This window comes from Artemia franciscana, chromosome 17 (assembly GCF_032884065.1).
Source record: "Artemia franciscana chromosome 17, ASM3288406v1, whole genome shotgun sequence".
Lineage (NCBI taxonomy): Eukaryota > Metazoa > Arthropoda > Branchiopoda > Anostraca > Artemiidae > Artemia > Artemia franciscana.
This window is the reverse complement of record NC_088879.1, coordinates 15002444-15074532: the sequence shown is the minus strand read 5'-3', so window position 1 is coordinate 15074532 and position 72089 is coordinate 15002444. Positions and strand designations below refer to the sequence as shown.

General features: G+C 36.3%; 1 protein-coding gene and 1 long non-coding RNA gene across 2 annotated transcripts; one reads left to right on the top strand and one right to left on the bottom strand.

Annotated features, from left to right (window-relative positions):
• The first annotated feature begins 5224 nt into the window (after positions 1-5224).
• On the top strand, positions 5225-15861 carry LOC136037906 (uncharacterized). The gene is made up of 2 exons (XR_010620076.1): positions 5225-5340; positions 15697-15861. It is a non-coding gene; the product is annotated as an uncharacterized LOC136037906 (long non-coding RNA).
• A 23482-nt stretch (positions 15862-39343) lies between these two features.
• On the bottom strand, positions 39344-69457 carry LOC136037905 (uncharacterized). Its single transcript, XM_065720763.1, has 4 exons — positions 68156-69457; positions 58804-58907; positions 53939-54094; positions 39344-39785 (listed from the first exon to the last, which is right to left on the bottom strand). Exons 1-4 carry the CDS (start codon positions 68994-68996, stop codon positions 39696-39698), a joined length of 1191 nt encoding a protein of 396 aa, XP_065576835.1. The 5' UTR covers positions 68997-69457; the 3' UTR covers positions 39344-39695.
• Positions 69458-72089: the final 2632 nt, after the last annotated feature.

Genomic DNA, 72089 nt, shown 5'->3' with positions numbered 1-72089 from the left:
TTGTGATTCAGGGGTCATTCTTAAGGAATTGGGACAAAATTTAAGCTTTAGTTTAAAGAGAGAGGTATTGACGAGTGGGCGAACCCCCTCATATATGTATACGAATATAGAAGCTCGTTTCGTAAGTTAATTCGTAAGTTACGAATATTTTTACTAATAAAAATGTTCGTAAAATTAAAAGTTGTAGTTGCCTTTTTAAGTAACCAAAAAACTGGAGGGTAACTAGGTCTACTCCCCCGCTCCTTTCTTCTCAGAATAGTCCAATCAAAACTATGAGAAAATCATTTAGCCAAATATATAAATTAATATGCAAATTTTGTTCTAATTATTCATGTGCGGAGAGCCAAAACCAAAACATGCATTAATTCAAAAACGTTCAGAAATTAAATAAAAAATAAGTTATTTTTAACTGAAAGTAAGGAGCGACATTAAAACTTAAAACGAATAGAAATTACTCCGTACATGAAAGGGGCTGTTCCCTGCTCAACACCCCACTCTTTACGTTAAAGTTTTTTTTTACTGTTTTAAAAAATGGAGCTGAGAGAAAGTCAAACTTCTGAAGTTTAGTTTATTCATGTCAGCCTCCTCGCCTCAAAGCTGCTCAGTCTTCAAATGAGAGCTATATCTTTCAATCTGAACAGGGGCGGATCCAAGGAGGTTACGGGGGTGCAACCCCCATGCCATGGTGTTGTATCTGTGGTTGGAACTGCTTGCTCTAGTTTGGATCTGGACGAAAGTGATTTTTTTTTAAAATTGATTTTTAATAGTTGAGTTTTTCATAAATTTGTCAATATTAAGACTGTTTCTTTTTGCAAACAAGTTTGAAACAAGATATTAATCACTTTGTATGGTCTCTGTTAGATTTCACTATTGTTGTATACCCTCAAAAAGTGTTTAATTAAATTTGCGGGTTTTGCGTATTACCGCAAAACCCAACTGCGAGGCAAAAATCTTCATTTCGTAATAACAAGGAGAAATTTAAAATCCTAACTTCTTTAGGCTGTCAAAATGATATTTCAGGATTGTGCTGTCACAACGGGACTGAAAAGCAAAATATTTTCTTCTTTTTTTTGTCAAAAATTTGTTTTCGAGTCTTGCTATGGCACTGAGGCAAAGAAATTGATAGGCCTATCATTACTTTTTTGGCAGTCTGTTTTGGATTTTTGGGTTTGCTTTCGTGTGAAGTGTGGTGGCTTTTACAACAGAGCCTAGTTGTTTTTTAGGGGATTTGTATAATAGAAAGTAAATGCATTAGAAGTACAAAAATTATTAATTTAAGTTTTGGCCACTTTACTGCCTATTTTCATCCAATTAAAGATCTGCATTATATGACATATCACCTCCTCTGTTCATCCTAAAACATTAAAATAAAGGCGAAACTCGTTTAGCACTTCAGACCATTTGCAATACCTACGACGCATAATTGTCGAGGTTCGCTTTAAATTGCGGGTATTTCTTTGTTCGCAAGTTTATCTAAGTGATCGTAGACCTCTTGAAATGAAACAGATTAACAATAGCTCGTTGTCATTCCCGTTCATTCTACTGAGTTATAGATCTCATTATAAATTCATTTGTTTAGCTGGCTAGCAACTGAAAACAATCTTTTTTAATTTTAGTGTTGTCTGAGTAATTAATTAAATTTTAGCGATTGCAATTCAAACTTACAATTTGAAAGAGAGAACGGAGAACAATTTTTTCAAAAGGAAGTAAGGACCAACATTATATTTTAAAACGAACATATATTAGCATATTACGTGAGGGGGGTTGCTCCAAATTGCTCCCTTATAGGGGGGTTGCTCCTAATAGGCTAATAAGCCTAAGCATTTCTGAAAGTGTTTAAACAATGATTCTATTTTCTGTTCGGGGGGGGGAGTATTTACACCCAGAAATTACTTCCATGACTCATAGATCTCCAATCACTTTCGACTTTAAGTTATTCATAAAATTTTCAATAGAGAAAATTTCTGTGAGAGAAATTTTTCATTGGGGAGAGGGGGATTTCCCGAAAATATTTGCCACACATTGGGGTCATTGCAAAAGGAGTAGGCTATTTTGAGGTGGAATCGTAGCTTATGCAAAAAAAATTCTGGAAGAAATCCCACCCTAGAATTTTTTTTATAAGAATGGTCCAATCAAAATTTCGAGAATATTATCCTGCTTTCTATGGCTGTAATGAAAGATTAAGATGGCCAGGGCACGCTTTGCGGAATAAGGATGACATATTACCGAAGATTGTTATTTTTGACCGACCGTCTAGGGCTAAACAGAAAGCTGGTCATCTGCGGGTGGGGTGGGAGATTTCATAAAGACATATTTAAATGAAATGGGAATTTTCTGGGAGAGTGTAAAGAGGGAAGCTTTGAATAGATTGGGATGGAAGAGGACTGAGCTTAGCCGTGTCGACCTAAGGCGGCTTGGTGCTGCGGTAATTTGTTAGTAATAGAAGTATTATTCTGTTCAGAATAGTTGAAAAGCCAAACAATTATACCTTTCAAGATACCCCGATCCTCCTGGGAATTGGTCTAAGTTACAAAATTTGCCTTTTTGCCTACGTTGTCTATTATAGGGAAGTATACATACATTTTTTGAGTAGGGAGATTTTCTGCTAGTAAAATTTTTCACGGGGAGAATTTCCCATGTGAGGCAAGTTTCTAGGGGGTAAATTTCTCATGAGAAATTTTACAACAGGGGAATTTGCTAGAATTCTTATACAAAGTTTAACCATAAAGAGCGGGGCGTTGAGGGAGGGACAATCCCTTTCATATACATGTTATATGGTTTTAAGATATATTAATTTTGTTTTAAGCATCTGAAATTCATTCATGTAAGCATCTTCACCTCAAAGCAGCCCAGTCTTCAAATAACAGCTAGATTTTACAATCTGAACAGGGGCGGATCCAATAAGGGCGAGGGGCGCACCCCCATGACATGGTGTTGAATTTGTGGTTGGGACTGCTTGCTCTGGTTTTGGTTAGGACGAAAGTAAATTTTCTTTGTAATTGATTTTTAATAGTTGAGTTTTTCACAAATTTTTCAATATTAAGACCGTTTCTTTTTGAAAAAAAGTTTGAAACAAAACTTTAGTCACTTTTTGTGGTCTTTGTTAGATTCTACTAATGTCACATACCGCCAAAAAGTATTTAATTAAATTTAGGTTTATCAACAGAATCTGTTCCTATTACCGCAAAAGCCAACTGCAAGGCGAAAATCTTCATTTCATAATAACAAGGAGGAGAAATCTAAAATCCTAACTTCTTAAGGCTGTCAAAATGATATTTCAGGATTGTGCTGTCACAATGGGACTGAAAAGGAAAATATTTAGTTCTTTTTACTGTCAAAAAATTTTGTTTTTAAGTCTTGGCACTGAGAAAAAGAAATTGATAGGCCTATCATTACTTTTTTGGCAGTCTGTTTTGGTTTTTTGTGTTGCTTTTTTTTTTTTTTGCCAAGAGGGGTGGCTTTTACAACATAACCTAGTTGTTTTTTAGGGGATTTGTATAATAGAAAGTAATTGTATGAGAAGTGCAAAAATTATTAATTTAAGTTTTGAATTTTTGTGAGGAAATGGTGGCCACTTTACTGCCTATTTTCATCCAATTAAAGCCCTGCATTATATGACATATCACCTCCTCTTTTCATCCTAAAACATTAAAATAAAGGCGAAACTCTTTATTACTTTAGACCATTTCCACTACCTACCTACAACGCATAATTGTCGATGTTATTTTTAAATTGTGGGTATTTCTTTGTTTGCAAGTTTATCCAAGCAACCTATTATGCACCCCCCCCCCAAAGAAAATCCTGGATCCACTATTTTCTCTCTGAAAAACCCATTTAAAATAACAAATCTCAAACCATTAAACTGTCTAATAACAAGACCAAGAGCCTGAGTCATAGATCTCAGCAGAGAATGTCTAAACAGGTTTTTTGGAATTGACCGTGAAAAAGCAAGGCTCTGACTGTGATTGTGTATTATTGCGTAATATCTTTATCAATGGAAGAAACACATGACCCGGTATTAGCTGAACTGATAGCTTTTGCTAAATTCGAAAACAGGTAGCGCTGTGTAAGTAAAACTATTCAAATTAATGACCTACTTGTTCAGAAAACAGAGACAATTTTAACTGTGAAAAAATCAAATTTCTAGGTGGTATAATAAAGTAGTTATAGTAGATTGAATGTCAAATAGTGTGAAGAGTGAACAAAGTGACTGAGTACCGGTGGGTTTACCCTATGCATTTTATTTAGACAAATTAAATTTAAGACAGGTATCAACAAAACTCCATCAGGAATTGTATTTACTTAAGATACAATAAGCAATATGAAAGCTTAGTTTTGTGATATTCTGGTCTTGAAATAATACAAATTAGAACAATTATATGTTCTATTTGTTTTCCACAAGCTCATTTGAGACTGCAATGCGCCCATGGTGCACTTTATAATCTCTCTAAAATACTTTAAACAGAAGGATTTGTAAAGACAATTGTTCTGATCAGCAAGAAAAGTACTAACATAATTCTCTAAACTTGGAACTTTTTAAGACAACTTTTTAGCAAAGCAAATGCAAAACAAAAGAATTCAGCTAAAAGTGGTAAAATATAGGACAAATCTAATTGGTCTAAATAATCAAGGCCTATAAACACAACTGCCTTCTAATCTCAATTCTTTGTGTTTCTGATTCTTAGCAGCAGCTTTGTAATGGAAAATCTCAGTTCTATTAGCCTACTAGATATGGTCTAGATGGTTCTGGAGACATTGACATTTTATTTTCTCTAGAGATATATTTAGTGCAGCAGTGCATATACACTATGTTACAAATCTAATGATCACCCAATTTGCATGACCACTAGATTTCAAAGGCCAGAGAAAATTCGATCCTTGAATCTAGTGATGACCTTTGATCTTGATCGCCATCATAAGAAAGTCATGGGTCTTACTTATTGTTAGACATAGGCCTACCAAAGACTATAGTAAATGCTAGATATACCCAGTGTCTGACCTGAGCTATCCAAAATCAAAGTCTTGACAATTATGCATGCATTATCTGCAAGAAAAAAAATTGCTCGTCCATCAGACAGAGCAAAAGAATGTCCAGTACTTTAATTTTTAGTAGTAGCAAAGTGATTAGGAGCTACATGGAAGCTATTTTCAATCTGATAGTTGATTTCTGTTTCTTCCCCTACTACTGAGTTGCTGTTGAGTAGACATTTAAGCTTCAAAGAACAAATGACGAAAACAGCTTTCGGACTGAGTATTCAGAATTAACCCTGCATCCAGATGCAGCATTCTTTGTGAAATAAGATTTCGGACACGGTCAAGGAAGATTAGGGTTGCCGCTGGGTAAAAAAATTACTAGAGACTTAAAATAAAAATCACTAAACCAGCGTGTAAATCCCTTGATAAATGACTAGAGATTACTATAATTATAAAATTTTTTATTATTGTAATTAATAAATTTTTTGTATCCGTACTATATTTATGAAACCATCTACAGGAAGGGGGTAAAATTACTCCCAGGTTCGGAAAAATATCTAGATATATCTTTTGTTTTTTCTCAAGCGAAAATTACCCTTGAAATTTTGAAAAACACCCTTTTGTATTTTTTAAACACAATCCTTGCTTCCTCCTTGTATTTTCCTTATCTGATACCCTTGGGTTTTACCCTGCACACTGAAAATTGGTTATTAGGGATCTAATCAAAATAATTATTTTGCTTTTTAATTTTTTTTTCTTATCGACCCAAAACCACAGTTTTTATCCCAAAAATCATCGAGAATATTTTTCTTTTTTCCTCTATTTGAGGTAGTAAATGTGCGTTACTCTTCACAGATTTCGATAAGCACAGGTTAGGTTGTTTCTTTAAAAAATGAGGTACTTGTTACTTATATGGAACACACCCAAGAAGTATAGTTATGTTAATCCTAGTGAAATAAGCCAAATATAATGAAAATATAATTCTTTAGTTTATATACTAATATAATTTGCTCTGTATATTTGCACATTAAGGGGTGTCAAGGAAATTTAATATAACCCGAAATTTAAGCCACCCTCCAAATATGCACATATATAGCCCAAAGAAAACAAGTCCAATGTATTCCGTCACCCATTATTGTCTTGGTGGCAGTGGAACTGGTTTTCATAGACCGTACATCATCCTTATTATACTTAGCAAATTATCTTTAGAAAACTTTCATCCCCAAACCTATCCTGAGGGGCAGCATGGGTCATGTTAAATCTAAAGGTACCCTCCAAATATGCACATATATAGCCCAAAGAAAACAAGTCCAATGCATTCCGTCACCCATTATTGTCTTGGTGGCAATGGAACTGGTTTTCATAGATCGTACATCATCCTTATTATACTTAGCAAATTATCTTTAGAAAACTTTCATCCCCAAACCTATCCTGAGGGGCAGCATGGGTCATGTTAAATCTAAAGGTATAGTTTTGGAACCTTTCAACTAAGCTTTACAAAAACGGCTATCTGACGCTTTTGATCTAACAACTTTTTAATAAAAAAGGACGTGGAAGGGTGGGGGGTGGCTTATAGCCATCCAATCGATTAGGTCAAATAAAAAAGACACCAGAAATTTTAGTTTCCATTGAAATGAGCCCTCTTTCAAAGTTCTAGGACCGTGGGTTCGATTCAATTACGCCTAAGGATTATCTAAGTTTCATCTGTATCATGGCTGTAGAGATGGCTGAAACCTAGTGAAGAACAAACTCTGGCACATATCTGACTTAGTTAGCTACCCTATTCTCGGAAGTTTGTCTCTAACTATTCCAAATGAGGAAAATCCATGTGTTTTTTTCCGATTTTTATTTTAAAATAAGTTATAGGAAAAGATGAACTCTAGCCCATATTAAGTGAAATGTTAAAATAAAATGCAATTTTTACAAAAATTAAATCATTATATGTGTGATGATGTGACACACTTATCCTTCAAAAAAATAATATAATATAGTTTATCTTTTCATTTTAATGTTTTATCTAACTTATGTAAGTAAAAATCTTAATAAAGAATTGGTTTTACAACAATTTGGAGGTAAATTTACTAAAACAATCAAAAAAAAGTAAAAATCTGCCTTTTAGTGGAAGCTAGCGACCTAGTAAGAGAAAATTATGTCTTTTAGCATTAGTGATAAAAATTAAAATTATTTTACTATTTTCGGAGGAAAGCCCCCACTCTTTACTATCAACCGACTTCAGTAGTCAAACTACGATTGATTTAATCTATCTGGTTGTATTACAAATCCTATTATAAAATGTACCAAGTCCTATTTTTTTTCAATAATTTCTTTTTTCATTTAGAAAATTATATTATATGAATAAAATGTTTCTTATTTTTCAATGATTCCAATTCTCTTCTATGTGCAGATATAGAGGGTGTATTTACATCCATCAATAATTCCTATTTCAAAGGTTTCCACAGAAGAAAATCTAATTTAGAAGTGATATTTTACAGAGAAAAAAACACTCATATGAAGACAAAAATTCAACCCGAGCAAATGTTGCTCGGGTTGAAATATAGACCACTGATATATACCATACTCCGGGGTCTGTATCTGCTATGAATTTACGGTTGGAAGTCAACAGTTCCAAAGGCCGTATATTTGCGTAAATCCAAATCTGGAACATACTAAGAACTGTTGTCAATCACAATTTTGCATTTTTGTTAAATAGTTATCTTCTTGAATAATTTATTCGATTGAATCATGAATCTAGGAGCTATACTGAGAAAAATTTCAGAATTTTGATGACATCAGTAGTCTTAGAACAGAAATCAGTATAAATAACTAGCTAGAAGAAAATCACCAGGCAAGATAAACAATCACTAGAAATCACCCCGCGCTGCCATCAGAATAAACAAAATTGAAAGTTCTGAAATATTCATTTTCCTAGCTAAAACAGATAAAAACTATCTAATGTCAACAATAAATCAGAAACATTTTATAGTTTAGCAGTTATGTCGATTGAAAGTGAAAGACGCAAAGACATTACATCTTCAAAGAGTTTTGGAAGAATTTACAAATCAAAACTTAGAAACTTGTAGGGGCCTGAACCCTCTACTGTAAGGTTCTCTGATATGCATGATCTATTGGTTTGATTTTAATTTGAATTCTTTGACTATTAGTGCGTGCTTCCTCCTTCTTTTAAAACCAGGCAAATTTTTGCAGATTCTTAGCCATTTATGGATTAAACTAAGTCTAAAAAGTCTTATATATTTGGAATCAACCTGATCAGTCGATGACATATCCATTGATAATACAATTTTGTTTCTAGAGTTTCGTTTACTATTGGGCCTTGTAGCTTCATTCTTACAGTCAATTAACACAAACACTTTGATATTTCAGGACATAAATCCAAAAACTTAAAGAATAAGACATTATCTGCAGATAATAGGGGTTTGAATTCCAATTAAGAGAACTTAGAGAATGATTGGAGTTTTAATTAGATATCTTGGTCGCAGCGGTTGCTAACAACCTAATAAAAAGCGATCTCGTCTCATAGTAAAAAACAAAATCCCCCATTATTCCTGAAACTAGAGTCAAATCAAAAAAAGAAGTACACTATTAGAACCATTTTGTCTAAAATCCCAATATAAGAAATTAACTGTCCCTAATGTCATCTTTAACTGAAACTAAATGTTGACAAAATAGATGTCTCAAACTTTTGATAAAATGTTATTTTTGGGAAATGATGGATGCAGAGGGGGAGCGACTTATTGCCCTCAAATCTGGCCCATTACAAGCAAAGCTTCTTGGGCCTATTAACTGATTTACTTTTGTAATAGTTTTTCTTTTAGTATTAATAAATTGATTGATTGATTGAAATCATTTTTGACTCTTACAAAGGAGAACTTACGATTTCAAATGAAATTCCCGATCTGAAGTTTATATAATCATTTATTCCATAAGAGCCGTATTTGCAAAAAGGGTATAACATAAACTTTTGCCCCAGGGATCTGGTGGGTTATTTCAACCCTGGAGTTATTGTTAAATGCCCTTTGGGCTATTTAAAACAAAATGGCGATGTGACAGTTGTTATAAGATGCATTTATGAAAAATGGTGTCTAGACGGGGGGGGGGGCTAATCACCCTCCATCACTTTAAATCTTTAAAATGTCACTAGAACTTTAGATTTCTAATCATGTCAGCCCTTTCGGAAGTGTATACGACCTCCCTTTACATGGAGTTCTTACATACCCCGGGAGCATAACTTACATATTTTCCCTGAGAGCTTTGGACAGGATCGTCCTCCTTAAAGACTTAGTTACAAGACGTTTAAACTATGCTGAAGAAAATCACTGTTTCAAAATTTTTATTGGAGGGGTTGGTAAGAATGATATGCATGGGGTTTTCGGGGTTTTTAGTGATTTGAGGTTGCCCTCAAATCACTAATAACTATTAAAAAGGCCACTAGAACTTTCAAGTTGCAATCGAGCAAAACCCTTTCAAATTTTATAAGACCACTAAAAATTTTTATAAGACAACTTTTATACCCCCGAGGTATAACTTACAGCTCTTTCCCTGAGAGATCTAGGGAGATGTATCCTCAAAGACATAATTTTCGGATTGTCTAACTATCTTGAACAAAGTGGCTATCTCAAAATTTTGAAGGTATGTTCTTATGGAAATGATGGGTGTCAGGGGCTTTTTATCTTCCAATCACTTTTGAATATTAAAATGGGCACTAGCCTTTTTCATTTCCAGTCAACTGTAGAGGGTAGATAGTAAAATGTTCGGAAGAATATACCCTCTTACTATGTAGATGGAATACTTATTTTATGTTCTAATGTAGTTTTCTGCTTCATAAAAATCTTATGTATATTTCATTTCTATTCATTTTCTCTATCACACTCATTCTAATCCACCTTTCGCTTTTACTCTAAAGTTTAACTTTTGCATTTACAATGATTTAAAAATGAAAAAAAAGCCCCTAAAAAGCCAGTTCTTTTAATATCATTTTAAAGGTGGGCCTTAAATGCCAAAATTATTAGTTTCGTCTTCACCTGCATCCTCATTGCCCTGAAGTTATCAAATCAATCAACCTCCTTTCTTTGATTTGTGGTCATGACTCTTGAGGAAATTTAGAGTTGCTTTGAGAAAACACATTGACAAGATTCAAACAACCGATCAAGGTAGCTGATCCATTGAGAGCACCCGAGATTAGAATTTTTTCTTCAGCCTCAGGTTCTTTTGTTTGTATTTTTAGAGGACTCACTGAAAAAAAAATTGTTACTGCAGCTGTGATAATTAAAAGTGCAACATAGGATATTTTGGTTGGAAATGAGTTATCTATGTGTCAAGGCCAAACTAAGCACGATCAATTGAAAAGTGCGCTCAGAATTGTATTATATTGTACCTTTACTAATATAAAACGATACATAAGTCTCTAAGTGGTGTATGTTTCTTTTTTTATCAGGTATTGCTATTTGCTTCGTCTTTCAGAACGACCACAGCCGACAAAATTTTTCAGTTTTTTTTATATATGTCCCACATCTATGACTATCTTAGTTCTATGACTATCTACCTTAGTTATTCTGCCCTAGGAATGACACATGGACGGATAATAGATGGACCGATCTATTAACAAATGACCTGATATCAACTATGTACAATCCTAATAGGGGGGGGGGGTTAAAGCCAGATTTGCCTGTCACTCAATCTGACTCTACGTCTTTGCTTTTTCTACTATTAGCCATGGCTTGATACCCACAAACATTCGATTTTAAACAAATCTCCTGAAAAGTTACAAAACTGGTATATATCCACTTCTAATTATTACAAACGACTGGGGAAGGGCAAAAACAAAACATAGAAAAATATTAACGAAATAGGATCCTATCAAAATAATGCGATTTACAAAAAGTCGCCTAACAATATACTGTAAATAAATCATTTCACCACATAGTATTTCACTTCACTATAAAAAATACTTTAAATAATTGGAGATTAAAAGTCCTAATCGCTTGCATGGTTTAATTATATTCCTCAGACTGAAGAGAAACTAGAAGTGAAATCTTGTCTCAATATTGATAGGAAGAACCGCTCAGGTAAATTTGGCCCTAAAAACTATAAATTTGTGAGTTTTCGGAATCCCTTCCACAAAGAAATGAAATTTAAAAAAAGAATGAAATTCTGAAATTTCCTAAAACTTCCTTTCAGTAATGAAATAGTGGAAGTATTTTTTAGTGATGATAGTAGACTGATCTGTTTTGAATGGAATTTGGTTAAGTACTAATCAACAGTTTCTCGTGGTAAATCTACTTAAGGAAGAAAATTTGCTTTCTGATAGTTGATTGGTTTGAGGTACCAGTGGTACCAATTCACAAAAACGTAGAAGGGGGGGGGAAACAATCAGTAATCCAAAATAAAATAGAAAATATGTATTTAATAGAACCAATAATTTTTTTAATCTACAGGCACCCCTATATTTTTCAACCCCCCTCCCTTATCGGCACCCCCTATATATTTCAACCCTCTCCCCTAATTGACACCCCTGTATTGTTCAAGATTTGTTTGTATAGATGCAATAGTGAAAGATAGTTCAAAAAAATCTATATTTAGGCTACATTTGTTGTATCTGACAAAATTAGAATATGCCAATTAATCACTAAAAATTGCTTTTCTGTTATGTTTGAATTGTTTGCGTCGTGTCTTAGTGTCCATTTTTCCTCATATTGCTTTTCTTAATAACCTTATATTAGTAATTTATGTTTTTAGCCGATTTGTTCTTTTCTTTTTCTTTTTTAGAAGAAAAAAGTAAAAAAAAGTTGACAAACACACCGGGCTCAGACCTCTTTCTGTGTTTGAGGTTTTTCTTCATCGGGTAATAGCGCCTTTTTTTTCTTTCTTTTTGTTTATTTTGCTCTTCATATTGGCCTTAAATTATTGATTTATATTTTTGTCGTTATCTTCTTCTCCTTTTCTTTATTCGGAAGAAAAAAATAAAAAAGTAAACAAGCATTCTGGGTTTGAACCCTTTTTCGTGTTCGAAACTTGTTTATCACGTCTTAGTGACCATCCTTTTTTATAGCTTTTTTTAATAGCCTTAAATAAGTAACTTATGTTTTTTGCCGTTTTTTGTTTTCCATTCCTTTTTTTGAAGAAATAAAGTTAAAAAAAAAAGGACACACGTTTCGGGTTTGGACCCTTTTCTATTATCAAAGCTTTTTCATCGGGTCATAGCAGCCATTTTTTTAACCTTGCTTTCCTTAATAGCCTTAAATTAGGGATTTATTTTTTTTGCCCTTCTCTTCTTTTCTTTCCTTTTTTTGGAAGAAAAAAGTAAAAAAAAGTGAACACACGTACCTGGTTCGAACCCTTCTCTGTGTTCGAAGTTTTTTATCGGGACATAGCGGCCATTTTTTTTTCATCTTGCTTTTCTTATTAGCCTTCAGTTGGGGATTTATATTTTTTCCGTCCTCTTCTTTTCTTTCCTTTTTTTGGAAAAAAAATAAAATAAAACTAACACGCATACTGGGCTCCAACCCTTTTCTGTGTTTGATGCATTTTATCGGGTCTTGGTGTCCATCTCTTTTTATTGCTTTTCTTATTAGCATTAAATTAGTGATTTATGTTTTTGCCGTTTTGATATTTTTAATTCCTTTTTTCGAAAGAATAAACTGGACCCACGTATCGGATTCGAACCCGATTCTGTGTTCAAACCGTTTTTATGCAGTCATGGCGGTCATTTATGGCGGTCATGGCGATTGTGATTTATGTTTTTTGCCGTTCTCTTCTTTTCATTCCTTTTTTCAGGAGGTAAAAGTAAAAAAAAGGGGGACACACAGAATCGGTTTGAACCATTTTCTTTATTCGAAGCTTTTTTATTAGGTTGTAGCTGCCATTTTGTTATGTCTTGCGTTTCTTATTAGGCTTAGATTTGTGATTTGTGTTTTATGCTGCTCTCTTCTTTTCTTTCCTTTTTAAGAAAGAAAAAACTAAAAAAAAGCAGACACACATACTGGGTTTGAACCCTTTTCTGTATTCGAAGCTTTTCTTAGGGTTGTAGTGGCCATCTTTTATCTTGCTTTTCTTATTAGCCATAAACTAGTGATTTATGTTATTTGCTATTCTCTTCTTTTCTTTCCTTTTTTCAGAAGAAAAAAGTAAAATAGTGGACACATATACCGGGTTCAAACCCTTTTTTGCGTTCGAAGCTTTTCTTATCAGGTCGTAGCGTCCTTTTTTTATCTTGCTTTTCCTATTAGCCTTAAATTAGTGATTTGTGGTTTTTGTCGTCCTCTTCTTTTCCTTTTCCTTTTTATGGAAGAAAAAAGTAAAAAAAAGTGGACACATCAGTGTTCACATTTTTAAAGGAAGTATTTTTCCTTGTTACTCAAGCTGGTGAGTCATAAGTTTTCTTCCCAAGGTTTCCAAAAATGGCGATTTTAATATTATACTTCTCATTTTTGACACTATTTCAAGAAGTTTGGGATGGCATACTAACCCCAGAAGTAGCCAAGCAATAAAAGGCATTTGAGTGCACAAAATTATCAAAAGCGTCCAAAATATCAACCGTAACACAGTATACAGGACCTAGTCTTTATAGCATCTTTCATAAGACAGGTAAAAGCCTGGGAGCAGCTGAACCCTTTGCAGAACCCGAACTGCAGAGATGTGAAATCACACAAGGAATTAATTTTGGGTATTAATAAATGCTCAAACAAATTACTAAAAAAATATAAAACAGTATTTGGTCGATAATTACTAAAATTTTTAAGGTCTTTTCCTCGCTTCGGGATAGAGGAGAAAAACCGCACTAAAAAACTATCCGGGACAATTCATTCGGCAAGGGATGATTGGAATTGTAACAATTACTAATAATAGCAATGCAATCATAAGAAAAGTCATGAAAACAGATCCCATCGCTATCCATTGTTGGAGACCGTTTAACGTTTTTAAGCACAGACCGAATATCATCAAAAGACACAGGTCAAATTTCAGATTGTCGAATGCGGTAAGGTAGAAACAGTCTTAATTTCTCCAAAAAAGCTGCCAGTAATTTATTCTTAATAGCACTAAACAAAGAGACATTTTGACTATGAAAATCCTGTAAACTCAAAATACAAGCAAATTCCAGAGAACACTTTTCACAATTAATTACATTTTCCCATGAAGGTTTATCCCTAGGACTGTCCCGCGTATTCAAAGGAGCAAGGTGCAATTTACTTTTATAATCAAGCTTAGATTTCTTTTTGATTGCGAAGACAACAAGGACAACAGCTAATGATGGTTTCGCAGGGGTGGGTTAAGAGGTATTAGGCTTAGAGGGGCGTGATAGAGCAACCTCGAGAATGAAACAGTTATGAGGCCATTTCAATTGATCTAGATAAAGGCTTACTTTTGCATTGAGAGTTGGAAATCTGATACGGGGATAACAAAAACTTCGCATGGTGTTATAATGAAGTGCCAACAAAAGTTGGCACTTCAATATTCTCTGCGCAGCAGTGGGCTTGGTAGCAATTTGTATCGACAACTGGCGTGAATTGCATGAGATAATGTATCCTCAAGCTTGCCTTCGGTCAAGTTCAAGACCCAAATCCCAAATGATAGGCTTTGGAACCACGATATTCTAAACTACCTTTACCTCTGGCATACCTTTCCCCTTTTATTCTCTGAATGGTTATCTTTAGAGCAATTTAGACAACTTTACATTGATCATATACAAAACGCTATTTGTACCATACTCTTTTTTTACAGAAATTCTGGTGGAATTTCAGCCATTTGACCTTTGAGAAAGACGGTTCGGAATATGTTTTTTAGGTTTTCGTAAAATGAAAATTCGTAAAATGTGATTTGTGAAACTTAATGGTTACATATGGATTTTGACACTACGTTGATACATTTTTTGACTAGGTTTAGAGGCAAGTTAACTTCCTGGTTCTTAAGCGCACTCTCAATAACACTGTGTATTGTATCTACTCCTTGAATAAGAGAGTGTCCTGACTCACAATATTTCACAATGATTCTCTCAACTTTTGGATTTTTGTACAATTCGCTCTTTATATTGTAGCTCATGATGGAGTTTCTATTTTGCGGAACACATATATCTAACCATGTTATTAAACTCCTATTATCAAGAAATGTCTGAAATAATTCATCAAGAAATACTTCCAAAGTACTTGCGATTTCGTATCCAGTCCTACCATCTTGCATCTCGGACCACATGGCGCTAAAAACTTTGATAATAGTATCCAATGAGTTTGTCGTAAAACTTATTTTACCTATGAGGTTGTAAGTTTTAATCTTTCGCTTATAACAGAATCAAGATGTCCTTTTTCCTCTTAAAGCTCATACATTTTTCGCAAATATAAGCAGCTATCAAGATATTCACGAGAAATTTTGCAGCAACACTAATAAGACTATAGTTTTGAAAAAAAAAATGCAATTTAACGAATGCAATTATACGAATGCAATTTAAAGCATCTTAGTTTTACTAGTTTAGTTTCCCGAGCAGGCTACTTCGGTTAAATTTAAAGTGCAACTACAAATTTCATTTCATGTTAATGAATCACGAGGAAAAACAGCAAAAGATTTTTTTTTCTTATCATGTAATTATATTGTATTGCATCAGATTAACGACGGTCTTTGACTACTAAGGTCCTTGCGTTGGTCTTGCAATGTGCTGCTACAGCTATGTTTGATCTCATTTAAATGCAATTTGAAAGTAATTTATTTTGTTTGTAGGTGGTGGAGTTCCTTTGGGACTGGGTACTTCATCAGAAGTCTTTGTTTTATATGCAAAATAAATCCGTTTCTGCTCGATGTCCTACACTGACAAGTAAAAGTTTGTGTATGCAGTATGTTTTTTTCTTGGTTGTCACGTAATAAAAGAGGGTGTTCTTTCTCCTAGTTTCCTTTTTTGTTTCTTTGTTTGCTAGGCATTTAGTAGTCTTAAAATATAAATTTTTTTCATCTCTTTTGACAAAGTCCAGAACGCTTCAAAAATCTCTTTTTGCTCTTCTTGGCTGATTGTGTGACAGGAGCAAAAACATGTTGAACCAGACTTGCTCGCTGTTATCTGACACTCTTTCCCATGCTTTTAACTTTTAATAGGGTCAACATAAATTTTTCCAGAATTAACAGCCACTTTGATTTCTTCTTGAGCTATTGACTTTCTGTCTTGACTCTTCTTCTAGTCCTTTGCATCTGCACAGTCAGACTGTTCGACAATGGCCTTACCAAGCGACTCAACTATTAGTGGATCATCTATAATTTGAAAAGGTGACACATAGTCTGCTGATCTGCTGATTCTGCTGATCAGCTGACACATATGCTGACACATCTGCAATTCTGCTGAGCTGGACGGACCGAAATTGCTTTTCCTAAGGACATGTGTGCCACAATTTCACTAGTTTTATCATGCAAATAGTCAGGCTGAAAGGCTTCACCATACGAATGACAGAAAGAATATATTATATGTAATTAAAAATGTTTATATCTTTTAGTCAAACGCATCTCACATCACATCAAATCATCTACATTAATAACATCTACATCTAAAAATCAACTACATCTACACCTCCAAAGCTTACATTCTTAAGCTGTTTGAGGCCATTTGCTTGTAGCTTTTCTTTTACTGATTTTACATCCAGGTTTCTCTTCTTTTTTATTTGATGCAAGCTGTTGACAGTACCTGAATAAGCGCAATTGGAGGTTTTAAAGTTTAAAATAGAATTCAGTGCTTCCACTTTCCCCAAATTTCCGGGATTTCCCCGAAAATCTAGAAAAATCCCCGAAAAAAAATACGTTCCCCGAATCCCTGAAAACTCCCCGAATTTCTTTCTTTTCCCTTGATCTACCCGAAAATAGAGTTACTGGAAGGCTCACTGTTCGTTCCACAATAATAATACTGTTTTGCACCTTTATACTATGGTACGCTGGCGAACGTATGATATCGAAAACTCCATTTTGCAAACCAAAATGAGAAAGAAACAATTAGATGCTGATTTCTCCTCTCTTATTGTGAATATAGGAATGGCAAAAATGTTGTCATATGTTAAGGCTGATGCAACTGCCAAAGAAGAAGCTACGATTATCTCTAGACTTCCAATTTAATAGTAAACCGATTTTGTCACACTCTTCTAGCTGTTTATCGTTTTTAAATCGCTCATTCCTATTTTGGTTTCGGAATATTAAATATCATTTTTTTATAGATGGTGAACAGCTTTTTATTTTTTTTTATGGCAGGATGGTTTTTATAACTTACTATATTTGTATCAATATTTTTATACCATTTCAATTTCAACAGCTTTATTAGAACTTTAACCCTCACCAGGGTTTGGATTAGATTACGACCATTTCCACTACCTACTTACGGCGCATAGTTGCCGAGGTTCCCTTTAAATTGCAGGCATTTCTTTGTTCTCAAGTTTATCAGAGCAGCCTATAATGCGACCCCCCCCCCCCACCTAAAGAAAATCCTGGATCCGCCACTGTTCAATAATAACCGAAACTCTAAAAAACAACAGACGTATCAAAAGGATTGACTTATTACGCTGGTACCGAATATATAAGATACTGTAAGTCTGGTGTTACTCTTCAAAGACTACAAGCCTGAAGAAATTTGATTTAATTTTGAAATAAAGGTGAAAACACTCCATAAAAATCTCAAAGATCCTTAACGAAAATAACACCATCAGATTCAGCGTATCAGAGAATGCAACTGCATAGGGTTAAAGCTCCTATCTGCAAAAATGCGGACTTTCCCAGAAGATATATTTTTCCATGAGGGAGGCAACTATGCCCCCTTCCGCGCCTTTCCCCTCCTAAATCGTTTGATCAAAATTTAGAGATACCGTAGCCATTTTGTTCAGCATAGTTGAGAGACCCAATAATTTTGCCTTTGGAGTTAATTTGACATCCCACAGCTTCACTTGGGGAAAGGTCTTGAAAATATATAATCTGCCCATTGTTTACGTATAATATCTGCTATTTAGAAGTATGCATTCTTTTTTCGGGTAAAGGATTCAACTTTCTGCTTGAGGAGTTCTCACAGGGAGAAATTTCCATTGGGAAGCATATTTCCGGGGATAAAAATTGAGGGTAACTTTTACACTGGGGGGATTGGCTAGAATCCTTAAACAGAAGTATTTTTATTTATTTTAAGTTTTTCTTTGTAAACCCAATCTTACGCGTGGAGATGTTGAGGGTAATTGTCAGGGATAAATTTTTAACGGTATTGAAATGTCTAGACAATTTTTCTGGGAAGAAGAATAGTTTTTCCGTGGAGGTGGAGCTGGATTTCCTGGCATTAAAAAAAACAAACATTTGAAATAAAATAAAAGTTTTTTTTCCGTCTGAAATTACGCCTAAGGAGCAACACTAAAATGAACAAAAAATATTACATATATGTGAAGGGATTTCCCCTCTTTCTTTACGCTTAAGTTTGAATTTAGTCCCGATTCTGTAAGAACGACTCCCGAAATATAATTGTAGTTTAAACAGAACAATGAGAAGCTTAAGTGCGAAAAAACTTAAGCGTGAATAGTCGGGTGGTCAGAGGGGGCAATCCCCTTATTATGTTATTGTTTCTTTTCGTTTTAATTTTTACTGTTGCTCCTTGTTTTCAGGTGATTTTTTTATTAAATTCCTGGTGTAAGTTCATGTTTGCTTGCCGAAGAATATTCATTAATTTGGAGAAATCATTGCACTTGTTATTGCTGTGTTATTGCGATTATTTATTTATTTTCTTTATTTCCCTCAAAAAAATGAGGAGTACGCTACAATATAATATAAAGAAAAAACAGCTGATAACACTTACAATCAAAACCTATCAAATATTGATCGAACACTTAAAAAAAAAAAAAAAAAAAAAAAAAAAAAAAAAAAAAAAAAAAAAAAACACTTGCTAAATAGATTAGCCTATAAATCATGAAGAGCCAGAACTGTTACTAAAAAACGGAAATAAATTGTGGCCTAAAAGGCTAATTTTCGCCCTATCTTCAAATGTGCCTTTCTATTGCCTTTCTATGCTTTATTTTTGTCGTCTTTGTGAAAATTAATGACATAAAAGTCTTGTTTTCGGGCTAAGAGAGTAAAGCAGCAAATATAATATAAAACCTAAAGCAACAGAGTTTCAGAGTGTAATTCAGCCTATTTTTTCTTAGTTTGAAAACAGTTTTGAGGTTTTCTCCGTAATATCAGCAATAATCGTTTTTAGCTATGGGTTCCAATCCCGTTCTCTGGCTCTGAAACCTACTCTGTTAAAAACTTAATTTACTACGCGGACCCAAGCCCTACTTGAGCCTGAAAATTAAGCAGTAATCAATTTTGGCTCCCAAATTTTTGGCAAAGAAATTTCATTTTGAACGTGCCCCCGAAAATCCCCCGAATCTTGAAGACTTGTCCCCGAAAACTCTCCTAATTTTTAAAACTTATCCCCGAGTTTGGAGATTCGAGAGTGGAAGCACTGATGGAATTAGTGTTTTCCCTAATTTTCAATCCCAATAGGGTTATTTAAATTATGGCCTAACAAATTTAAGCAGTAAGATTTGATTTTCACTGTTCTTTATAGCTCAAAGAGCAATATTTTCATATTTTCATATATTTCAATATTTCATATATTTTCATATTTCTCAAAGAGCAATAATTATATCTTTTAATAAAACACATATTATATCACATCGAAAACATCTACACCTCCAAAGCATATATTCTTAAGCTGTTTGAGGCCATTTGCTTGTAGTTTTTCATTTACTGATTTTTCATCCATGTTTCTCTTCTTTTTTTTGGTGCAAGCTGTTAACAGAAATTGAATAAGTGCAATTGGAGGTTTCAAAGTTTAAGATAGAATTAGGGTTTTTTCGTAATTTCCAACCACAATCTGGTTATTTAAATTATGGCCTAACAAATTTAAACAATGAGATTAGATTTTCAATGTATTTTATAACTCAAAGAGCAATATTTTCAACTTAATACCTTAAATTAGGTTTATCTTTCAAACAGTTCGTGGTAACGAACTGTAGTAAGGAGCGACCTGGCTCAATAGTAACCAAATCTCTAAAAAACTGAATTTACATCAAAAAGTTGCATTTTTAATGCTGATTTTCAATATATAAGTTTCATTAAGTTTAGACTTACCCATTAAAAGTTACGAGCCTGAGAAAATTTGTCTTATTTTATAAAATAGGGGGAAAAAACCCCTAAAAGTCTTAGAATCTTAACAAAAATCACACCATCACATTCAGCATATCAGAAAACCCTATTGTAGAAGTTTCAAGCTCCTATCTACAAAAATGTGGAATTTTGTATTTTTTGCCAGAAGGCAGATCACGGATGCGTGTTTATCTGTTTGTTTGTTTTTTTCCCCCAGGGGTGATCGTAATCGTATCGACCCAGTGGTCCAAAAATCTTGCGAGAGGGCTAATTCGAACGGAAATGAAAAGTTCTAGTACCCTTTTTAAGTGACCAAAAATATTGGTGGGCACCTAGGCCCCCTCCCACGCTAATTATTTTCCCAAAGTCAACGGATCAAAATTCTGAGATAGCCATTTTATTCAGCGTAGTCAAAAAACCTTATGACTTTGTTTTTGGGGACGACTTACTCCCCCAGAGTTCCCGTGGGAGGGGCCACAAATTACAAACTTTGACCAGTGCTTACATGTAGTAATGGTTATTTGGAAGAGTACAGACGTTTTCTGGGGGATTTTTAGGTTTGGGCGGGGGAGGGCTAAGAAGAGGGGGATATATTGGGGGAAATTTTCTTGGAGGAATTTGTCATGGGGGAAGAAAAGTTTCATGAAGGGAGAGCAGGATTTTCTAGCATAATTAAAAAAAAACAATGAAAAAATAAATATGAAACAGTTTTTTCAGCTGAAAGTAAGGAGAAGCATTAAAACTTAAAACGAACAAAGATTATTACGTGTATAATCGGCTCACCTCCTCCTAATACCTCGCTCTTTATGCTAAAGAATTTTTAGTAATTTCAACTATTTATTCTACGGCTTTTGTGATTCAGGGGTCATTCTTAAGAAATTGGGACAATATTTAAGCTTTTGTGTAAAGAGCGAGGTACTGACGAGGGGGTGAATCCCTTCATATACGTAATAAAAACATGAGAATACAGAAATTCGTTACGTAAGCTAATTTGTAAGTTACGTATATCTTTTACTAATAAATATTCGTAAAAAATTAAAAGTTCTAGTTGTCTTTTTAAGTAACCAAAAAATCAGAGGGCAACTAGGCCTCCTCCCCCACTCCTTTTTTTTCTCAAAATCACTCGATCAAAAGTACGAGCAACCCAGTTAGCCAAAAAAATAAATATGCAAATTTCGTTTTAATCATTCATCTGCGGAGAGCCAAAATGAAAACATGCATTAATTCAAAAACGTTCAGAAATTAAATAAAAAAAACAAGTTTTTTTTAACGGGAAGTAAGGAGCGACATAAAAACTTAAAACGAACAGAAATTACTTCGGATATGAAAGGGCTGCTTCTTCCGCTTCGACAAGGGTTTAACCCCCTCATATACGCAACAAAAACATACGAATATAGAAGGTCGTCACGTAAGTTAATTCGTAAGTTACGTATATTTTTTACCAATGAACGTTTGTAAAAAATTAACAGTTCTAGTTGCTTTTTAAAGTAATCAAAAAATTGGAGGGCAACTAGGCCTCCTTTCTCACTCCTTTTTTCTCAAAATCTTCCGATTAATTGCAATTAATGAGTATGCAAATTTTGTTTTAATTATTTATGTGCGGAGAGCCAAGATCAAAACATGCATTAATTCAAAAATGCCCAGAAATTAAATAAAAAAACAAGTTTTTTTAAATGAAAGTAAGGAGCAACATTAAAACTTAAAACCATTTTATTCATCATTGTCGAAAAACCTAAGAACTATGAAATTAGGCACGACTTATTCCCCCAGAGTCCCCGTGGGAGGAGCTACAAGCTAAAAGCTTTGACAAGTGTTTACATATAGTCATATTTATTGGGAAGTGTAGAGACGTTTTTAGGGTATTTTTTGGTGGGGGGGGGGGAGTTGAAGAGGGGGGAGGGCACTTGGGAGGATATTTCTATGGAGGAATTTGCCATGGGGGAAGAGCACTTCAATGAAGGGAGCACAGGATTTTCTAGCATTATTAATAAAAAAAAGAAAAAAAAATATGAAAAGTTTTTTTTTTAACTGAAAGTAAGGAGCAGCATTAAAACTTAAACGAACAGAAATTATCACACATATGTGGGGTTCACCTTCTCGTAATACCTTGCTCTTTACGCTAAAGTGTTTTTTTTAATTTCAACTTTTAATTCTACGGCCTTTGTGATTCAGGGGTCATTCTTAAGGAATTGGGACAACATTTAAGCTTTAGTGAAAAGAGCGAGGCATTGACGAGGGGGTGAACCCTCTCATATGCGTAATAAAAACATACAAATATAGAAGTTCGCTACGTAAGTTATTTCGTAAGTTACGTATATTTTTAACTAATGAAAATGTTCGTAAGAAATTCAAAGTTTTAGTTTCCTTTTTAAGTAGTCAAAAAATTGGAGGGCAAATAGGCCCCCTCCCCCACCCCTTTTTTTCTCAAAATCTTTCGATTAAAACAATGAGAAAGCCATTTAGCCGAAAAAATTAATAAGCAAATTGTATTTTAATTATTGCTGTGCTGAGAGCCAAAATCAAAACAGGCATTATTTCAAAAACATTTAGAAATTAAATAAAAAAATTAGTTTTTTTAACTGAAAGTAAGGAGCGACATCACAACTTAAAAAGAACAGAAATTACTCCGTATATGTAAGGTGATTTTCCTCCTCAACGCCCTGCTCTTTACGCTAAAGTTTTTTACTGTTTTAAAAAGTAAAGTTAAGAGAAAGGGTCCTTTTTATTGTTGTGCTGTTTCTCTCATTTTTAACGTGTTTATTCTGTTTTTGCGTGTATTAATTGGTTGATTACCACTATTTCATGTCATCAGAATCATGCAAATGGAAAATTGAAACTAAAATTATAATTAAATTTGACCCTAATATAAACCTATCTCACTCTCATATAAAATCTTTCTCTCTCTCTCAAGGCTGGTAAAAGGCTGCTGAAACCTTCATAAAGTGGTTAATATTTTGTTTACAGCTATTTACGGAATTTTCTCTCATCACAATCCTGGTCTGTTGCATCAATTTCATTTATTTCACAAAATGCTAGTGTTACAAATTCTATAAATAAGACAAATCACGAGGCAATTTTTTAGCAATGGTTTGTCGAAAATATATTAAACTTCACTCTTAATAATAAAACGCGATTCTTTAAGCTTATATCTAAGAAGAACATGATATATCAATCCATAGTACGATTAATTAAATTAGCTTCTAAACAAAATCTCATTTTTAAATGTTTTAAGACAAAGTTGGGCCAAGTTATCAAGTCACACATAGTGATCTTAATTTTGTTTGAAATGTGAGCAAAAGAACCAAGACGAATATTAAGAAATACCAGATATTGAATGACAGAATTGAACCACTGGCCAGTAGAGTAATTATTATCTAGCCGTTTGAATTATTCAACCGATCTAATGACTTCTAGAGAATGTGAAAGGGGGTTCTAAAGTCCACTATACGACTTAAGCGATGAGCTTAGTTTCATCGTCAAACGCTCTGCGATTCTGTAGTGTATTTCATAGCTGAAAATAATTATGTAGTAGTAGTCGTATATAATCAAACTCTTTAGTAATCGTAGACACAGGTAGTAAAATTCTTAGTCCCAAGTTGTTGCAGTTGCAAATATTCAGTCACAGTCACAAGTAGTCGCTGTCGCGAGTAATTAAAGTCGCAAGTAGTCATGGTGACAGTGGTTGAAGTTAGAAGTTGCAGTAGTAGCTTGCAAATAGTGTTTTTTGTTTAGTTCAACATCCCTATCAACAGGGGGACTGAAAGTTTCAACTTTATATCTTAAGCCTTTACTTGGATATTGCTGATGCACAATTTTGACAAACGACATGCCGGTGTGATTTGATTTATTTTACCATCATCCTTAAAATTCCCTGAATGTTTCACCCCTATAGCCTTACCCTCAATAGTAGTCGTAGCAGAAGTAATAATATGCCTATCTTACTAATAGTAGCATGCACATAGTCTCTTTTGATTGGCTTAATATCCATTGAGTAGTAGTAGTGGTGGCAATAGTAGGAGTAAGCAAATTTTGGTTCAAGATCCCTGACAATTTTACTCCTGTACCATTAGCCATAGCGAAAGTAGTTACAGTTGTACTAATTGAGTCAGTAGTAGTAGCAGTATTATTCACATAAGCTATTATTGTTATGTTATCTCGATTCCTCATCAATAGATCCTAACGGGTTCCATTTAACACTCCAAGTTGTTCATACGATATTGCTGATATAATCTAAATATAGCCTGCATAAACATAGTGTTTTTATTAAGCTCAACACCCAATTCAGGGTCTCATGAAAGTTTTACATTTGTAACTTTAGCCTTAGTGAAAGTAGTAGCAACAGTAATAGCAGTAGCAATAGAATGCATATATTACCTTTTGATTATTTCAATATTCCCCTTGACCATGTCCTGAAAGTTCCTAGTTAACATTCTGAAGATATTACTTTTATGTTCTATTGATAACCTTAGTTTTGATCTAGTTCAATCCCTATAGGATTTAATGAAAGTTGCAACCTTTGCAGCCTAGGCCTTTGTAAAAGTAATAGTACAATAAACAGTATACACATGGTGCCTTTTAATTAGTTCAACATTCCCCTCAACATGTACTGAAATTTTCAACCTAATACACAAGATATGTTTTTGAAACGCTATATTGATAAACTATAATGCTGACGCCCTTACACTTGGGAGTAACAATAGTAATAATAGGCAGTATCAGTAGCAGACAAACAATGCCTTTGGTTTGTTCAACACCCACCCCCTTCCCCCAGAAATTTCGACTTAATATCCTAAGGCGAACCCTGAATATTGCTGGTACTCCTTTTGGATAACCTGCCTGCACATATTGTGTCTTTGTTTAGTTTAACATCCCCCCGAACACTCCCTAAAATTTTCAGCTTAATATCTCTAGCTTCAATAGGAAAAGAGGTGAGAAGAGAAGAAAAATTTAGTAGAAGTACTAGTAATAGCTGTAGCATACATATAAGACTTTTTCAGTACTTTAAAACCTCCCTCAACATACTTTAAAAGTTTTAACTTAATACCTTGGGCCGTTCCTGAGACACTATTGAAAAAATTTTATGACTATCTGCGAGTCAACACTCCCCTCAAGCAATAATTAAAGGACGTCTAGAGTATTAAGCTGAAGCTTTCCGGGCATTTTGAGGAGGTGGCTGCACTACACCAAATAACACCACGCACATTTAGGTTAAACTTTAGGTTTCAAAAAAGTTTTTTTTCTTCTTTTTTTCAATGAAAGTAGAGGTTTGAAACTATACCAAAATATACAATGTCCGTCCAGATTCATGGAAAACTTCCCTTCAGGCACCAGGCGCGTCCCTAAGTGGCAGATAGGGAAAAGTCCTTTTAGATATGAAGGGTACCTCTGAATATAAAATAAGGAGCCGTGGATCAGGGGGACCCAGCCCTCCGGGGTTTATAAAATAAAACTGAGGCACCAATGCACGGGGGGTATAAATTTGTACGCAGGAGGAAGGAGGCCCCTGAGATGATGATGCGCAGGGCCCCCTGGCGTGTAGACATGTTCCAGCAGACCCCAAACCATCTCTCAGCAATGAAAAAATTATGTTAACCATGCAGGACGCCAAATAGAAGGATTCCCTATAGGAGAACACCTGTAAAGGGTGGATGAACTCGTATACGAGTCAACAGCCCCTGCTAGAGACAGAGAGGAGTAGCTCGACGCTGTCTCGAAATCCGGAAGAGCCTCCTTTCTTCTCAGATATTGCTCTCAAATTATATAATGATGAAGACAAGAAAACTTTTAAGAACCAATGCTACCACGTCCGGAGTTTTATCGGACAACCCTGTGATACCACCTACCGAGTCCAGGGCAACCGACGAACCACCTACCGCACCTGGGGAAACCGAAGAACCAGTTGCCGCGTCTGGGGTAGCCGACGATGTGACGACCGGCTCCGCTGTAAAGATTACTGATTGCCTGACGACCGGCTACACTGCAACTACAATTTCCAACGTAACAAATCCTGTATCGGATCCCCCCCCTCCGCCCCTTTCACAACATTGGTAATAGGAACTCTAAATGTAAGAACCTTGACTAAGAAAGGAAAGAAGGATCTACTCGTGCGAGAAATCGACAGGTATAAATGGGACATCATTGGTCTGTCAAAAACCCATCTTCCGGTAACTGGTGTTGAGCGGATTGGGGACAAAACTCTACTTTTGTCGGGTCGTAAAGATGGAATTCATCGCCAAGGAGTAGGATTTAATCTTTCGAAGAAAGCAAAGAAATTACTTATCTCCACAGCTCAAGTCTGAACATATCATTGATATCAGGCTCAAAGGTTCGACTGCAAACCTGAGCATCATTTAGGTTTATGCGCCAGATTCATCTCGTGGCGACGACGACTCAGAAGAATTTTACAACCAACTCCAAAACCTCACAGACTCCATTCCAAAAGACATAATTCTCGTTATTGGAGACTTCAATGCAATAGTTGGCTCGAATTCAGACGGTAATGAAGACGTCATGGAATATTTCGGACATGGTACCAGCAACAGAAGAGGTGGATTCCTTCTGGAATACTGCCAGGACAAAGAGCTGGTAGCGGCCAACACTCTTTTCAAACACAGAGAGAGACGAAAAGATACAAGGAACCCGACAGAACTGCCAAAAACTGCATCGATTATGTTCTCGTCCCGAAGCGCTGGTAAACTAGCACGCTAGACACAGTCACTCTTGCTGGAGGAGATTTTGACAGTGATCACGCCCTAGTAATGGCATCTTCCCACCTCCGCCTGAAGTCAGCAACAAATTTCCTGACAAAAGTCCCGAGATTCCGTACTAAGTTTCTGAAAGACGAGTCAACTTGCAACCGTTACCGGATGAATCTCGTTTCGGCTCTCAAAACTCTCTTAGAGAATTCTTCAATGAATCCAGAGGAAACAGATTTAGATGCCCTAGTTGACAAGAGAACCGAGGTCTTCATACAAATAGCCGAGATATTCCTCGGAAGAACTAATGACTCCGAAAAAACAGGGATACCGATGAGATCATTCAACTGTGTAAAGACAAGCGTGCTGTCGCTAATAGGTAAGACCCAGAAAGTAGAGACATTTATAAGCATCTTAAGCGACTAACAGAAAAGAAGATCAGACGCGCTCTAACCTCATACATTCATGACAAATGTGACCAATGCGAACTCGACTTTGGGAAAGGCTATACCCATGCCGTATACAAAAGAATACTAAAGCTCGAGAAACTACTAAAAATCGAGGCACAAAACTGCACTAGCAAATGTACTCCTGAATAAAGACGGGACTCCCATCAACAACACAACAGGAATAAGAGAGAGATGGAAACAACATTATCATGAAAAGTTAACCCCCCAATCAATCCTAACCCTGCTGTTTTTAGGAATGTAATCATCTCCCTATTGAAACCAAGCCCAGCACCACCCAGAAGCAAGGTTAAAGCTGCCTTGAAGTCACTCAAATCAAATAAATCACCTGGACCAGATGGATTGTAGGCAGAACTCCTGAAAAGCAACTCAGAAGTCGTAACATACCTCTATCACAGAATTGTCACAGCTGCCTGCCACAAGGAATATTTCCCGAAAACGTGGTATTCCGCTACTATAATTCCTCTGCATAAGAAAGGGTCCAAAGCTGAATGTGACAATTACCGTCCAATCAGCCTGACAAGCTAACCTGCCAAGTGTTGACCAAGATACTGCTAGGCAGAATAAAGGCATTAACCAGTCACATCATCCCGGAGCATCAGACAGGTTTCTGGGCGAACCACTCGACGATACACCAGATATTTGTGATCCGTCAAGCAATGGAAAAATACGTTGAATACGGTCAGGACCTCTATCATTGACTTCAATTGACTTGACTCAATTTTTCATTGACTTTAAACAAGCTTGCGACTTAATTTGGAGCGATGACCTTTGGCATATACTACTGCATTCTAGTAGGAGAAAAATAAGTTTTGACCAGGAAAAAATTGGTACAGAAATGGTTTCTTCACCATCCGGACCGGAAAAAAAAATGCTTAACAACATATCAAAAATCTAAATCTCTAGCTCGATGCGAAATTGTTTTTTTTAATGTTTTTTTATTTATTTTCTCAAAAACCGGGAAAAAAAAATTAAAAACGTAAACTATAATGTTTTACACAACTTTTTAGATCAGCTTTTGGCTCTGAATTCATTTCTGATACTCATTTTGTTACCTGACCAAAAGAAAAATATTTATCAGCAAAACAAAACAAAAAATGGGGAAAAAAACTGTGTCTTTGGGGAAAAAAACTCTTACCAGCGTTGTAGTCTATTTGGCTATGTAAACGAAAGGCTTAGAAAAAAAAAAGACTAAACAACAATAAACAGGAATGACGAAACACCTCAGCGCCAAACACGATGAGACAAGGTAGGTTCTAACTTAAAGTGTTCAGAGAAAAGCTTTTATCTTATTTTTCAAATATATAAAAATTGCACATCATCAAAATATAGGAACTAGATTTTTCATCATCACAGTTAACTGTTATTCTTCTTCACTAAGTTCTTCTTCTTGAAACTTCGAATTGTTGCACGAGCTGCCCTTACAGGTACGGCAGGCTATAGTAAGCTCAAGTCCGTTTTTCTTACAGGTACACTTTTCACTATCACAGCCGTCAATACGACACGAGCATTTGATAATTTTCAGCAGCTGAGACGGAGCGGCAGGGAGATCTGTTTTTATTGGCGCAAAAACTTCGTTATCCTGCAGTTTCCATCCCAGGCGTAAAGGGTCTACTGGGTTCCTGAGCCAGATTTGAACTTTGCAGTAGACACGTAGCGAGTGGTACTTCGCTGCTGCCTGAGTCGGTGGCAGTTCTTGTGGATGCACGAAAGTGGTGGCAGTGCTCACTTTTCTGTGAAAGATTAGCTTTCTGGCAGTGTCCAGGTTCGAAACATCAGGGCAACCGTACAGTATCAACAATGCTCGCTCTCCTGCTGCCACAATATCGTCCAGCGATGCGAGCTTGTCGCCAAATATAGTAGTGCTGTCCCTGAAACTCTTGTTGGAAAGTAGCAGCTGAACGGCTTTGCCCTTTCCTATTCCATAAAGGTGAGAGGTTGTGTCACAACCCAGCACTGCATGACAGAACGGTATCAGATTGCTGACATCTGTTCCTAGCTTCTGCTTCATCTCACTAATATCCCAAGCTGAACTAGTACCACCAAACTTAGCTTCAGGTGAGAAATATAAACGCCCGGAACGCTAATCTGATCGACTGATCAGAAGAACCAAGATGTCAGTATCATCAGCAACCACGACTGTGAATGTCTGTAAGACTAGCAGCTTCTACGGCTTTTTCTACAATCAGAACGTCGGCGTCTCCTTCCGAGTGGAAAATTCGGAAACCAACGGCTTCCAAATGGTTGCCGAGCAGCTTCAGGAAACGTCCTTTGTTTGTCTTACATGAAAGAAACTCTTCTTTCTTCATGCAGAGGGTCATCTCTTCGGTGAAAAAGACTTGGCGGCCAACCATCCTTGCTCGACGTAAATGGGTAGCATCTTTGATTGCTGGACCACCTTCATATCCGTCAAACACAACGATCGCACTAGGGTACCTTGCTTGTATGTAATGGACGTATGAAGCAAAGATGACCTTGAAGGTTGACCCTACCTTCCATGGAACTCGATGTAGAAGAGAACCACCATCCAAGACGATGTTACACGCAGAAGCAGGTCTTGAGGGTGACTGAGTCTTACTCCCGCAAGCCAGAAAGATCGCTTTTGCAAGCTCTGGCTTATTTGCTTTTCTCATAAGGCCATCGCTTTTGAAAAGAGAAGGAGGAATCGTACAAAGTTCTTACTTGAAGTATTCTTCTCGGAGGTCAGTTCGTTGGGCTACTATTATAAACCGCTGGAAAAGGAGCGCCGGATCTATGTGCGCTACCAGAGAGGACCCCCCCCCCTTTTTGGCATTCATTAGGATCACTTGGTCTTTTTTCTTGAAGACTTGCTCCTTCAAGGTTTTTCCCGTCATCTTACTTAGAATCAACTTTCCAGCCACATCGGCCTCGTCAACATTAACATCTTGGGAAGAAGTTATGCCGTTGGCAATGTTTCTAAGCTGATTGTCACCTCTGAACGGAAAAGATTCTCCGAAGTATCCGACGAGCTTCTGGGTATCGTCGAAGTCACACTCCTTTCTACTGGAACTCATGTCGCGGTGCTGCTCACTTGTCGAGTAACCAATTTTTGTCAAATTTTGCATCAAGAGGTTGATCTCCAGGCATGCTGGTCTTGACAGATCCCAAATGGCTCTCTGCTGTTCTGTCATCCCACCTCCAGTTGTAAGACCGCCCTATGTTTTCAGACTTCTCATATACTCCTGCTCGATGACAAGATCTGCCGAGAGCCCAGCCCAGCGTCGCTCTGATCTTCTAATGGTGTGACCTCCCTGTTCAAATGCTTCGAAGATTGGTGGGTGACTAGTTTGAAGCTTAGCCATCTCTTGCTGGCATATCCAGACCGACTTGACATAGAGGTTATGTCCAGATGCTGCTAGAAACGGAAGCATCTCTACTGCAGATTGTAGGTGCAAATCCCACAGGCCTAGTCACTATGCACGTATGAACTTAAGCAGTATCCCAACCATGTCAATATACTGAAACATGAGCTTCGCAGTTCTCTGAGTCAGCAGGTCTTGGCGTCTCTGCTTGAGAAAGTTTTCAAGTTGCTGGAGCTGGGGATCATGACTGAGATCTTCGGGTGGGAGGTATCCATCCAGTAGGTTAGCGAAGACAGTAGACATGTCTAGAGACGTCAACGTCGCTAAGCCTCACGAGAATGTGAGCTCGAACAGCTCTAGAAATCGCTTTTCCAGAAAGAATGTGCGGCCTTGCACCAGTCGTGTATACCAATTCCAGAACCTCTTTCAGACCAGAACCTTCCATGAAGTGTCCTATGCATCCGACGAAACTCATCATCAAATAAAAACCGCCTAACCTGAGAACAATACTACTCAGCTCATTCGTCGTGTCGGACTTGAGGATCTTCATAGACTTCCACCAGAGCGGCTGGTCAAATGTGAGAACGGGTGTGAATCCGTAGGTTCTGCCTTGCAAAGCTGCAAAGCGCAAGGTTGAGTAAAGGCAGGATTCGTTGCTAGACGGGGCTAGACGTTGCTTGCTGCGAGGGTTTCCCGTTTCATGATGTATTTGGTTAGAGAAAACTGACTGCATGAATCCATTCCAGCTCGGCCTTGGGACATTCAGGAACCCGGTAGCTAACCAGAGCTGATCGAGTGAGGCATACGGGTCGTTGACATTTTTGCCAGGGATCTTCTCATATTGCACCTTTGAAAGCACTGTCTCACTTAAGCGGTTAGGGTAGATGGGAATTTTTCCTTTTTGGGCTACTTCATCTAATGAAACTTCAACTCTCGGAATGGGCGATCGGCTGTTAATGAGAGGAGGCGTGACTGTTGCTAGCAGAGCCATCCCATGGAAAGTGTTTCTTCCGTCCATCGTGCAAACATCGTGATCTGCATTATCAGTTACATGCTGCACTGCATGTGCGGAGGTAACTCCTGCAAGGCTAGATTCATCATGGACTGATGCACAGCGTTTAAATTTCTGGACTTCAGCATAGGAGGAGCAGAATCCATGGCTGTGTAAAGTGTCAATAAGAAATCTGGACTTGAAATGGTGATCCAGTTGCACTGCTAAGCCTAGTTGCAGTGGACAAATGAGGGCACGCGGGTGAGCTGCTTGAACGATGGAATTGCCAATGGCAAGTACTTTGAAGGAAATATCGGTTCCAACGAATATTTCATCTAAGAACACCATTAGGCTATCAGGTAGAGAGCCTTCCAGCTGTTCTCCAGAAGAAATCTGCTTTGTGGTCATATATGATTCCTTCTGTGCTGGCAGTCCTTTGATATCACTTTTGATAATCTTTGCTGCTGCTCTAATAAGCTTGATTTTCTCACTCTCTTCGTTATCGGTTTTGTCCAAGTAATAAAAATTCTGGAGTATCGCTGATGCTTTTTCTTTGAATGTCACCACGTCAGCCTTACCGTCAATAGTTGCAAATACTAGCTGGTCACTGAAATATTCCAGAAGCTTGCTCTTCAAGTACTTGTTACAGTACGGTTCAAGGTCTGTCCCATTCAAAAGCTCTCCCATTTTAACAACAAGTTCACTGACTGTGTACTGTTCTTCGTCATTTTCTTCGAAAAAAGTAGCCAGCTTCAAAAACGCCTGATATCTTTCATCGTGACCTGGCCTCCCCCTTTTTGGACGTTTTTTATCTGGCTCAGTATCTTCGAGTATTCCAAAAAGTTCTTGCGTCGCAAATCTGGCTGGAAGGCTCTTATTTAATCGAAACATAGAAAAACAGGCTGCGTGATAAATAGCGTCAACTGCGTGCAGGTCTGACACTGCACATATTCGGCGGAAAACGTTATTTGACCAATCATCATCACGGCTTTTGCACACTGCCTTTATACTCTCTTCAAAGTCTTTAGTCCGAACCTTGTACCACTCGTGTCCTTTTCTGTGGGTAGTGTGGAGATTTATCCTTGTAGTGCAGAAAAAGCTACACTCTTGGAAGTTGAAACTTGGAGTCCGTGATCGGAGTACCACTTTTTCTGCTTCCGTCTTTTCTTGAAAGGTTCGTCGTCTCTCATTCTCAATTTTCGACAGGTATATTTTGTTTGTGAAAGTCTTTCTGCAAGCAACATGGACTTGGTTCCCTGACTCGACAGAGATGCTGGTACCTCTCGTTTTGCTAGCTTCATTGATCGCCGTAGCTCCTTTTTCTGCCAGTACCGACGATTCTGAGGTGTCTATTGCACGTTCACAAAGGGGACATAAAACTGCCGTCTCAGCTATCTAAAAAAGAGAACTGGGAATAAGTGAGCTGTCGGTGAATGTTACAACGAAAACCCTCATTCTGAACCGAAAAATTCGTGCTCCTCTTCGAAAAATACCCCGTGATCGTGTGTCGCTTGATTTTTTTTTTTTTTTTTTTTTACTTCATACAAAAACAAAACATAAAAAAGAATTAAATGATTAAACGTGATGTTTCTGTCTAATAAAAGAGCACAAAAACAATCGTTTCTTAAAAGGGAAACCATCAATAAACTACTTTTCTTTTCACGGTTCCTCATTCTCGGATTCTGGAAATATCTAGAAAATAGGCGCAAAAAACGTGAAAAAAAGGGAATTTCGCAACGGGATGGGGATTTAGATTTTTGATATGTTGTAGAGCTCTCTTTTTTGAACACAGTGGTGCAAAAATAATTTCTGTACCAGTTTTTTCCTGGTTCGACCTTTTTTTTTCCGTATCTTTCCCCTATTATTCCGTCAAATATGGTATCACTTATTCGTAACATGTATGAGCGGTTTAGAAGCCAAGTACAAACAGTTGAGGGAACGACCGAAGAGTTTCAAACTTTTGTTGGTGTTTTGCAAGGATGCATCCTCTCGCCTCACATGTTTAATATCTTCTTCCATTGTGTAATGTTGCATATGGAAGCAACCAAGGGGGCAATGATAGGAGGGATCGTAATCGATAAGCTGGTATACGCATATGACATCGACATGCTCGCTGGATCCGTCACTGAACTCCAAACCAAAGCAGACAACCTGGAAGTACTTACAGGAACCTTCGGAATGAAAATTAACGAGAATACAACGAAAGCCATGCGCGTGTCAAGGTTCAATAGCCCAACACTTCCAAAAATAAAGCTTAATGGAGCGGAAATAGAATGGATAGACAGCTTCATATATCTGGGGAGCCAGATCACGAGCAACAATAGTCAATCAGTGGACATCAAAAGACGCCTCGTTCTGGGCCTGGCCAGCTTCAAAGCTCTGATTCCAATATGGAAGCAAAATCAAAACTCCGTGAAGCTAAAACTTTTCAGCTTCATTATCATTCCTATAGCTAAGTACGGTTGTGAAACATGAACAATCAGAGTAGATGACTCCAGACGACTTGCCACGTTTGAGACAAAGCTGCTGAGTCGAATCGCTTGCATAACATACGTAGATCGATTTTCAAACGCCGACCTACTCAAAAGACTGCAGTATAACACCCCCATCCTGAACAGGGACCGTATCCAACAATTCAAGTGGCTTAGCCACGTTCAGCGTATGTACAACTATCAGCTACCGAAAATTGCCTTCGAAGGTCGCATCCACAGTTCTCGCCCTCCGAAGCGCTGGAAGAAGAACTTCTCCGACTGCAACCTCCCTGGTGTTCTCAGATTGGCAAAAAAACAGAGAGCAGTATAGGCGACAAATATATTCGCTTATGAGGAGAGAGGCCCTGAGACGAACAACAAGGCCAGATGGGACTTAAGTCAAGTAAGTCATCCAGATTTTCTATTGGGCATATATCATTAGAAATTTTTTTAGATTTTCGTCAGTCACAAATATAGCAGGCGAAAATTCGGATTCTTATAGAAAAAACCAAAAAGATTTAAAATATTATTTGAATAAAGAAAAAGACTAGATTACCAAAACTTGTTAATTTTGAAATCCATAACACAATTTTTTTCAGAGGAAATTGAAGAACTAAATACACCCGAAGATGAGCAGAAATACTCAAATAATAAAACTGCCATAAATCATTATGACCAAATAAATAAGACCCAAAATGAAGAGGAACAACAATAAAACTGGAGCAGAAACTATACGAGCAAAAACGAAGAGTTGTAGATTTAACTTCCCCCATGGCTTCTTTAGGGATTGGTGAATAAGTTAACTGATGATCTACATCTGATTTTTAAGAAATGTAGGTTATGATGGAGTCTATTTTTATTTTTGATATTATGAGAAATTAAACAAATGGTTTGAAATTGTTTTCAGTAAAGTGCACATTATGTCCAATTATATAGAAGGCACAGGGGGCTTCAGCTGCACTCTTCTTTTTTCTGCAAGTCTTGAGATTGAGTCAGGTATTTATAGGAATTTATGCATGTATTTTGGTATTTATATACTTATGGTGATTTATGGTTGTCTTACCCTTGACAAATTATTTCCTATACTGATATATATTTAATACACCCTGATACTATTCCAATAATTCGTAATTTTGAATAATGTGCAAGCAGAGCCGTTCAAAACTGGGGGGAGGGGCAACCTGGACATTTGAACCGTGCACCGTGACTTGAGGGGCTGGGGGATTACCCACTTTGAACAAATTTTGTCTTTAATTTGGCTTTTTTATTTTATATTTGAGTCAGTACGTTCTTAACCATACTATGCATGACGTATGAAAACAAGAAAGGAAATAATAAATGAAAAGAGAAAAATCAAATAGGTGAAAAACGAGGATTTTGTCAGTCAGTAGCAAAATATGAAAAACAAGCAAATATTTCGACAAGGACATCCGCCAAGTCGTCCTCAGTGCTCAAAGAAATAAGAAAGAGGAAAAAGAAAAGAAAAAACAACAACAAAATCTAACCTTCTTAAGTGAACTCCACGAGAGGAAAAAAGACACTGAATCAAACAAACAAAAACCAACTTGAAATCAATGAAAGAGAAATTACCAATTAGATTGATTAAGTATCCTTTGCATTGCAACAGATTTCGCCTGTTTACAATTTCGGTTTTCATTAGATATGCGGACAGGTTGTCTTAAATTAGACTGGGCGAAAATATTAATAGAGTCTTTTAATATTAAGTTGTTATAAATTGGGCTTAAGGAAATATCTCCCATGTCTCTATTTATAGCCAAATTTCTATTTATGTTTCTTTTTTATCTCAATTACCTCTAAAAGATGCAGTAGGCTATTTACGGTAGATATTAAAGTTGCCTCTTCAAAAAGAACTAAATGGTCAGGATTTTCGTATATATACTGGGCCAGAGCTGAATCAAAGTTGTTATTTTTATTTTCAAATCTCAGGGACATGTCTATTGAAATTTTGTGTTCATGCAGTCGTTCCCCTAATTGTTAATGGGTCCTGCCAATGTAAAATTTTCCACATGAACACAGGACTCTGTAGACACCACTACCTCGTATAGGGTCCGTTTTATCCTTTCCCGAGTTGAAAAAATGTTCAACTTTTTGTTCATTTTTGAAAGAAACAGAAAGACTATGTTTTTTTTTTTAATTTTTCCAAGTTTGTCGCTGAGTTTCGAGACGTATGGTAATGTAGTGAAAGTTTTTTTCTCAATTGCCAGTGTAACTGAATCCAGGGGGACGGGCTCCCTATTTTACCTTTTTTAATCGTCTATCTATTATATTTTCAATATAATACCACTTTATTCAATATACCACCAATTTAATATAAGACCTTAGACTCTCTTATTTACTCTCTCTTATTTACCCTTATTTATGCTACTGCTCGTCAGTGTGGATGTCAACATTTCCATCTGTACTTACACCTTTACATAATCTCCAACTGAAAGCAGCAAAAGTTCTTCAGTCTACCACCCATATCTCTGTTGAACTTCTGAAGATTAAAGATATTCATACATTACACCTCTCTTTCATTGCGTTTCAGTATTTCCGTGGAGACCTTCCATCAAGTTTTTCCGGGCTTTTTGAAATTGTTCGAAATGTCAGTCCTTATGAAACTAGAAACAAGGATGATGTGCTAGTGCCATCCACCCCTGCAGTGCGCTCGGACTTTGGTCTGATAGTTGCTGTCGGACGTGCCTGGAATTCCATTCCTGTTGGGATTCGACGGTCCTGTACCATAGGATCCTTCAAGAAACGGTTGAAGAATTTTTTAATAAAAAAAAAATAAATTAAATTATAATATTGATCAGTTATTTATATTGTTTAGTTATCAAGATTTAATTTATTTATTTAATTATTTAGATTGAATTTATTTATTTAGATTTGGGTGGTGTGAGTGTTGGATCCTCGATGTATATATATTTTTTTTTTTATTTTTATTTATTTTTTGTAAGTAGGTGGTGCGGAGACCGGTTGTACTCGGGTGAGGATTGGTGAGTAGACTCTAAATATATTTTAAGTGTGAATGTAATTAATAGTTATTTATGTTTTGTTTTGTTGTTTTTTTCCCAAATAACGGGCCATTGAGCCCTTTGGGATATTTTTTGTTTATAAATGGATGGATATTGGTAATAAAAGGAACTTGAACTAATAAAAGGAACTAAAGATATATCCTTAGTAATAAAATATCTATTTTCAAAACTTTATTACATCAGACTTTATCCGTTCTAGATTTTATCCAAATTTTAAATATCTCACAAAGGTCTTTCCGACACGTTTTTAATTTAGCGAAAACTCGATTACCAGAAAAATTTTCAAAACTCGAATTTCAACAAACACGGATTTTCTTTCCTAGATTTTGTCCTGGTTCTCCTTTGGAAAATCTATCCTCAAAGGTTTTCACACCAAAGGAGCTAAGTATTCTATCAAAAGGACCTAAATTTGCAATGTCTCAGACACACGTAAATATATCAGAAATTATTACGAGCGTCGAGTCCGGTATTTTCTAGCTATCATGGTGAAGTTGAAAATCCATACCTACTAATGGGGGGGAAATAGTAAAGAGTATTCTTGATTATAAGCTGTCTTGGTCGCTTTTAGCACAATCAAAGGAAGAAGTTAAAATCCTCCAAAATTTGAAAAAAGATAAAAATACAGTAATTACAAGAGCGGACAAAGGAAACATAAGTGTGATTATGGATTCTGCAGATTATCAAAATAAAATAACTACCCTTTTATTGGATAAAAATACTTACATAGAAATAAAAACTGATCCCACAGATAAATACACCAAGCAATTGAGAAAAGAATTAGAAATTTAAAAGACAATAGACTAATCACCCCTCAAATGTACAGAAAATTTTACCCCAGAGGTTGTTCAGCCCCAAAATTGTATGGTCTACCCAAAATCCATAAGAAGGATACTCCGTTACGTCCTATTGTAGCATTAGTTCTCCAGCTACAGGTGTAGGAAGATTCTTAGCTACAATTTTCAAGTCTTTTCTAACAACAAATAAATCTTATATAAAAAATTCCATAGATCTTGTTGATAAGCTGAAAAATCATAGTATAACAGAAAAAACTATTTTATCTAGTTTTGATGCAGTTTCCATGTACACTTCATTCGATGTCCATAAATGTGAACAGGCCTTAAAAAGAAAATTAGAGGAAAATTCTGCTTGGCCAGATTATAAAACCTTGGAAATCTACACAATAATGACATTTGTACGTCTTTGCAACAAGTTCTCTTTATATTTTATGTTTCGAGAAAAAAATTTCCTTCAGGTCAAGGGCCTACCCATGGGCACTGTTTTGTCTCCTTTTTTGCAAATTTTACATGGATTTCATAAAACAATCCGCTTTGAATAGTTTGCCCTTAAAACACTCTCTGGTTTCGCTTCGTTGATGATATTCTTGCTGTTTGGGAACATGGTCAGGACTCTCTAAAAGATTTTTTGGTACATTTGAATTCTTTTGATTCGAATCTTCAATTCACAATAGAACTGGAAGATTCAGGAAAGCTTCCTTTCTTGGATGTTTTAATTATAAAAAATATTCCTAGCCTTGAATTTTCTATATATAGAAAACCGACCTATAATGATCAGTATCTACATTTCTCGTCAAACCACCCTCCTTGTGTAAAAAGAGGGGTAGTAATTTCTTTAGTCGACAGGGTTCTAAAAATATGTTCACGTAATCATGTAAAATCCGAGTTAGATTACGTTAAAGATATTCTATTCTACAATGGCTACCCAATCAATCTCATTGAAAATATAATAGATAGACGATTAAAAAAGGTAAAATAGGGAGCCCGTCCCCCTTGATTCAGTTACACTGGCGATTGAGAAAAAAACTTTCACTAGACTACCATACGTCTCGAAACTCAGCGACAAACTAGGAAAAAACAAACAAAAAAAAGACGAGTTGGCGGAGGTCTTTGTCGAAATATTTGCTTGTTTTTCATATTTTGCTACTGGCTGACGAAATCTTCGTTTTTCACCTATTTGATTTTTCTCTTTTCATTTATTATTTCCTTTCTTGTTTTCATACGTATATTTGAGTCAGGAGGGGGCGCTGCAATAAATTTTTTCAGGCAACGCCAACCATAGGAAAAGCCTTGTCTGCAAGGCTGCTGTTGAACAATTTTTTTTCAGATTGTAGGACATGAGTTTCGATTTTTTTTTTCTATATTAAAAAGCTTCCTACTTAGCTTCTTAAGGCATCTTTCTATTTGATTTTTCAAGAAATTGGAGCGAGTTTTGATAATTCTAACAATTTACTCGCATTCAGAACTTTTTTTTTTTTAATGATTTAAACAAAAAAGGACAACATACATCAATTTAAAATATAGTTAAAAACTACCTTCACTGTTAAAGTTACAATGATTATACTTTAAATAATACAGGTTATTTATTAGTAGTAGTAGAACAACTTTTATTATCAAAACAATGAAATATCGTACTGATAGCACAGCAAAAGCATAGCTTCCGAGACTGTGCTAATGGAAAACAAAAAATCACGAGAAAAAAAATATTGAAGTAATCTTCATCGTCAGAGTAATAATATTGCAGTAATCTTAGGAATCATTCCAATTTCATTAACGGCAGAGTATCCAATAAAAGAGTATCCAATATATCTTATATATGGAAAGACACACCTAGGTACCGAAGCTTTGGACAATATGTCTTCACAGTTTCGAGCGTTTTGCTAGTCACTTCACGACAACCCTGGAAAGAAGGAGAGAAAATAAAGCTCATGATTTCAAAAAAAGAGACAAAAATTCTAGGGCAATTAAAACAAAATCAACATTAATTTAAAATGCTTCTCAATGCTTTCACCTAAAAAAAAATTATTTCTTTAGGCGTTCGTGTTCATCTTTTTTTTTCTCTCCTTTTCTTCGTGGAAAATGGAAAACAATTAAATTGTAAAATAAAATGTAAAAAAAAATTAACAGCAGGAATATGAAGTATTCATTAATAATTTTATAGCACATTTACTCTTTTTATTTGACAATTAATATTCAAAACTTTGTTTTTCCGTTTTTCAATGCTTTTGAAGACATGTCAATTGTTAATTGACTATTCCCATTAGTAATTCAATATTAGCGAAAATTATTGCAGAGCAAGTGCGCTGCCTAAGTAAAGAATGATGTTAGGACAATTGTAGTCTTTTCTTCTGACCAAGGCACAGCATAGAGAAGGGATTCTCATATAATCTTCGAAAGGCACTCGTTCGATTGGAAATTGAAACTTCTTGTGCTCTCTTTTAAAGTGAAAGTGATTTGAGGGCAATAAGCCTCCCCCTCACGATCCCTATTTCCCCAAACATATCGAAACTAAATTTTGAGATCTCCATTTTGTTCAACATGGTTGAAAGGTCTTTGGGACTTTGGAAATTAAGTATTTGGGGCTGACAACTTTCTCCACCCCCAAAGCCCTCAGGGGCAGGGGCTATAAGTTATACTAGTTGGCTAATGTTAACATATATAATTTTTGTGGAAGAGGTGAGGGGACTAGCTCGATTGGAAATAATAAGTTCTAAAGCCCTTTTTGAAAGTTAAAGAGTCGGAGGCTAACAAGAGCCCCCTGGTCCTCTTTTTCCAAAATGTATTAAATAGACATTTTGAGAAAGCCATTATATTCAAAATAGTACAAAGATCATATAAAAAGGCCTTCGTGGTTGATTGAAAACCCTAGAGCATGGGGGAAAGGGTTGCAAGTCATGCCCCAGGGCATATAAGATTTCTGTGGAAGGGGTGGTCACATAAACTTTAGAAGAGGCTCATCTGATTAGAAACTAAAGGTTCTAGGTTCTGGTTCCCTTTATAAGAGCCAAAAGTGATAAAAGACAACCAACATCCTCTTCCCCGAATTCCTCTTTTAACTAACTACATCTCATGGATACTTTGAGATAGCCATCGAAAGTAAGTTCAAATAACATATAGCAGTGCCTCCAAGCACTGCTATGGATCACACCCTTGGGGGCCTGAGCTCCCAAGATTTTTCCTCAATCCAATTCTGTTCTTTTTCTGTTTTTTTTTACAATGTTTTGTAGTAAACTTGTCAATTTGGTCAATTATTCGTAGCTCATTTACCCAATTAATAACCAAACAAACAAAGCTTTCCTATGAACGTAAAGAGCAAAGTTGAAACTTAAAACGAACAAAATTTATTTATCTTCATTCGGTTCAGTATATATCTGCAAAATTGACATAAAAATCTTTTGACTGCTGCTAGCTTCCCCCTATTTTACGAACATAGAAACTCGTGCTTTGATGAATCAGCTTTTCTTCGTGTTACCAGATAAACGTTCGGTAGCACCGGAAGTTATAGCTATTGGTCAATTCACAATTTGACATTAGATTGAAAAGTAGCTTTGTAGCTAAAATTTCAAAATGGATAAAAAGAAACAATCTGAATACGAGCATAGAATGGATAATAGACGAAGACTGATGGCTGAATGTAGAATGGGATAGAAGGATATTTGCGGATATTTAGTAAAATATCCAGAAATCGAAAGGTAAGTTTTTACTAATAATAAACCCCCTCCCCCTCAAACAAATCCTTAATTTTAGTTTTGTTACTAATTGAATGGCCCAATAGGGCTTTCGTGTGAATAAATCTATCCATCTATTCATCTTAATTACATAGCTAATTTGGTTGTAATTATAGGAATGAAACAGTTAAAGGCAATATAGGCCAAGAACAGAACCACGGGATCTGAGGGGGCGACCCCCCCCCAAGACATTTCTGGCACTCTTATTCCGTTCTTGTTTCTAACCTTTTTTAAAATAAACTTGTCAACTTAGTGCCCACCTTGAGTCACATTGGCGCCCTTGGTACAGTGGCCTGCCCAAGATTTTGCTGTTGATCTGCTAGATATTTAGACATGAAACTACCCGCACGATCAGTTTACGAATCATTTCGTCATAAGATTATAAGAAAAACCTCGGTTTCGGGGAAAATTATTCATATAATTAAACTCGGTTATTAGTTGAAGTACTGATTCTGAGGGCAGATCTTCATCTTCAGATTGTGTTTTCTTTTTTAGTTATTTTAGCAGATTTTTTCGATTCTCTTTCTTAAAAGCACGTCAATTTAGGGTACGGTTTCCGAGAGTTATTGATAGGGGTATGAGGATGGGTCACGGGAGAGGAGACACATTATAGCGGGGTTTTGGGAAATGTGTCGGATATTGAAGTTTGCCGAGTGGGACTTGGGAGAGCTAATTCACATGCTCTATCTTATTGAGTTTCCTGTCTGTAGTAAGAAACAGGATAGAATACCATCTTCCTAGGACAAAGTCCTAGAGGAACGTCGTCTGTTTCATCTGAACATAATTTGAAAGTAGGAAACTATTCAGATCGATACGGTCGACGTAGACTAGCTGATTCACAAGGATCAATTATCTCAAGCTCTATCGTTCCTACAAGACAACTTGGGAGACTGTTCATATTTTTTTTATTGCCCTTGTCTCCCTCTTTTTCGTCATTGACTACCCCGATATTACCCCCATATTTTTATTATTATTAACCCTAGAGCTTCTTTGATAGAAGCACATTTTTTGGGGCCCATCTGCAAAAAAGAAGTGATCGCCTGCAACGAAACATGTGAAAAATTTTAGGTCTGCGAAACGCCAGACGTTCCCGGTTGGGAGTACTTTTGGTTAACTGAAACTGCATACTCTATTTGCAGACTTTTTGGTGCAATTATTTCATAGATTCAAGAGTGGTGATTATAGAAGAATAAAAAGCTGAAACAAGAGGTTTCAACCACTTGCATTCCCTGGTACTCCATTAGAACCCGAGAGCTTTCAAAAACATACTTTTTCCTATATTAAAAAAAAAATCCAGAGAACGAAACTAAATCCCGGTCCGAAAAAAATTGAGAACTTCTGTGATTCTTATGACAGTTTAAGGGACGCTTAAAATTTGCCCTAGCTGCTACCGTGTTAGTCATAAAAAATTTAAAGTAAGGTGTTCCCAGTTGGGAACGTTGGGCGCTAATGAGTTAAGATAGAAATTATTAATACACGTGTAAAAACAGAATTTTGACAGTGTTTCGACAAAACAACTTATATTGGCAGAACATCCAAGACCATCCATTTCTGAAGTGAACAACATCATCATAAGAAAATGCTCTATCACTACTTAGGGCGCATTTTTTAGAATATTTTTCTTATTTTTTACTGCTTAACAGGGAATTTTACAAAGAAAAAAAATGACCTAACTGGTAGTAACGAAATGAATACTCAGAATTGATAATTTAGTACTTGATTGAGCACTGGAGGTCAATATACTGATCAGAAAGAATTAATGAAACCCTATAAATTTGTTTAGAAAAAAAGCTAACTCAGACAAACAAATTTGCCAAGACACTGTGGATTTACGGTCGACGAGAGTTGAGAAAAATATCAACTATTTTGAGTCGCCTACCTTCACTAGGATTTTTAAAGAGTTTTCTTGAACAAGAAAAAAACAATTTATTTCAGATGCCACGAGTCTGTCGTTTCCCCAAGTTCAGGATGCTCATTCAAATTCAAAGACTACGATAACTTCAAGATTCCCGTTACCCGTTGCATCTAGTTCTCACACAAATTCGACTACAGAGACACTGCCTACCGACTTCGCCACGGATAACGAACTGTCACTTTTTCCACGACTTTTCCCGACTTTTTCCCACGATTCCGACAAAGACATTGAAGTGAAACATTCTGATCAGTTACCAGAAGGATCGAAAGAGGATACAAGAACCAAGATGCAGCAGATGGAGACGACACATCCATGTAGCAGAACATCCTCCTCGCTTGATACCGGCATCCCGCCCTCCTCTGACTTCGGTTTCGCAGTGATACTAAAAGAAACAAACTAACTAACATCTGGAGATATTGAATTTTTTCTTAAGAAAAGATGGAAGCCAAAGAACCTAGCAGAAGTTCCTACTTCAATACATAGACGAAGGGGGAGGAAGTTACTCGTCAACTTAACATTGAGCTTCTTGTCCGGTTTCCCTTGCTGTGGTGAGCCGTCACCAAGAACACGAGGGACTTTGGTGTAGTGTTTGTGTCATAATAAGAAACTCCAATAGCGGTGGAGGGTGGTCGGCTGTGTGTGGGCGAAAAGATGGTGCACTTACACAACATGCCAAGTCGCAGTATTATATGAATTACCAGTTTTGAGCTGCAGCGCCTTTTGCTTCGTTCAAGCAAGAGGATCAAGATGTCAGGAATGCCTTGGACTCTAAAAGAATGAAATAAATACGCCAGAACCGTGAATTATTTACAAGCACAGTGGAGACAATTAAACTTTCCAGGGCACAGCGTTAGTAAGTATGACTCTCTTATTGGACCAATACTTGTTTGTTAGCTTTTTGAAAGGCACGCCTGCCTAGAGTCTCAAGCAGCTTGACAAAGAATTTAAATTGACGTAGGACCATTAGATTGCCTAGGATGAGAGGTAAAAAGGCACACCAACCTATGATCTTAGGCGACTTGAACCAAGAATTTAGAATCACATTGGCACCCTTGGTTCAGTGGCCCCCCAAGATTTCTAGATCCACCCCTGGCATATACAATTTATGGTATGGGTGGTCGTATAAACCTCAAGTAGGGCTCATTTGACTAGAAAAACTGGAAGTTCTAGTGCTCTGTATAAATATTAAAAGTGATTGGAAGGCAATCAGCCTCCTCTCCCGCTCATCATTTCTCAAAACATATTCAATCGAAATTTTGAGACAACTATGATGTTAAACATTGTTGAAAGATTCAGTAATTATGCATTTTGGGGATGCCAAAACCCGCACAGCTATCAGGACAAGGGCTGTAAGTTAGGGAATTCGTTAATTATTTACATATGGTATACGTTATTGAGAAATGTGGGCATGTTTGATCTTTCACTTCCAAAAAGACAAAAGGCATTCAATTTACTTTCAGAGAATACCGAGGAAAATTTTGAGCAACATTAATACACGCTATGCGCATACGGGTTGTCAAAAGGGCGTAACTCTAGAATGCCTAAGCATACTAATTCTAGCAAGCATCTAGCAAGATGATCAATTGACCAAAAAGGCGACGTTTGCACACTATTACAACTACCACTACTTCTACTGGTATATTAAATGCTACTACTACTACTACTACTACTCACTAAAACTACTGCTTCTGAAGAAAGAGCTACAAAGGCTGTGGATATTGAAATAAACATTCCAGGGAGTGTCGAGGGGAAAATTGAATTAAATCAAAACATACTATCTGCATACCGATTGCTGATATGGGCGTATCATCAGTATTTTTGGAACAGCTTACTGTATCAAGAGGAAATTTTGGAGCATCATGGGTGGAATATTCAACTGACCAAAAGCAACGCGCACCTACTACTGCTGCCATTACAGTTACTCTTACTACTAATAATACGCTATTACAAATTGCCAAAGATCGTCCTTTTCGGCCAACCGTCTTGGGCTAAACGGGAAGCAGATCATCCAGAGTTTGGGCAGGAGGACATAGCAAAGAAAGATTTAAAAGAAATAAGAACTTCCAAGGAGGGTGTAAACAGGGAGGCTTTGCGTAGATTAGGGTGGAAGAGGGAGCGTGCGTAGCTGTATTGGCCTTAGGTGGATTGGTGCTGTGATTAGTAGTTAGTAGTAGTAGTAGTACTGCCACAGTTGTTCCAACTATTACTACTCCTACTAAGATACTGTACAATTTAGGCTATGAGAAATGCTAGGAAAAAATTTGAGGCTACGAAAAAATTTGACAGAATATTGAGGGCAAAGTTTAACTAAATCAAAACATGCTTTGAGGATACATATTGCTAATACAATAGTATTAGCAATATTTTTGGAACAGCTTACCGTATCTATAGGACACTTCTGGGGCATCATGGGTGGCATGTTCAACTGACCGAAAGGCAACGTGTGTCTGCTACTACTGCTATTAATACTGCTGCTACTAGTGTTCCTACTACTACCATTACTCCTATGACACTAGTAAAATCAAGGCTATGCATATTAAGGGGAAAATTTGACAAATATTGAGGTGGAATTTGAAAAAAATCAAAACACACAATGTGCATGCATGTTTTTAAAACGTATCTCATGGAAATATTTGAGTCTTAACTTGGAGATTACACTATAGAGATTACTTTTAGGGAAAAATCTATTCACAAAAAGATAACATGAGCATGCCCCCTACTAACACTGCTACTTTTACAGATACTGCTGCTACTAAACTATTCAAGCTACTACTTCCATTGCAATAACTTGTAAGCCTTTGAGTAGTCAAGTCAAAAAGATATTAAATGGAGTCCAAAGGGCACATCAGCAATATTTTTTGAAGGGCTTACCGTATCAAAGTGAAAATATCGGGGCATTAAGAAGGGGATATTCAACTGACCAAAAGGCAACACATTCTTGCTATTACTGCTGTTGATACTATTGCTACAACTGTAATTACAACTAATAATAATACACTGCTACTACTACTTTCCCTACAGCAACCATAACTACTATCACGAAAGTATAGCAGTTAAAAATAGAGATGAAACCTTTTAATCAACAGTGAACAGATATAAAATTTTTAACTGGATATTTCGAAGACTTATATTGTTCATCATCAGCATTAAAACTCTAATGTAAAAAGCGGTAAAATGGAAAGGCAGTGTGGTCTTCGAAGTTATCTATAACAGCTGTCCTACTAGTACTACCAAGGCTAAGTCTATGGAGGTGAAAATTTTAGAGAATATTGGGAGTAAATTTGAACTAATTTAAAATGCACTATGTGCATTGAGATTGTCAAAAGAGTATATTCAAGACCATCCATTTCTGAAGTGAGCATTATCATCATAAGAAAATGCTGTATCTTTACTTAAGGCGCATTTTTGAGAATTTTTTTTCTTAAATTCCACTGCTTCACGGGGAATTTTACAAAGAAAAAATGACCTAACTGGTTGCAACGAGAGGAATACTCAGAATTCATAATTAAGGACTTGATTGAGCACTGGAGGTCAATATACTGATCAGACAGGATTAATTAAACCCTATAAATTCGTTTAGAAAAAAACTAACTCACAAAAACAAATTTGCTTAGACACTGAGGATTTACGGTCGACGAGAGTTGAGAAAAATATCAATTATTTTGAGTCGCCTACCTTCACTAATATTCTTAAAGGGTTTTCTTTAACAAGAGAAAAACAAAACAAAATTTCTTTCAGATGCCACAAGTCTGTCGTTTCCCTCTGTTCATGATGCTCATTCGAATTCAAAGACTCTGACGATAACTTCAAGTTTCCCATTACCCTTTGCCTCTAGTTCTCACACAAATTCGACTACAGAGACACTGCCTACCAACTTCGCCAAGGATAACGAACTGTCACCGCCTTTTTCCCACGATTCCGATACAGACATTGAAGTGAAACATTCTGATCAGCTAGGAGAAGGATCGAGAGATGATACAAGAACTAAGATGCAGCAGATGGAAACGACATACTCAAGAAGCAGTACATTCTCCTCGCTTTACACCGGCATCACACCCTCCTCTGACTTCGGTTTCACAGTGATACTAAAAGAAACGAACCAACTAACATGTGGAGATATAACTTTTTTTTAACAAAATATGGAAGCCACAGAACCAATCCGGAGTTCTGACTTCAAAACAAAGACGAATGGGGGATGAAGTTACTCATCGACTTAACATTAAGCTTCTTGCTAGGTTTCCCTGGCTGTGGTGAACCGTCACCAAGAACACGAGGGACTTTGGTGTAGTGTTTGTGTCATAATGAGAAACTCCAATAGCGGTGGAGAGTGGTCGGCTGTGTCTGGGGGAAAAGATGGTGCCATTAAACAACATGCCATTTCACAGTATTATATGAATTACCAGTGTAGAGCTACAGCACTTTTAGCTTCGTTCAAGCAAGAGGATCAAGATGTCAGGAATGCCTTAGACTCTGAAAGAATGAAACAAATAAACCAGAACCGTGAATTATTTACAAACGATGTGGAGACAATTAAACTGTGCAGGGCAAAGCGGGAGTAAATATGACTTTCTTATTGAACCAATGCTTCTTTGTTAGCATTTTGCTTGTTAGCTTTTAGAGAGGCACACCCACTTAGAGTCTCAGGCAGGATGACCAAAATTTAAATTGACACAGGACGAATAGATTGCCTAGGATGAGAGGTAAACAAGGCACCCTTGGTTCAGTGGCCCCCCAAATATTTATTTCTAGTTCCACCCCTGGCATATAAAGTTTTATGGTATGGGCGGTCGTATAAACCTCAAGTAGGGCTCATTAGAATAGAAAAATTGGAAGTTCTACTGACCTGTATAAGCAATAAAAGTGATTGGAAGGCAATCAGCCTCAGCCCCCGCTCATCATTTCTCAAAGCATATTCAATCAAAATTTTGAGACAACTATGATGATCAACATTGTTGAAAGATTCAGTAATTATGCATTTTGGGGATGTTAAAACCCCCACAGCTATCAGGACAAGAACTGTAAGTTAGGGAATTCGTTAATTGTTTACATATGATATATGTTATTGAGAAATGTGAGCATGTTTGATCTTTCATTTCCAAAAAGACAAAAGGCATTCAAGTGACTTCCAGATAATATAGAGGAAAATTTTTAGTAACATTAATACACGCAACATGAATACAGGTTGTCAAAAGGGTGTAACTCAAGAATGCCTATGTATACTAATTTGGAACTTACAGCAGATGATAAGCAAGATGATCAATTGACCAAAAAGGCACCGTTTACACGCTATTACAACTACAACTACTTCTACTGGTAAATTTAATACTACTACTACTACTACTGCTCACTGAAACTACTGCTTCTGAAAAAAGAACTATACGAAGGCTATGGATATCGAAATAAACATTCCAGGGAGTGTTGAGGGGAAAGTTGAATTAAAACAAAACACACTATCTGCATACCGATTGCTGATACGGGCGTATCATCAGTACTTTTCGAACGGCTTAGTGTATAAAGAGGCAATTTTGGAGCATGAAGAGTGGGATATTCAACTGACCAATCAGTCTTGGGCTAAATGGAAAGCAGGTTATCCGCAGTTTTGGGAGGCGGATGTCGTAAAGAAAGATTTAAGAGAAATAGGAACTTCCTGGGAGGGTGTAAAGAGGGAGACTTTGTGTAGATTAGTGCGGAAGGGGAGCGTGCGCAGCTGTATTGGTCTTAGGCGGATTGGTGCTGTGGTGAGTTAGTAGTAGTAGTAGTACTACCATAGCTGTTCCTACTATTACCACTCCTACTATGATACTGTACAATTAAGGCTATGAGAAAATGCTTGGAGAACGTTTGAGACTTGGAGAAAATTTTACAGATATTGAGAGCAAAGTTTAACTAAATCAAAACATGCTTTGAGGATACATATTGCTGATACAAGTATATTAGCAATATTTTTGGAACGGCTTACCGTATCCATAGGACACTTCTGGGGCATCATGGGTGGGATGTTCAACTGACCGAAAGGCAACGTGTATCTGCTACTACTATCATTACTGCTATGACACTAGGAAAATTAAGGCTATGCATATTAACGGAAAAATGTGACAAAATATTGAGGTGGAATTTGAACAAATCAAAACACACTATGTGCATACATGTTTTAAAAAAAGCACGTCTCATGGAAAGATTTGATTCTTAACTTGGAGATTACGCTATAGAGATTGCTTTTAGGGTAAAATCAATTAACAAAAAGGTATAATGTGCATGCCCACTACTAACACTGCTACTTTTGCTGATACTACTAATACTACTGCTACTAAACTACTCAAGCTACTACTTCCATTGCAAAAACTTGTAAGCCTTTGAGTATTCAAGTCAAAACGATATTAAATGGAGTCCAAAGGGCAAATCAGCAATATTTTTGGAAAGGCTTACCGTATCAAAGTGAAAATTTCGGAGTATCATGAACAAGGTATTCAACTGACCGAAAGGCAACACATTCATGCTACTACTGCTGTTAAAACTACTGCTACTAATGTAATTACATCTAATAATAATACAATACTACTGCTACTACTTTTCCTACAGCCACCATAACTACTGTGTTACTAGTACTACTAAGGCTAAGTCTATGGAGGTGAAAATTTTAGAGAATATTAAGAGCAAATTTGAACTAAATTAAAATGCATTATGAGCATTGAGATTGCCAAAAGATTATATCTTACGAATCGATTTGTGCATTAAGTTGAAATTCAAAAACTCTCACACTACTAGCAATACTACTACCACTGCTACATTTAGTAGTTCTACTACTACTATTAATCCGACTACTATTTCTATTGCAACTACATGAAGGGCTAAGAGCATTAAGACGAAAATTTTGAGAAGAATACATATCGGCAACGTCACAGCAATGGCTAATTATAAAAACTGTTCCAAAGGATATGAAGGGGAAATTTTCACGGGAATATGAATTGGATCAGAACACACCGTCTGTAGGCAGGCTGTCAAATGGGCATATCAGCAATATCTTACGAACAGTTTTGTATGTAAGTTGGAACCAAGAGGGTATTTTGTGGGGGATTCCGACTTTACCAAACAACAATATTTGAATACTAATCCTACTACTTTTATTTACAATGCTACTATTACTACTACTGCCACTACTACTACTAGATCTCCCATGCCTTCTGAAGACATGACTATAATTAGCAATTTACTAAAATATACCAATGAATGTGCATTGTCAGTTTTTATATACATATAATGATATTTAATCCTTAAAGTTTTAGGGTAATAATTTTTTTATCTACTAAAGTGAAAGAGATAAAACATTTAAAATGTTTTTTATGCTAAAAATTATATTCAAGTCTTGAGAAGGTTGTGAGCCCTACTTATGTTAACTTCTGCTTCTTTTGAGTTATTATAGCTGGTGATAAACAAGATATTTCCTGAAAACATTTATTTTTGTATGTAGTGCAATAACTTTGCGGTTGTTAAAATAATATGCATTTTTATGGTCAAGTTTTTAGAATAATTTTGATTGTCTATTGAAAGTTACTCAAATTATGGCTGGTAAATGACTATAAAAAGCGTTATAGGTTAGTTTGTTGTTGTCAGTCTACGTACGAACTTTTGACTCCTAAATCAATATTCTTAGTTTTTATACATTCAGTGAAACGGCTTTTGTACTTTCAGTGAAACGCTACTTTTCTATAATCTCACAAACATAGCGACAAGCCTATGGCTTTTTCCTGTTTTGAATAAAATGAATAAATAAAACAGGAAAATACCATTAGTATTTTATTTGCACTAGTTTTGTCGATATATATTAGATAGGTTGTGAAGCAATAATTGTTGTTCGTTTTAAGTCTCAGCCTCGCTATTCACTTCCCTCAGAACAATTTATTTGTTTAAATCAATAGCTGTATAACAACCAAAATCAAATCGAAAGAAACTACGGCTTTAAGGAATAAACAGACCTAAGAAGGAACCAGAGAATAAAGCTGTTGTCATCGTAATGTTTTTGACATTTTACCATTATATGCTAAATTTAACTCCGAATCCGGGTAGGTTGTTTCTCATTGAAGTACAAAGGACTGCAAAATAAAAACATATTTTTCTCCCTAGCTCCATCTCAGGACTATTCATGACTAAGACCAGGATGAGCTTTCTTTTGGTTATTAGAAGAATATTAAGGTAAAAACACTAGGCAAAGTTTTCCTTGACATTATTGCATTGAACCGTGAAATAAAGCAAAAAGAAGGGGAAACTAATCCTGTAAATTGACTAGACTATTCGCTTATAGACATTCAAGCATAACTATTTTTCTTGTTTTAAACACAGAATGTTGATGACACATTATTTGCTTTTTACATGATTGGCGTGAATACTAGATGAATACCCTCAAGGTAATACCCAAAATTCGTATAAATGCTTTAATGACATTAACTATGCGTTAAATATGGATTTGTATTTTGGAATTTCAGCCATTAATCTAATTTGATACTCAGACATTATATGACAAGAATAAATTAATAAAAGTAATATTGTCAGAAGTGAAAGAAAATAAGGATTTTATTGACATGTAATCAATCTGAAACGCTAAAAAAAAAAGAAAAAAAGAAAAGAAAAAAAAAAAAACGCTGAAAACAAAATATGGTCTGAAACGTTAAGTTGACAAATTTAACGAAATAGAATGATTAATCTCTCGAATATCTACTTGTGGGCAAGTCAATTGTCTCGTAGATTGAAGCACAAACTTGAAATAATTGAAACAATAAACGTATTAATGTGTAGCTTAGATAGTTAGCTATAGTTACATAGCTTATTTTTAACTATATAATTATACTATTATACTAACTGTAGCTATTACATACCTATAGTATTAATGTATAGCTTGGGTATAGCTAGTTACAACAGTTAGGCTTATTTTTCCCACCTTATCATATAAAAAAAAATAATAAAAAGAGTAAAGAAATTTTTTTTTACGAAAAATCAACTTCTAAACAAGATAGACAAATAGGAGGATAGATAATACCAGATTAATCCAAACAGGAGTAGTAAATAATGTTAAATGACAGAAAATAATAAAAACGGTTTAAGCTTCTCTCAAACGCGTTGCAATCTATTAAACCCACTGCATATAAAGGGTCAGGAACGCAATATCATTTCAAAATAAAACTTTTCATGTAATGCAGTGGGGATCTGAATACAAATTTCAGTAAACGACAAAACCCCGATCGAACCTTTAACTGCTCAGTTTTAGACAGCAAATCCAAAAATGGTGAAATATACAGTGCGTGAGGCAGAGCTAGGGCACTATACAGTTTAGCAAGTACTCACTTACTATAACTATACTTCAATGCAGCCAATTATGCATAGCTGGTGCGGAAACCTGATATGACATATCAACAGTAAGAATAAGGTTATTATGATTATCTGGACCATAAACAAGGCGGAGTTATTTCAGTGAATAAGACTGTATAATCGATTTACCTGCTACATTAACAGATAAAGAAGACATAGCTTTATCAAGGGCATTATAAGCAGGAAATTCAGTCTTAATAGCCTTAACATTTAGTCCTAAGAGCTTATGACCAGAAATAAAAGAATCAAAGTTTGGCTATAAAGAAGAAAGACTTGAACTCATAAGCAGGACATCATCTGCAGAGCAAATCTAACTAAACTCAAAAATATCACAATAAACTCTCCATTAATTTTCCTATTCACAGTGGTCATAAGAATGCTAAACAAAGTAAGACTTAAAATAGAACCTTTCCTGAGCCTCTAATAAGACGAACAGGCCCAGTTAAAATACATTTTCAAGTTCAACCCTAGCAAAACTAGGATTATACTAATATGAAGGCAACGCAATAATATGGTGCGCAACTCCAAAATCATAGAGACAAAAACAATTTTTGATTGGACTACAAAATGGAATGCTGCTAATGTCTTGCTTCTATTCCTGTTCACTGACCGTGTCAAGAAATTCCACAGTCTAGACACTCTCGCCCGAGTCAACCTAAGATCCACTACCAAACCAATGGGTTAGGTTGAATCCTAAATTCTTGGTTCAACCTGCCTAAGACCATAGACTGGCGTCCCTTGTTTACCTCTCATTTCAGGCAATATAATGGTCCTATGTCAATTTTAAATTCTTGGCGTCCCTTGTTTACCTCGGTAAACAGGTTTGACAAACGCTATGAAATCTTTTTGTTTTGTTATTACCCTTTTTAAGTCTTTTTCTCTATTTGGTACTCTGTCTGTGTTCTCTTTAACTAAATAAAGGTCATAAAAGTAAATAAACAAAAGTTTTAAATAAGTAAAGGCTACCTATAAAATAATGCAGCAATGTGGAAGATACAATCTATTAAAAAATAAAACCCTGAAAAATGGGAACAACCAACTAAAAGTTACCTCCAAGTTGAGGACACGTAGTCTTTTTAATTCCGGAAGGAGTTTAGACAAACCCAAGTCAGTAACTTTGAGGCAATGACTCAAATCCAATTCTTCTATAGATCGCTTGAATGATTCTGGTTGAGCTGCAAGGTTCACAAGACCACAGTCAGTAATCTAGAATTAGAAGACAATTCGAAAAAAATTCGAACATCATAATTGAATTTACATCTAAAACCGGTCCAAATTTAATTGCAGAAAAATGAAAAGTACGTGTAAGGATAGATTAAAAAAAGTTGGTTGTTCTTTACACAGTAAAATATAGGGTATTTATACCCTATGTACTATGAACAAAACTCATATACCCATATAATTTGAACGAAACTGCATCCATATTTCTATTTCAAAGGTTTGGAATTTATTTTATACCTGAGAGCAAAAGACCGACAGAAAACAATAAACAGTTCAAAAGATGATATTTTATCATCATTTATCATTATAAAATCTGATAAATAAATTCTATACATTGAAGTATATAGTGACCAAGTTCCTTTTTTTATGCCTTTTGCAATTTTTTGCTATTTGTCAGAACAGCACATCTTGCAAAAGTTTTTGACACAATGGAAGTGAGAGGAGAATTATTTTGTGAAGAAGGATTAAAGATATTACTTAAAGAATAAAAATGCGTCTGGTTGACGCTTTGCAGCAGTCCCAGAGACCTTTCTAAGTATAGCTTAATTATGCCTGTTTCATGTAATATTACGCAAGGATACTGTTTATTATATAATTATTGACACTCCTAAGTTTGTCTAATGTGTGTGCCATGCCATTGAAATATGATTAAGTGGTCTTAATCGGACTGTTTTCACCTGAGTTAACTGTGGCGCCATCTTTTTTTTGCAAAAATTCTAAGTTTAGCTTAATTGTACCTGTTTCACGCAATATAACGAAGGAATACTATTTATAATATAGTTATTAACACTATTAAGTTAGTCTTATGTGTGCGCCATGCCATTCAAATATGATAAAGGAGTCTTAATTGGACTGTTTTCACCTGAGCTGTGGCGCCATCTTTTTTTGCAAAACTCGTAACATTAAATTTGCCCGGAAGAACGCCAGATGACAGACCACTGCCCCAAGAGCTCCTGTCTAACCGTAAGAAGCAGAAGCGATGCCGCAAGCGTGGCGGAAAACGAGGTCAGCTGATGATCCCAGTTATCGTTTCATTAAGATCAACTAGTCTTGCTCCGAAAACCTCACCCCATCAACGTATCCTTGTTAAGATAGACTGTTCTACAAATGCCAATATGCCATCTCTTATTCCCTTCAATCAAGCTCCGGAATGTTCGACTAGTAGTGATCTGCCTCCCCCTCTATTAAGGTCAGTGACTTTTAATTCGAAAAATAGAATGCCGAATTTTCTCGTTATAAACTGCCAGTCATTGTTTAACAAAATGGAAGAATTTGAAGTTATCGTCCGTCAAAATAGTATCCCAGGTATCGCAGTTACAGAAACTTGGAATCTTGATAGGTTGTCAGGTCATATGGCAGGCTATGAAATTTTCCTGAGCACACGTGCTGATCGAGGTGAGCATAGACTAGGTGGAGGTGTTGCCTTGTACATACGGAAAGACATCCCTTGCAAATTATTACCGGAATTATTTGATCCAGCTCATGCAGTAATCTGGGCTATTTGCAAACCTAAATCTCTTCCCCGGCGCTTTTCTTGTATTATAGTCGCTTCAGTATATTACCCGAAAAGTGCAAGAAACCGGGGTGACTTGGTCTTCTACCTCCAAACGACTGTTGATCACCTGAGAAGTATATACAGTAGCCCTGCTTTTATTATAGGAGGAGACTTTAACCAAACCAAGAAGAGTTGGTTATCATCTTGTTTGTCTTTAAAACAAGTAGTACACATACCCACCCACTCTTTGGGGGGCATATTGGACCTTATACTCACAAATTGTGATGATTTTTACTCCCCTCCCTTTTCTCTTGGTCCCGTTGGTATGTCAGACCACAACGCAATTCTTTGGAAAGCAGGAGAGTCTTTACCAAAGCCCAAACTATCCGGTGTCACCGTTCGTCCTTGTACGGAGTCGGCCATCTGTAAATACGGTCGATGGATTGGCACATATGACTTCCCCGAAGTGTATAATACTGGGCTCATGGAAACTAAGGTATCCGATTTCAATGCCACGTTATACAGTCAATACCTAAAGATCTTTACAACAAAATCATTTGTTATTAGTGAATACGACAAACCATGGATATATCCAGCTATTAAATCACTAATAAAAAGAGAGGTCTCGCCTCTACTCCCGTGGTGATATAATCAACGGCAAGAAATTGCGAAATCAAATAGTCTCTTTGGTAAAGAAAGCCAAAGCTCGGTATGGTCGTGAAACCATGCCCTCCCAATTACTTACTTCAGACCCCAAAAAGTGGCATAACGCTGTGAAAAAGGTGGCAGGCCAAGCTTTTGACAGCAGTGTAAAGATCAGCAATGATGGCGGGTCCTTAATCAGTGCAGAAGAAGTGAGTGAATTCTTCACCAAGATCTGTACTACCTATCCAACTATTACGGCTCATGAGAAGTCCACCATACTTGAAGAATGTGAGCCTGAGAACAACATAATAGTCAGTGGGTTTGATGTTTACACGGAATTACGGAAGATCAAACCGAATACATCTTCATACCCTGGTGAATTATGTGCCAAACTGCTACGTGAATATGCAGCCTTCATAGCATTACCACTGTCAAGCATCATTAACGAGTGTTTTGCTTCTGGCTTTTTCCCGTCATAGTGGAAAAGGGCCTATATTAGAATTATTCCAAAAAAGCGCGCCCCTAGTGCATGTGACGATCTCCGTCTGATCTCACTTACACTTTGTTTGGCGAAAGTAACTGAGGCCTTTATACTCAAGTTTCTTCTGAAACAAATTCATGGGCGTATTGATAAATTCCAGTACGGTGGACTCCCCAGGTGTAGTACTACAATCTACCTAGTAGAGATGTTTGACTGCGTCCTCCAATGGCTTGAAAATGGTAGCTGTTTCGTAGACATTTGCGCAGTGGATTTCCGAAAGGCCTTTGACCTAATCCGCCACCGGACTGCAGGCATGAATCTCCAGGAAATGGGGGCCAAACGATGCACCCTTGGCCTTGTACTTGACTTCTTAACTGGCCGAAAACATAAAGTCTTTGCACTCCACGAAAACGATTCGAATTCATCATGGTCAGATACTTCTTGCGGGGCCCCACAAGGCACAAAATTAGCTGGAATAATTTTCCTGGCTGTAATTAATTCCCTGCTTAGCCATCACGACTACCGTTACAAGTTTGTAGATGATCTGTCCATAGTGCTCGCTTACCTGGTCGAAAACACTACCATTAACGTAGCCAAGTCGAAGATAATTCGTTTCAACCCTCTGAAGCGGAATATAGATATGCCTCTAGTCCCTTTCCTGATTGTGAACGAAATAAAAATCTTAGGAGTAACTTTCACTAGTGACTGTAGTTTCAGTGCCCATATTAATTTAACCGTCCACAAGGCTAATGCAAGCCTTCAGACACTTACCAAAATGAGGCGTTTTGGGTGTGATACTAAAAGCCTTCTCCATGCCTACACGTGTTATGTTCGCCCGTTGCTCGAGTACGCGTGCCCGGTGTGGGGTCCATCTGCTATCCGCACAGCGTACCTATTACGCAACATAGAGTGCGTCCAGAAAAGAGCAACAAGGATTATACTCGGAGACCGTGGCATACCCTACGATCAAGCCCTCGCTAAATTAAATTTATCTCCACTTAAAGTCCGGCTGGAACACCTTATTCACCAATTTGGAAAATTCATCCTAGCCAATAAGAGCCACCGATCTTTACTACCCGAACCAGCCCCTCCCAATAGCCGAACTCGATTACGAAATAAACTTGTACCCCCTAAAGTACGAACCAATCGATACCCAAACTCATTTGTGCCTTTTTTCACATCAGTTTTTAATGCTGAGTTGTAGTGTGTGATTTTTGTTTAAATGTATGATTTTTGTGAAAAAACAGAATTTAGCTCTATGCTACGATAGTTTTTAAATATACCGATCTCTCTCTCTCTAGTAAATGAGTCTTTTGAATATGGTAGTTGCGAAGCTACATATAAATTACTGAACATAGTAAAAGTATTTTTTGAAAAGAGGAAGGTACACAGCAATTTTAGAAAACTTCAACAAAACCCCTGTATAGGAAAGATGAATCGCAAGGTAAAGATCTATCGGAAGTAAATTGCTTACAAAAATGATTCAATTGGGACTGAAAATCACATGGTAATGCTTTAAGAGAAGAACAGCATCGCTTTAGGACGAGGAAAGGATGGGTCAGCCAAATGTCCGTATTATATTAATGACTGAGAACTGTCTGTGTTATGAAACCTTTATAGTTCTCAGTTTTTTATAATATTAGCAAACGTTTGATTCAGCCAGCAGAAGATCTTTAAAGAAGGTTCTATCCCTGTATGGTGTACCAAATATAAACATTAAAGTGATAAGTGTAAAACTGACAAGTGATATGTCCAAAAATAAAATTGCAAAGGCTAATGTAGGGCACTGGGTTAGTGGCTAGTTTCGAATTGAACTGGAGCTGAGCAGCGATGCGTTCTATCCCCATTTATATAGATAATTTTGATGAACTTTATCCTAAAGAACAGAGCAAAAGCTTTAGAGAAGTAGGGAACTAAATGGAAAAGTTGAACTCTCCTAGACTAACATTATGCTAAGGATTTGATTGGTCTAGATAAATGTTAAGCAAACCAATAAATTACTGGAGGTTTTGAGAGTATAAGTAATCACTATGTATGCATTATGTATCTACACAGAGAGAGAGAATTACGAACCTCACAGTATCTTAAAGAAAGTTTCTTTAAAGAACAGGACGTAAACGCTGACTCCAAAGATGCGTCAGTCACTTCGTTGCAACTAAGGTCTAAGTCAGTCAGCCCTGCAAAGAGAAAAGAAAATTTAAAAAAAGGGCAAAAAAACAGACACAAAGAGAGTCATACATAAACAACTAAAGCTATAAAAGATTCTGTAAATTATTTTTTTTAATCGGAAAAAATGCCTAAAAACATGTAGAGTAAATTTTAATTTGAAAAAAAAAGGTTCCAACGATGTTCCAGCATTTAAGATAAGAAAAAAGAGGGGCTGTACTGCTTCAACACAATATACCACCCTCAAAATTTTGATATTTTTACAGTTAACCCAACAATTTCTTTTTTTCTTCGACAAATCTTTTCTTCCGATTTCTTTCTTCACTCTTTTGCTAGTTTGAATTGTGTCCTGGTTATTTAAGAACAACACCTGAAAGACAAGGGTCACTCAATTAGTACAATGAGAAGCTTTTATAAAAGAACAAAAAATTTAAGCATGAAAAGCGATGTGTTGAAGAGGGGGCAACCCCCCTAAAAAACGTACAAATTTCTGTTCATTTTCTGTTTCGATATATTCCCTTTTGGTAGAAAGCTTATTTTTTTCTATTTTTGGCACAAAAATAAAAAAAAAGTCAAAAATTACACTTATTCACACAGAAAAAGCATATTATCGTTTTTCTATAGATTTCGTACAAAAACAAATTAACTTGTGGCTAACCGATTGGGCGAAAAATGCTAAACCCTGATTACGCGCAAAAAGTATGCATGTCCAAGCGAAAAGGAATTAAGCTAATTCTCAAATAAAAAAGCCAGTCACAGCAAAAATGACTTGAAAAAAAAAATCCAAGGAGTGGCACCTAAAAAAACAGTTGAAAAAACAAGAACTGTCTTGACGTTGTATAAAAAGCACAGCCAGTCAGCTAAAGTAAACATTCGGTACGAATCTAAGCTATTACTCGAGGTAAAAACTACTTATATCCAAAATGAAGAGTTTCAATTACGCAGTGATCACCATAGGCCTCACAATAAAATAAAATAAATAGTAAAGCTTCAATTCTGATTCGGGCCAAAAAGGGGCTAAGTCTAAGCTATAGACAGATTTGATGCCTTACGATTCACCCGGTAACTCAGGGAGAAGTTAGGAAAGCTTGGAAGTATAGGCATATATGTGCACCCTCTAATGGTTCTGATAGACTCACATCACCAACGCCAAGATCCTCCATCCCTCCTCCATGATGGCTAATATGTAGCTATACAAAAATGCTCATGATTTTATCAAACCTCAAATTAATAAACGTAGTAAATGAAGCATTCCAGTGAATTTTTATTTTAATTTCATTAATTCTTATGGTTTCTCTTTAGCAATGAATGCGTCATCAAGGGGTATTCATGTCTTGGAAACTAAAAAGCTAAATATTTAGTTGTTAAATATTTTTAAATTGACTAAATGGCTAATAATTTCATCGAAAAAAAAAACTTATCACTCAATTACACCTTTGAACATTAAAAACTGTTATCAAACGATCTTTTCTCTTATCTAACCTTAAGTCCTTTAGAAATTAAATAAAAAAAACTAGTTTTTTTAACTGAAAGTAAGGAGCGACATTAAAACTTAAAACGAACAGAAATTACTCCGTATATGAAATGGGTTGTCCCCTCTGCAGTCCCTCGCTCTTTACGCTAAAGTTTTTAATTGTTTTAAAAAGTAGAATTGTGGCAAAGAGTCAAACTTTAGCGTGAAGAGCGAGGGACGGCAGAGGGGACAACCCATTTCATATACGGAGTAATTTCTGTTCGTTTTAAGTTTTAATGTCGCTCCTTACTTTCAGTTAAAAAAACTAGTTTTTTTTTATTTAATTTCTGAACGTTTTTGAATTAATGCATGTTTGATTTTGGCTCTCCGCACATAAATTATTGAAATGAAATTAGTATATTAATTTTTTTTTTTTGGTTAAATGGCTTTCTCTTAGTTTTGATCAGACGATTTTGAGAAATAAGGGGTGGGGAAGGAGGCCTAGCTGCCCTCCAATTTTTCGGTTACTTAAAAAGGCTACTAGAACTTTTAATTTTCAACGAACGTTTTTATTACCAAAAAATATACGTAACTTAAGAATTAACTTACGTAACAAACTTTTATATTTTTCTATTTTTATTATGTGTACGAGGGGGTTTGTACCCTCGTTAATACCTCGCTCTTTACACTAAATCGTAAGTTTTGTCCCAATTCTTTAAGAATGACCCCTGAATCAAAAAGGCCGTAGAATAAATAGTTGAAATTACTAAAAATATTTTTGCATAAAGAGCGAGGTATTTATCTCCTCCTAAATACCTCGCTCTTTATGCTAAAGTATTTTTAGATCCCCTCATATGCGTAATAATCTCTATTCGTTTTAAATTTCAATGCTATTCCTTACTTTCATTTGAAAAACGTTTTCATGTTTATTTTTATAGTAATGCTAGAAAATCCTGCACCCTTTCCATTGAATTTTTCTTCCCCCATGACATATTCCTCAAAGGAAAGATCCTCCCACAAAGCCCTCTCCCATCAACCCCACCCCCAAAACCAAAAAATCCCCATGAAAACGTCTGTACACTTCCCAATAACCATTACTATATGTAAACACTGGTCAAAGTTTGTAACTTGCAGCCCCTCCCCCAGGGATTGTGGGGGAGTAAGTCATTCCCAAAGACATAGTTATTATGGTTTTCGACTATGCGGAACAAAATGGCTATCTTAAAATTTTAATCTCTTGACTTTTGGAAAAAAATTAGCGTAGGAGGGGGCCTATTTGCCCTCCAATTTTTTTGTCACTTAAAAAGGGCACTAGAACTTTTCATTTCCGTAAGAAGGAGCCCTCTTGCGACACTCTAAGACCACCTGGTCGATACGATGACCCCTGGGGAAAAGAAAAAAAAACAACAAACAAACAAATAAACACGCACCCGTGATTTGTCTTCTGGCAAAAAATATGAAATTCCACATTCTTTTAGATAGGAGCTTGAAATTTTTGCTATAGAGTTCTCTGATATGCCGAATACGATAGTGTGATTTTCGTTAAGATTCTATGACTTTTAGGGGATTTTTCCCCCTTATTTCCAAAATAGGGCAAATTTTCTCAGGCTCGTAACTTTTGATGACAAAGACTAAACTAATTGAAACTTGTATATTTAGAATCAGCGTGAAAATTCGATTCTTTTGATGTATCTTTTATCATCAAAATTCCGTTTTTTAGAGTTCCGTTTACTATTGAGCCGGGTCGCCCCTTACTACAGTTCTTTACCACGAACTTTTTGAAAAGAAAATAATTCGGTATTTCGGGGCTTCTGACATTATTACTCCTTTGCGGAAGTTAGGCTCAAAATTGAAAAAGGATTATATTTTTTCTCTGGGCCCCTAACACCTCTTAGTTCGTTTATTTTCCCGTTAGTTTTCACCTGTTTTCGCTTTATAGTTGTGTTATCTCTTAGCAATTCTTTCGTTAGTTGAGTTATGGTTGTGGTATATATATTTTATCGCTCGTATAGTTGTGTTATTTTCAAATTATACTCCATAATAGAGAGGCTCCGAACACCCAGCATTGTATATTAAGCTCTGAATTTGACGTTTTTTTCTACCGTGACCAGATTCGTCCTGCGCCTTTTTCATTGAATTTTTTTCCCCCATGGCATATTTCTCCAAGGAAAGATCCTCCCACATAGCCCCCTCCCTCAACCCTACCCCCAAAACCAAAAAATCCCCCTGAAAACGTCTGTACACTTCCCAATAACCATTATTATATGTAAACACTGGTTGATGTTTGTAACTTGCAGCCCCTTCCCCAGGGACTGTGGGGGAGTAAGTCATCCCCAAATACATAGTTATTATGATTTTCGACTATGCTGAACAAAATGGCTATTTCAAAATTTTAATTTGTTGACTTTGGGAAAAAATGAGCGTGGGAGGGGGCCTAGATGCCCTCCAATTGTTTTGGTCACTTAAAAAGGGCACTAGAACTTTTCATTTCCGTTAGAATGAGCCCTCTTGCGACATTCTAGGACCTCTTGGTCGATACGCTGACCCCTTGGAAAAAAAAACAACAAATAAACACGCACCCGTGATTTGTCTTCTGGCAAAAAATGCAAAATTCCACATTTTTGTAGGTAGGAGCTTGAGACTTCTACAGTAGGGTTCTCTGATACGCTGAATCTGATGGTGTAATTTTCGTTAAGATCCTACGACTTTTAGGGGGTGTTTCCCCCTATTTTCCTAAATAAGGCAAATTTTCTCAGGCTCGTAACTTTTGATGGCTAAGACTAAACTTGATGAAACTTATATATTTAAAATCAGCATTAAAATGCGATTCTTTTGATGTAGCTATTGATATCAAAATTCTATTTTTTAGAGTTTTGGTTACTATTGAGCCGGATCGCTCCTTACTACAGTTCGTTACCACGAACTGTTTGATTGACACTTATAATAAAAAGTGGAGAAGAATAAACTTCTTTAATAGTACTATTAGTATAAGATGTTGTAGTATGGACAAGATATTTGATTTACTGGATTTAGTTCTGTTTAATACATTATAATATTTACTGGTGCTTTTTACAAACAAATTATAGGGGTTTCTATGGATGGTAATGCCAGTCCATTTACAACTGACTTGTTTTTAATCCAAATAGAACATGTTTGGATGAGATATTTTAAAGATTATTTGGATTTAAAATATGATGAGATTATCAGGATATCAAAGAACTATTTACCCAATCGAATCGATTTTGGAACCCAGTCACCAGATATGTCAAGAAGAGTACTTTTCAGATTAGAATATTAAAATTTCTGATGAATTAGTTTTTAAATATATATTATAGCGTGGACGATTTTGATTTTGAAACGATTAATTTACCGTTCCCAGAAATTGATATACATTAAAAAACCTCATTCTTGGCCATATTACTCACAATTACTTAGGTGTGCAAGAACATACAGTAATTTAACTGGTTCTTAAGAAAATGTCAAATCTTAAGCTATGAACTAGTTTCGAGAGGTTAGTCCATGAGCAAAATAGCTCAACAATTTTAAAAAATTAGTTTTTAATATGATGAAATTTTATATTAATAAACAACAAGTTACAAGTATGAGTAATTTTTTTCTAATTTCTCTGTTTTTCTGCCCATTTTGGGCCCAGGCATTAGTTTGCTCCTAACAGAGATTCATCAAATCTTCTTTTGCATGTGTTTTTGATGATTTTTAGCATGCATATATTTCATAATGTTCTTTTGGTAAGCGCCCCACTTTGGGTCAAGAATTTTAAACTCAAAACCCCCTAAAGGCAAGAATTTATTTCTCTTATGAATCCTGTTTTATGGTAATTACTTGAAAATATCTCATTAGATTTACCATGCTTTCACTTTTAAATTTACGACGGCTTATTAGAAATTCTTTTGATAGTAACTCACTAAAATATTGGTCGTTTATCAGGGGATCATGTCAACCACAGAGGCATAGTTATTAGGTTTTTAACCAAAAAAAAACTTTAGAAATACTAAAGAATTTTTTTTCAGACAGCGGAATTCAATTCAGTGGATATTTCAGCCCTATGTCTAAAGGCCGTCTTCAGCAAAACACCAGAAAAAAATATAAATATCTAAATATATAAAAATAAATTGTTTGTGTGGCAACTGACGTCATGTTTGTGTGTCGACTGACGTCATGTTTGTCGACTGACGTCATTATAAGGATTGAGCATTATGCTGTCATGAAGTTGTTTGTCGACTGACGTCATGTTTGTTATGACGTCAAAGGCTTTGTATATGACGTCATTATAGGTATATAAGAAGGCCTTTCAAAGAGAAATTTTTAATATAGATCTTAAAATGACAGAAGAACCTACAATGGCAGATCGAACAGCCGAGGAAGCTGCTCAAAGAGCTAATGCCAAAAGGCTTGCGGCTAATAGAGAAAGTAAGAAAAGAAAGCGTGCCGAAGAATCACAACAATGGCATGAAAACAGGCTTGCAGCTAATAGAGAAAGTATGAAAAGAAAGCGCGCCGAGGAATCACAATATCAAAGAGAAATTTTTAATCTGTAGTGATCAAAAAATCAGTTCCATTTCACTTGAAGTGATTAGATGCAACCTTTTGCTATGTCAGAGGTGGGACAGAATGGATAATCAAGGCCTCTTTTTGTCTATAAGGCATGTTTTTGGCCTGGGAGCGGTCATGTGGATATGTTCGCTCCTTCCAAGCACTGGATGTGAGGTTCAATCCCAGTCACTGCCAGGGAATTTTCGTACCGGTCCATACTTTGGCAGGAGACAAGCAGCCATGCCCATTGCTTGGTTATAATGACAAAAGAAACAGCCGAGGAAGCTGCTCAAAGAGCTAATGCCGAAAGGCTGGCGGCTAATAGAGAAAGTAAGAAAAGAAAGCGTTCTGAGGAATCACAGCAACAGAGTGAAAACAGGCTTGCGGCTAATAGAGAAAGTATGAAAAGAAAGCGTGTCGAGGAATCACAACAACAGAATAAAAAAAGGCTTGAGTCTCTAAGAGAAATCACCAAAAGAAAGCGTGCCGAGGAATCACAAGAGCAACCTGAAACAACCTGGACAGCGAGAGTCAAAACATATCAAAACTGAAAATAATAGCGATGATGATTGGGTTTGGGATTTTGACTTGGATAAGGTCATCAATGCCTACCAGATTTTAGTTAAAAAAAAACAAAGGTTCGGCGATATGTATTTCATAGTGACGAAAGACAAGTCAAGGTAAAACAAACCAAACAACTTGAAAGTGATACCGATGATAAAAAAAAAACGACGTTGAAAGGACTATCGTTTCCCAGTTGCAACATATATCCACATAAATAATAATTTAGTGCCTCTGTTCAAAATAGCAATCGAATTTATGCCTACTGATACGCAACTATCAACGAAGTGGCAATCGTTATGGTCGGTGATTTGTATATGACGTCAAAGGCTTTGTGTATGACGTCATTTTAAGTACATAAGAAGGCGTTTCAAAGAGAAGTTTTTATTAAACTCATCGATGCTACGATGCCCTACAATATCCTATCATTTTTTGGGATGGAGCCGACGGCTATCACTTTAATATTAAATTGATAAATCCAGCCACTAACAAAGAAATGGATAAGAAATGCAGCGCAATGACACATTATGCCTATAGATTAATGATTCGTCATTTATTACATTTATATATAATCCATCTTGGGATTAGATACAACAGCTTTTATATCCTGGACAATCAGCGGTTCATAGACAAGACATTACGGTCCGTGTCTTCCGGCAAAAGTTGCTCTCCTTCATCTCCTACAGAGTTATGGAAGAAATACAAATCGCAAATAGCCGAGAATATACTCCACCGAATACGGCTAGAAAGGTCAGATATGATCTTGGACTCTACTACAGAAATCTATAACTGCACTTTAGTTATGATTGAAGATTTGTGCTTATCTATTGCAAACAAACTTCTCAAGCATTTGGGAATGCCTTCACCTAATCGTACTGCTTCTATTTCTACATGTGTAGAAAGGGATCGTGAACAAAGTTACAACACAATTGATCGATTGTCGTATGCTACAGACCGGGACACCGGGACATAAGGAATATAAATGACGACCGGGACACTCAAAGAGAAATTCCAGACCGGGACACCGGGACGCAAATGACAAGCGGGACACATGGAATATAAATGACGACCGGGAAACTCAAAGAGAAATTACAGACCGAGAAACCGTGACACAAATGACGACGGGGACACAGGGAATATTCGATGAGCAAATACCATCAAAAAGCCCAAGGGCAATGATTAGAAAAATGCGGTATAGATCTGGATACGGATTGTTTTCCCATGGACAATTATATGTTGCATGTTCAAGTGTCGGTAAACCTGACAATCTATTTATATGCACAGACAATGGGCTAGCGAAGGATATTGTATATTCGCAAGTTTTTCGTAGTTAAAAACATAGATATATCTATCTATTTTCACAGGTGGGACACAGGGACACAACTACAATGGTGCGTAACGACTTACGCACGCAGGGGGCTTGGGAGGCACGCGAAGCACCCCAAATAACTAGGTGTTGGTGTGGCACTTCGCGCCACACCAACAGCTAGTAAATATATAAGAGCTACATCAAAATGTGATGTAATTTACTGGCAATTCCTTCCATACAAAATAGCCCTGGAAAAAAATAGCATATTGACCCCTCTTATCATAGTCTTACCCCTCTTTTCATAAGCGGGACTACTGCAATACATATGATGCTTAGATTTTCTTTTCTGGCATTAGAATACCTAGATTTTAAGATTTGGGTTTTAAGCCCATATTCTTCGGGGTCCCAAATTAAATCAATATTACTTTGAATAAGTTGAATGTTCTAAACATCAAGTTGTTTTGAAACTCATGTTGTTTGCAAAGAAAAACTTGTTTTTGTAGACCTCTTTCATGTCTGTTTCCGCAGAAACACTCGTTTTTCAATTTATTCCAGAGCCTCCTTGACTCGGAAACATAATGATTAAAGTTTTAAAACAATTTAAAAAGGAATTTCGGCCCGGTTCTTTCCCAGGAAATAAATAAAAAATTTTGCCTGATGTTCAATAGGACTAGTTTGTGCAAAGGTGGCTTGGTTCTATGTTTCACACTGATTACAGATAAAACTTTGTTTTTAACTATTATGGGCCTTCATAAAGTTATTCCTGGCTTAATAAAGTATGATCTACTTGTGGGCTAAAGAACAATCCTTGAAAGTTTCAAGCCAATAAAATTTAAACGTACCAGTCTTCTTCGATTAAATCATTTTTCTTTTAACGTTGGAAAATTGTAGAATTTATGGTCCCTGCTCGTGGGGCTGTGCGAGTCACGTCATCCTTGGAGGCACATACATTCGATCTATTAACTATTCTGAGAAAAACAAGCATCGGTAAATGTTGGCCTAATGCAATGGATAGCAAAGGGGTAAGGAGGGAAGGAAACTCAGCTGCCAAGAGATATTAGCAGTTTCATTTCAAACCAAACATACCCGCTACAGTACAGCAATATTTTCAATATAATATGTCCAGAAAAAAAAATATAATTAACACTTGGCCCTCTTTTTAGTTATTACCTATGCTTTAACTTTAACTGATAGGATAATTGTTTTGTAGCTCTTATCTTTTTCCTAATTTAGATAGATACTCATAGAAAAAATCCGACAGCTTCACTGGTCAGGGTATAAGGCAATCAACGTGACTTTACCGTGAATGTAGCCTCAGTACAAGAAACCTGCACATGATCTGCACACACTTTGGCAAAACTACAATAAAAAATGAATATACATACTTTTCAAATGGTGAAGCGGAGGTGTGGAGGCGTCAGTTTCCATATGTTTGAGTCCAGTTAAGGCATTGTCACTTAAATTACAGTCTTCCACTCTAAGAACAACCAAATTGACCAAATTAGTAGTTATTTCTCTAAACAAGTTTTCATCCAAAGGACACGACGATAAACGAAGAACTGTCAATTTTAGGAATCGTGAGGCAATGAATCGGACGCACATCTTGACAATGTTAATAGTGGGTTCGGAAAATCCATATAAATCAAACTCTATATCTAAATGTGTCAACAGTATATCCCGTGGTTTATCTAACAATCTTTGTAAAATTGTTGGCTTTGGGAAACGGTTTTCATAATTATCCAGGTAACCTTTTATTTTAAGAGTTCTAAGTTCCTTGAAGTATAGTAAAGACTCTAGCCCCCAGGAATTGGATAGAGAACCTTTGAAATGGAACGTTTCTAATTTTTCCAGATGACGACAGAGCAGGTTGAAAGGTTCAAGAGAATATAAATAAAAGGTATTTATAAATAGATGGACTATTTTGGTTTGGTGAGTAACGATAGCGTTGATTACAGCGTCATTAACAAGGTTAGACTGATATAGGTTCAATGATGTTAGTCGCAAAGCTGGTACTTTTAGCAAACAAACCAATTGATCACTGCTTATAAAAAATTGATCAACACTAATTGAAACAATGGTGGCAAATTTCGGTTTAATTATACGTTGTACTAGATTGTATTTAGGTAGATTTCGACATTCCAAGGCATATTCAGGTATGTAATGCCCCCCCTCCCAACGATAATCACCGCTCCTCCCAGACAGAGAAAGGTGAACTAGTTTTGGCATGAAATTGGTCAATTCTATTAGTGATTTATCAGTAGAATAAGGACTAAACCCACTTCCACTATCCTCAATTTCAAGATGAGTTACGCTTACTAAGTTAATCAAATCACAAACTGAATCTTTGGTACCACCATCACAATCACAACAATCCACAGTCAGGCTCACCAAGGAAGTACAGGAACACAGGAGACTCTCAATTTTTCTTTCATTTAAATTACACTTGTAGAACCTTAGATGATTTACGTGATCTGAAAAAAGCTTCCAACAGTCTAATACTTGTTCCCATTCTATTTCTGTAGTATCCAGGCCAAAGTCCTACACAGAGAGAAAAAATTAGATAAGATAGGACATTGAAGATGAAAAACATCTAACAGAGTAGGTTCGATTCAAAACAGTCCAAACATCTCACGGTTAGCAAAAATTAACAATAACATAGAAAACTCAATTCTTCTTCCATTTATTTTAGAATAGTTGAATCTAAAATGATTTACCTGATATTAAAAAACATTTCAAGTTTGATATATATATATATATATATATATATATATATATATATATGTATACTAGCTGTTGGGGTGGCGCTTCGCGCCACCCCCAAGCACAGTAGGTTCGATTCAAAACAGTCCGAACAACTCACGGCTAGCAAAAATTTACAATAACATAGAAAACTCAATTCTTCTTCCATTTATTTTAGACTAGTTGAATCTAAAATGATTGACCTGATATTAAAAAACATTTCAGGTTTGATATATATATATATATATATATATATATATATATATATATATATCTTCTATATATATAAAAATAAGTTGCCTGTCTGTCTGTCTGTGGATCAGGTGACGTCATGTTTCTGTATCCACTGACGTCATGAAATTAGTTGTCGTCATTTTTGCTTTGACGGTGACGTCATTCAAGATATTTAAGACATATGTTCACGTAGAAATCAATTAATGTTTAAGTTTACAATGACTGATGAACTTACCATGGCAAAAGCCGATGAAGATGCTCAAAGAGTCTATGCCAAAAAACTTGCTGCTGATAGAGAAAGTCAGAAAAGAAAGCGTGCCGAGGAATCAAAAGAACAGCAAGGAAACAGGCTTGAGGCTAAAGAACGCAAAACCACGCAGTTAGATGAAGATCCACCTGGACAGCGAGAGTCAAAACATATCAAAACTGAAAATGATAGCGATGATGATTGGGTTTGGGATTTTGACTTGGATAAGGTCATCAATGCCTACCAGATTTTAGTTAAAAAAACAAAGGTTCGGCGATATGTATTTCATAGTGAAACTGAAAAATAAAGAAGAAAAAGAAAACTGAAAAAAGAAAAAATGTAAAAAACTAAAAAATACTAAAAAGAAAAACACTCAAAGAGAAATTACAGACCAGGACACAAATGACGACCGGGACAGAGGGAATATAAATAACGACCGGGACACTCAAAGAGAAATTACAGACTGGGATACCGGGACACAAATGACGACCGGGACACAGGGAATATAAATGACGACCAGGACACAGGTATTTAAGAATATCGTTCAAAGACAAATTTTTAATTGTAAGAAGACCGTTGAAAGAGAAATTTCTAATTGTAAAATGACTGAAGAACCTACAATGGCAACGGTACCACCATCGAAGTAGATAACCAGTGGGTTGTTCCATATTCCCCATTATTATCAAAAACATTTAATGCACACATAAACGTTGAATACTGTAACTCCGTAAAGGCAATCAAATACATATGTAAATACGTCAACAAAGGCAGTGACATGGCAGTTTTTGGCTTGCAGCCCAAAATCAAAGATTTCGACGAAATCGTACAATATCAGGCTGGAAGATACATAAGCAGTAATGAAGCTGTTTGGCGAATTCTTTCATTTCCGATACATGAACGTAGTCCAGCTGTTGTTCACTTAGCGGAACATTTACAAAATGGTCAACGTGTTTATTTCTCGGAAACCAACGTGCAACAAAGAGCCCTGAATCCACAGGATACAAAATTAACAGCTTTTTTTTCGCTTTGCAAAAATGATTCTTTTGCAAAAAAACTGCTGTATACTGAAGTGCCTTCGTATTACACGTGGAATACTAAAAATAAAGTATTTGAACGTCGAAAACAGGGTAAGTCAGTCGACGGCCAACCTACCATCTTCAAAGATACCACGATAGGAAGACTCTACACCGGTCACCCCAATCAACATGAATGCTTCTTTCTACGCCTGCTTTTGGTGAATGTACCCGGTCCGACATCCTTTGAGTATTTGAGAACTGTAAACGGTACTATACATGACACTTACCGTAGTGCATGCCAAGCTCTGAATTTATTGGAGAATGACCAACACTGGGATAACTGCATCAATGACGCGTGCGAAACGTCAACCCCAAGTGAAATTCGTGCATTGTTTGGCATCATTTTAACAACTTGCTCTCCATCAGCTCCTACAGAGTTATGGGGAAAATATAAGTCAAAAATGTCCGTAGATATACTCCATCGAAAACAGTTAGAGACGTCAGATATGACTTTTGATTTTACATCAGAAATTTATAACTACACTTTAGTTATTATAGAAGATTTGTGCGTACGTATGGCAAACAACCCTCTTCAGGATTTGGGAATGCCTTCATCTAACCGTATCGCTGCTGTTTCGACATGTGTAGAATTGGATCGTGAACAAAGTTACAGTACGAGTGATCTATTGTCGTATGTACAAAATAACATTTCCAAGTTAACGTCGGAACAAAAAGACATTTATGATACGATACTCAATTTCAGGACGTATACAACTACCTGCTAATTTCTGTAATTTAGTGACGTCCAAAAATGAATTAATTGAAAAAGTATTTCCGAATATTCTAAAAAATTATAAAAATAATAAATGGCTAAGTGAAAGAGCGATTCTCGCACCCAAAAATATAGACGTCCACGAAATCAACAATATTGTTTTGACCAAGATTCGAGACCAGGCAGTCCTTTACAAGTCAATCGACACAGTTTTGGAACCAAATGAAGCGGTTAAGTATGCATGTTTGTTTGTTTGTAAAAAGAGTGTTTGCATATGACGTCATTATTAGTACATACGGCTTTGTATATGC

What these genes read in the sequence shown, in the direction of transcription:
- LOC136037905 (XM_065720763.1), bottom strand. Translation starts at nt 68,996, where the DNA reads ATGCCAAAACTAGTTCACCTTTCTCTGTCTGGGAGGAGCGGTGATTAT. An exon ending in TTTCTTTAAGATACTGTGAG is followed by an intron (nt 54,095 to 58,803) that starts GTTCGTAATTCT and finishes TTCTAATTCTAG; the next exon opens with ATTACTGACTGTGGTCTTGT. An exon ending in TACGTGTCCTCAACTTGGAG is followed by an intron (nt 39,786 to 53,938) that starts GTAACTTTTAGT and finishes CCTTCTTTCCAG; the next exon opens with GGTTGTCGTGAAGTGACTAG.